Source organism: Aethalodelphis obliquidens, unplaced genomic scaffold (genome assembly GCF_003676395.1).
Source record: "Aethalodelphis obliquidens isolate GAN/ISIS:26980383/991018 unplaced genomic scaffold, ASM367639v1 scaffold1, whole genome shotgun sequence".
NCBI classification, from domain to species: Eukaryota; Metazoa; Chordata; class Mammalia; order Artiodactyla; family Delphinidae; genus Aethalodelphis; species Aethalodelphis obliquidens.
This window is the reverse complement of record NW_020837945.1, coordinates 16810342-16882430: the sequence shown is the minus strand read 5'-3', so window position 1 is coordinate 16882430 and position 72089 is coordinate 16810342. Positions and strand designations below refer to the sequence as shown.

The 72089-nt window shown below is 34.9% G+C and overlaps 1 long non-coding RNA gene across 1 annotated transcript; it reads right to left on the bottom strand.

The window, feature by feature from the left end:
* Positions 1 to 16919: 16919 nt before the first annotated feature.
* LOC113614837 (uncharacterized) lies at positions 16920 to 45746 on the bottom strand. The gene is made up of 3 exons (XR_003430870.1): positions 45734 to 45746; positions 43338 to 43348; positions 16920 to 17132 (listed from the first exon to the last, which is right to left on the bottom strand). It is a non-coding gene; the product is annotated as an uncharacterized LOC113614837 (long non-coding RNA).
* Between the last annotated feature and the right edge of the window lie 26343 nt (positions 45747 to 72089).

Sequence of the window (72089 nt, the reverse complement as noted above, 5' to 3'; positions counted from 1 at the left end):
AGAGTCACTATACAACAATTTAGGAGAAAAAAATGTAAATTTAAATTGTGTTTGTCTCATAATAATCTAAAAGTTGTCATTTAACTCCTTCTAACATAACATGGCATTTCATAGAATATTATACTTCAATAGCACTTCATCAAAATTTCATTTTCAGTAAATTCAGTCTTCTCGTTTTTATAAAAGTTATCCACAGTGCTGAGAAATTTTTTAAAAAACTGACTTCTAGATGATGCTTGGTCTTGTTACCATTTTTTAAAAGCCTGATCTTTCTTTAAAGAATAAGTTTCACTGTCATATTATGACAACATATGGAGTATCTTCTATTTGAATTTACTTGCATCTTTTTCTATTAGAAGGCAATGAATCTCACAATATTGCTAAATTTTAAAGCTTAGTTTAAATTTGAGAGCCTTAATATGGATTTGTACAATTTTATGTTTCAATTTTATATGCCCTGTTATTATTTGGGAGTGGGGAGAGTTAACTCACATGAGATATTAGCATACTCTAGAATGTCATCAAAGTCAAAGAAAGTTGGTACATGTGCATATTTCTCCTTTATTTTAGACTGTATGCTTATATATTTTTAAGTCAAGGGCTAGGTGGTCCCTTGATGCAGATTTACTTCTTCCTATTTAGTGATTTGATGCATTAAGAACAGAAAAATAGATAAAATTAATGACTAATGATAGATATCAAGATAGATTAAAGAGACATATAGTTGATAAGTAGGGCAAACTTCCAAATCTACACTCTTTTGGCTGTTTTCTCACCTAAAAATTGTTTACTATAGTTTGATTGATTGATTATACTTTTCCTTTCAGTTATGTTCCTATTTAGCAATTGCATAAAACTGAGGTGCAACTGCATGACAATTGAAATTATTTCTAAAGCTATTCACCTATTCATTCTAGGGCAAGCCTATTACACTAGGTCTATCCTATATAGGAGGAAGGCACTTACTCTAAGGTGAATTCAGATAAGTAATAAATGCATGGGTTCAAGGAAGGCAGTAGGGAGTGATGCTTCTCTAATTTTGTTTTCTGGTAGATGTTAAAATAAAGCATTCTTATTACTGTATATGCACAAGGTATAAGTGATTTGGCATGTGTTCAATACAAGCATTGGCAAAAGTCCTTCTATTTAAATCAAATAACAACAGTTTAATTATTAATTGAAAATAATGTGTTTCCCAGCAAAGACTATTAGTGAGAAGTTCCAGCTTCTTAGACAGTTAAGAGGACAGCCAAAATATTAGGATGCTCTAGGTTTCCATCTCAGCCATAGAAATATTGAGAGATTTTTTGAGCTAGAAGTATTCCTACACAGTAAGCAATCTTTAGGAAGCTTATGGAGGACCTCAATCTTGTTCTCAGTGCTCTAAAGCAACCCTCTGACCACTCACTTTCGCCACGAATTTACAGAATGCAGTTTTCCTAAACAGTAATATCATCAACAACAAAACTTCTGAGGTAAAAGAGAATGTGAATTTTGGCAAGGAGTGTCATCACCTGAACAAATCTTCACATTTCCTAGTCTCTAGTTTACATACATTCATGTGACAATTTTGAATATCTACACTCGAGATTTTGGCACAAGATAAGTGTCAGGAAATTTTGTGTGGAGGAATAATTTGACATGTAAGTTTTTAAAAATTTTTATTGGAATATAGTTGATTTATAATGTTGTGTTAGTTTCAGGTGTACAGCAAAGTGAATCAGTTATACATATGCATGTATCCACTCTTTTTTAGATTCTTTTCCCATAGAGATCATTACAGAGTATTGAGTAGAGTTCCCTGTGCTATACAGTAGGTCCTTATTAGTTATCTATTCTATATATAGTAATGTGTATATGTCAAACATTTTTAAAAACATTTTTTAGATCCTGTTTCTAAAAGTTAAACACTGAGGAAGAATGAGATTTTTCTTTTATTATTAAACAATTGTTACAATTAACCAAGGGGATTTTAGAGTCTTAGCTATAATGATTAAAAAATGCTTGAATGCTGATTACTTACTGATTACCCAGCAACTCAATTATGCTATCCTATTGAACTTTGTCATGACAGAAACTTTCCCAAAATTGCATAAGGACAAAATTGTGAGAGGGAATTTACACAGGTCAATTGATAAAGCCACTGCATAGTTTCCTAGCTGTAAATGAGGATAGAGAATAAGATTGAATTAAACTCTGACGGATAATAACAGAAAGTAAATGACATGTCTAAGTGTACTTTGGGATTTTATGTATTTAAAATTATCTAGTTGGGTATTATATTTCTAAACTAGCTGCCCTTTACTATCCTTAAACAAAATTATCCTTGTTGCCATGACATATGATGGATCTTACCTAGATGAGAGAGTGCTCAAAGTGCTCCTGGGTTTGCCCTCATGAGTTTGACAGAGGTTCATAGAAACCAGTGTTCTCCTAGCAATGTGACCGGCAGGTATGTACTCTTGTTTCTATTTCAACTTCTGGGAGTTACTTACCTTTTTGAGACTTTTCTCAGAGAACTTTGAAAGAAATTGAGTGACTCTCAAATTGTCTGAAATCAGATAACCTCAAATTTGGTGAGGATCCAAAGATAATATGTATGTATGGAAGTTAAGATTTCCCATTCGGAAGTCAAACTGTTAGAGTTCAAACTTTGGTCCCGTCATCTTCCAATGGTAAACTCTTGTGGTTACTTAAATTCCCCTTGTCTTTCTTTCCTCATCTGTAAGATAAAATAAGAATGATAGTAATAGTACCTACATAATTTGGCAGTTGGAGGCTAATTCAACTAATAGACTTAATTGACTTACAGCAGAACTTGGCAAAAAGCCACTGCACAACTGACATTAATATTATGATATTTTATTTTTCATGATGTGACAACAAATAGTTACTGCTTAATCTTAAATAAGGAACATTAATAATAACAGAAATTAAGAAAATATATTTATTAAAGAAGCCCACTGGGAATATGAAGCCTCAATCTCATCATGTTTGTAACTAAATTTGAGGCACCTGAAAGTATACATATCTTAAAATACATTATTATACAGTCAAGGAGGGAATCCTAGCTATTCCAACAATACCTAGTACATTTGTAGAAACAAGTGATTGGATACATTCTAAAAATGAACACAGATTTTGAAATCTAGCTGCTGTTATTGAACTTTTCATTATTGCTCAATTATAAAAAAAAGACAAAGAAAACAACTCAAATATATATATTCCTGACTATATATATATATATATATATATATATATATATATATATATATATATATATAAATCAGGAAAACACCAAGGTCGCTCACCTTCTTCTTTAACCATTCTTCAAACTTACAGTTTTTTATGTGATTCAATGAGAGAAATTGTGTTGAAATTCATGGAACAGTGTCTGGCATCTGGTAGATACTCTAGAATGATCACCTCTATTCCAAAGATGTAGCATAAGACATGTAACATTTTGGAACCACTAAGCTAATGGACTTGTCCCAGTTCTAGAGAGTAAAGAAACCCCTTTCAGTGATAGTTTTATTTTCCCACTTATTTTTACACATCAAAGTTAATTCCCATCTGCTATGTGGATTCCCATTGATTATGTGGTAATGGTACCACATAATGGTACCACATAATGGTAATGGTAAAACATAATGGTTAAGAGTGAGCATTCAGGAACCAAACCATCTGAATCCACCAGTATGAATATTTACTGGTTCTGAGGGTAGACTAGTGAGGGTCAGAAGAGTTATGACATAAAGTAACAAATATAGTTCCTGGATCCAATAATCATTAGCGGTTGTCATTACTTTATCATCATCATCATCATCATCATCATCATTAACTATTTAAAGCATTCTTTCTGGACAAAGCAAAGTGGAAGGACTGAAGGACTAATATTCTACTTTTCAAGAAAAGAAAATTGTTATTGCCAAGGAGCATTAATTCTGACACTTGAGTATTCAAAAATAACCTTTGTTTTATCATGTTTTGCCCATATTTTCTTTATTATTTAGTCCTTTTTTTTTCCTTTACTCAGGGATTTTGGTGCTGGATGGTGGCTCTGCTAGGCTGGTCAAGGTTCATACCACAGGCAGTGGATTTTAGCCAGATGTCTCCTTTTTAAACTAAATCAAATTCATGGCTGTGGTTGATATGAAGGTTTCTGTCCATTGGCAAATGGCATTGTATCCACAGGCCTCTTATTAGACCTTGGGAAAAGAAGTAGTGATTACTAGTGTTTGTGGCCAAATTTTGTTCATGCCTGCCAATTGGATTTGTTTGGGTACCAGGAAATTATGGAATGTATGATTTGAATTAGGATATTAAACCTTAGGAGCCAGTCTTTAGCAAAGATTGTGCTGTAAAATAATATTGGAAAGTACCCCTTTGACCAAGTCAGTGAAATTAGCTTAGTCATGAGAATTCCAAGTGTGTTTTCTGACCTTGAGATGTAGACACAGTGCCAAAAATTATCATCAGGGAACTGAGGATGGATGCTGATCTTTATTTTAATGAGAGGGTTTTAGTGTAACCTAGTCATCTAACTCAAGCCCATCATTTTCAAACTTTAAACATTCTGGTTGCTGGTCTCAGAAAATGGAAGATGTTCCCTCAATATTATTATCAGAAACATGTTGTTTCATGTCCGTTCTCCCAGTTCACATTCTTAATTCCTTTTCCTTTTTTCTTCTGATTTTTAAAACATGTTCTTTGTTTGGTTATGGCTGGTAATGGCTCTTAATTGTGCTGGATGCCCAGAGTTCCATTTCTGCATAATTTCCATGGCAACCTGCATATGCTATACAGTCCAACAATCTGCAACTCCATTCCTGGTGCCATGGCTCTTCTTGTATTAATCCAAACTGTTGACTTTTGTTGTTGTTCTTTTATTATCATCTAGCAATGTAACTACTATCACCTTGGAAATTAATTGCAAGGTCAAAGTGCTTTAATACATAAGAGACACAGAATATCCTCTCATGTAGTTTCATGCATGAGGAAAAGGATAAGCCCAACAGTTAACCCAAGCATTAATGTTATGTCTGTAGCAATGGGTGGGGTATCAAGACAGCTGTGTGCTCTGGCATGGAGGCAGGAGAGCAGATGTTAAGGAAGGGCCCAATAGTCCTTTTTTTAAGCTATGTGACCTTTGCTTGCATCCTAGAACAGCTATCAACCTCTTTCTTAGGTAAAGAGTAATGTTTTATTCAGCCATTAATAGAGTTTCTGCTATGAAACTAAATACCTATCAGCTATTAGCTTCTCTTATTAGGAGTATAGTACAAAAATCTCTAACTGATTTTTTTTAGGCAGTGGGTATATTTATTTATTTACTTCTGGTGTCATTAATCCTGTGTTCTGTTATTTTAGCAAGATCTCCATGAACATCTTCCTTTCTATTTAGGTCTTGTTGCTGTAAACTTTCTTTTTCAGTCTCACATACCAACTGCAGTCACGTGTAGTAACTTGACTATCCAAGAGGATGGCTTACTCCTGCACAGCTTTGTGCTTGGATTCAGATGCCCAGTGCAGCATTCCCAACCTGGAACAGGATAGCTTGAGTAACATCCTCATTATCTATCTTTCATATGAAGAATTTTGGATATTCAAAGCCATGACCTCCTAGATAGTGAGTAAACCATGCAAGCGTGCTACTTGCCAGCAGACACAGAAGCTTCTTCCAGGTCAATCCCAGCTTGATGTAGGCCCCAAGAAGATCTCATGACATACCCTCTGGCAGAGATGCTGTAAAGAGTTGTATTAGCATCCCTTGCAAAGTATCATCCTCTGACCTACTTGCTGTGACTTGGATGGTTCCCCTCGTGTTTGGACAAGAGTATGAGTGAGTGGAAGCCCACAGAACAGTTAACTCTGTGTCCCTTATTCATCATGAAGGTACAAATAAAGCATGAAACTATGTTGGACACTATCTCTATGTTCATTGGTTTGTTTTAATAAGACCACATATCTAGTATATTAGTTTCCTAGAGCTGCCTTAATAAATTACTATAAACTGGGAGGCTTAAAGCAACAGATATTTATTCTCTCACAGTGACACAGATCAGAAATCTGAAATCAAGGTATCAGAAGGTCATGTTAAAAGTCTTAATTCCAGATTAAAAAAAAAACAAACAGATTTTTTAAAAGCTATTTTTTGAGAATAAATGGCCAACTAAAGGCACGAAAGGTCAGCATATATTCTCCCATCCTAATTTCCCTCTCTTGATACAAGGCAGGGCACTCCTAAGCCAGGCATCTACACACAGAATGGATATTGTTGGGAGTAAGTTGGGAGTGAGCCCCCTCCAATCAGGGATTGGGTGCTGCAGAATCCCGACTTCAACTGCTTCTTCATGAAAATGCAAGGTGCAAATCAAATCTCCATACCTAATCTGAGGAAGCAGGACTTGCTCTACAGCAACTTTCCTCCACATCTGGGACTCAGACTTCTAAGAGACTCTTGGTCCCGAATTGCCCACCTCCTCTGGTTGGTGTGCCCTATGTTTTCACTTTGCCTTTGGTAACTCCACTCCTTGCCTGGGGAAGTTAACCTTGTGGGCAACTTCTTGTTTCCAGATGGCTTCAGGCTGCCCATGGGAAACACTAGCAGGAAGGTGAAGAGTGAGAAGAGAGAAAGGGAGTAGTTATTCCTTGAATTCTCTTCATGTTAGATAGCAGTAGGTTGACTGTGTCACGTTACTAAAAACAACGGCTCATGTTATCCAGCCCAGTTGGTATAGTTTCTTTCTCACATGGTTCTGGTAACTGTTCCTTCCTCTAACTTTGTCAGGCCAAGGAGTAGTAAGGATCCCCTTGCCTTCCTTGCCCAAGGTTACTGGTCATCCCACTTTGGCTTCATTAAACTCTGCCACAACTTTGTAATTAGTGCCTTTATTAAATATTTATCAGTTACCCAATGTATGTGTCCCTATTTTTTCCTGCCTGCACTCAGATTGATAAAAATTGCTAGACCAGAAGAAAGGGCTTTCATTTTGTTGATTTGTTCCTGCTTCAGTAGGAGCTTATTGTGCTGAGTCAACTACATCTACCACCTTCTCTCATTTTGACCACCTTCACCCCTTACCTCTGGAAACCACCAATCTATTCTCTGTATCTATGAGTTCATTTTATTTGGTTTTGTTTTTGTTCTTTAGATTCCACTTATAAGAGAGATTATATGGTATTTTTCTTTCTCTGTCTGACTTATTTAATTTAGCATTATGTGCTCAAAATTTGGCAAGATTGTTGTCACAAGTGGCAAGATTTCTGTGGCTGAATAATATTCTCATATATATATATATATATATATATATATATATATATATATATATATACATCTTTTCCATTCACCCATTGATGAACACTTAGATTGCTTCCATATCTTGGATATTATAAATAATGCTGCAATGAGTATGGGGGTGCATATATCCTTTTGAGTTAGTGTTGTTATTTTCTTTGGATAAATACCCAGGAGTGGAATTGCTAGATCATATGGTAGATCTGTTATTTTTTTTGCGGTACACGGGCCTCTCACTGTTGCGGCCTCTCCCGTTGCGGAGCACAGGCTCGGGACGCGCAGGCTCAGTGGCCATGGCTCATGGGCCTAGCCGCTCTGCGGCATGTGGGATCTTCCTGGACTGGGGCACGAACCCGCGTCCCCTGCATCGGCAGGCGGACTCCCAACCACTGTGCCACCAGGGAAGCCCAGGTACATCTGTTTTTAACTTTTTGAGGAAACTCCATACTACTTTCCATAGTGGCTGCACCAATTTACATTTCTACCAACAGTGCATAAGTATTTCCTTTCCTCCACAGTCTTGGATATACTTCTTTCTTATCTTTTTGATAATAGCCATCTAACAAGTGTGAGGTGATATCTCATTGTGGTTTTGATTTTTCTGATGATTAATGATGTTGAGCATTTTCATGTACCTGTTGACCATTTGCATAACTTCTTTGGAAAACTGTCTGTTCAGATCCCCTGTCCTTTTTTTTTTTTTTTTTTGGTGGTACGTGGGCCTCTCACAGTTGTGGCCTCTCCCATTGCGGAGCACAGGCTCCAGACGCGCAGGCTCAGCGGCCATAGCTCACGGGCCCAGCCGCTCCGCGGCACGTGGGATCTTCCCGGACCGGGGCACGAACCCGTGTCCCCTGCATCGGCAGGCGTACTCTCAACCACTGCGCCACCAGGGAAGCTCCCCCGTCCATTTTTTAATCAGATTGTTTGGTTTTTATGCTATTGAGTTGCATGAGTTTTTTTATATATTTTGAATATTAACTTCTTATCACATAAATGATTTGTAGATATTTTCTTCCATTTGTCTAATGAGAAATCAATGAAAATTCTTATCCACTCTCGTACATCATGAGTCATTTCTCTTGTGTTGCTTTCAAGAGTATCTCTTTGTCTTTGACTTCAGACAGTATGTGATTTATCTAACTGTGGATCTCTGAGTTTTTCTGACTTGGAATTCATTGAGCTTCTTGGATGTATAGGTAATGTTTTTCATCAAATTATGTGTTTTCAACCATTATTTCTTCAAATATACTTTATACCCTTCTCTTTCTCTCTCTCTCTCCCCTCTCTTTTTGGCACTCCTGTTTTGCATATCCTCATATTCTTGATGATATCCCACAAGTCTCTGAGACTTTGTTTTTCTTCATTCTTTTTTTCTTTCTATTCCTTAGACTGGATAATCTCATTGACCTATCTTCAAGTTGGCTGATTCATTATTTTCTGCCTGTCCAAATTCACTGTTAAGCTCCTCTAGGAAAATTTTTATTAATTTATTATATTTTTTAATTCCATCATTTTATTTGTTTCTTTTTAATAATTTCTATGTATATTGAGAGTCTCCATATAGTGAGATATTATTCTCATATTTTCTTTTAGTTCTTTTGGACATGGTTATTTCAGTTCTTTAAACATTTTTAGGATGGCTAATTTGAAATCTTTGTCTAATAAGCAAAATCTAAGTTATCTCATGGACAGTTTTACTTATTGCTTTATTTCCCTTACTTATGGGCCATACTTTCTTTCTTTGTATGTCTTATACATGTTTGTTGCATTTAAACAATAAAATGTTAAAGCGTTTTAAATAATAAAATTTCACAATTCTGAAAATTAAGTTCTTCCCTCTCCCTAGGGTCTATTGGTTTTGCAGTTTGTTGTTGTTGTTTAGTATCTTTTGTGAACCAATTCTGCCATTAATTTATTCTTTGTCATGTTTGGACACTGATGTCTCTGTTCAGTGAGCTTAGTGGTTAGTGAATGATTGGACAGAGATTTCATTAAGTGCTTGGATCCAATCATTCTGCCAGTTTTTGCTGAGAGGCTTTGTGTGCATTTTGGTCACACATCTATTACCCAGACTGGCAGTTGGAAACTGCTTAGCCTTCACTTCCAGCTTTCCCAGAGCCTCCAGGTCAGCCAGAGGTGAGAGCTTAGCCTTCTCATATCTTTCTTGAACATAGGCACTGTGCTTGGAATGTACACCACCATACACCTGTGTGTGAACTTTTATTTATTTTATTTTATTTTATTCCCAGTAACTTGTCAGAACTTTTCAAAACCCCAGTGGACATCTCATTCAACAGCTTTTTTTTTTTTTTTTTTTTCTATTGGAGTATAGCTGCTTTAAAATATTGTGTTAGTTTATACTGTACAACAAAGTGAATCAGCTATACGTTTACATATATTCCCTCTTTTTTGGATTTCTTTCTTTTTTAGGTCACTACAGAGCACTAAGTATAGTTCCCTGTGCTATACAGTAGGTTCTCATTAGTTATCTATTTTGTACATAGTATCAGTATTATATATATGTCAATCCCAACAGCTTTTTCTTTTAAACTTCATGGTTTGCCTGTTTTTGTTGTTGCTGGTATCTACCACCTCAGGCTACTATGAAATTTAAAAATTACCTCTAAATATTTTCAACAAGTGTCCTGGGGTAAAGGCTTTTTGCACTGGGCAAGGCCCAAGTTAAGTCACAGAAAGACAGAAGTAAGTGGGGTCTTCCAGTGTTACCCACCAGGTCAAATAATGATAATTCTCTGGGAATGAGACTTGTGGCTACCAGACCAATAGTGTTCAGTGATTGAAGGCTATTTGTTTTTAGAGCTATCATGGTACTATGGACAGGAGAATGAGAGTAAAGCAAGTTAAAACATTTAAAAACTCACCACTTTTACCAAAATAAAGCCTTTTAAAATTTCCTTTCAAATTTTTTTTAATAAACCCTATCTAGACTCCTAAAAGAATTTGATTAATTTCTACCATTCCATAAAATTTGGTTCAGATTATTTTTGCCAGTTTTTCATTGCTTTTATGGAGGAAATCATTTTCAGATGCCCTTACTTTACTATTTTCACTGATATCACTTCTCTTTCACATTATGGTAGAATTTATTATGAAATGAAAATATTTCATTAGCACTTGCAAATAGGTACTAATTATAAGATAAAAATAAGATTTCACATATATATGTATGTATATATACATGATTTAAGTCTAATTTATAATCAAGACAGTCTTAAACTTGGCATCTTAGGAAATACACTTCAATATTTACAATAAGAAGGAAGCAATCTGTGCAGATGAGTATCTGTTTCATTATGTTTCCCTAAGCAGCATCAAATTTTCTACCTCACCATATTTAAACTAGGGTCAACTTGGGGAATTGTTATCTTCTAAGAAATATATGGCAATTTCTCCCTTTCTCCTTGATCAAACAATATGATAGAATTTTGAAACTTTATCATAGGAATTAGTGAATGACTCATTATGCTATGACTATCCCAAAATAGAAATTCTCTGCCACTGTACCCACAATATATGGCATCCTTGATATCACAAGCATTATCATGATGACTACTAATAATCAGAGGGAAAATATTGATTCCATTTATGTCAGTAATAGCTGCATAAATAGACATCATTTGTTTAATAAACATTAAACTGTAGGCCCCATGTAGGCAATAGTTGTATCTGTTTTATTCAGCATCAGATGCCCACACCTGAGCACACTTCCTCATGCATGACGGCTGCTAAATGACATATGGTGAATGACTCTCATGCTCTAATTCTATTCATTAATTCAAACATAATTTGCCTCTTGTGCATAGGACTACACTCTCCTGCTTCCGTATTTTTACCCATAATAATACTGTACATAACAGTAAAATTTTGCAATTTACAAAACTATTTAAAACACCAAAGTTTCTCACCTGAGACCCTGAAGGGAGCCAGGCTTTATGTTCAGTTTCATTGATAATCACTTTTAGATTAATCATAGCATGCTGTAATGATGAGCGCATACATCTACAGCTCAGTGACCATTTTCTTTACCCATAGGCTAGGCTTGGCTTATTTATTGGATGACCTTAGGAAAGTTGTTTCATTTCACTTGGCCTTAGTTTCTATACCTTTTGAACATATAACAAGTGTCTCTTCACAAAATTATGTCAGTTTTGAATGAGATAACCAACATGAATGAACTTCACAAAGTCTAAAGTATGATCTCATTTTTTAGTAATATAGGTATGGGATATAGCTTCTTCTCTTTGAAAACCAACCATTTCTTCACTGATACCTTCTCCATCTTCAGAAATTATAAATTTTAGGTTAAATTGCACCATGTGAACTTATCCTCCACATTCATCATTATTATATTCAATGATTATGGGTACTCAAGAGAAAATTTCCATATCCAATTCACTTTTCAAAGCAGCCACCTCTGACTAACTACCCACCACTTCTCTACACTGAATATGTCTCAAATCTGGTAAAAATAAGGTCCTAAAACCTTGCCTGGACACATTGTTTCACAAACTCACAAGCATTACCTAAAATCATCTCCTTAATAATTACTCCTTAAGCTTCTTTTGGGGTCAGTAATTTTAAAGTAGGTTGAATCTCAGTAACCTGAGCAGGAGGTGTTACCTATTAAGCAGCTAGCACAATCACAGGAGTTGGTTTTCACCCAATTGTTTAATTATCGTTACTGTTTACTCTCAATTAGCGAAAAATGAGGATCTGAAGGAATAGAAAATAGGACGGTAGCAGGTACATTTATTTAGAGGGAGAAAAGCAGAAAAAAAAAAAAGAAGCAATGAAATGCATGTTTGGAGAGTTATATTTTGAAGACAGTATTTAAATAGAATCAAACTCAGTATAAAAGGTACTTTTACGTTCTGAACCAATCATTAAGGCTAAATTTAAGCATCAATTTTCTTTCACTTATTGAATTAAAAGAGATATTTGAATCATAGTACGTCTGTAAAACAAATGCTGATGGGGGTGATTCAGAAGAGGGAGAAGCCAGAAATCATCGGTAAGAAGCCAGAAAGTATAATTTTCAGGAAAAGTTCTCTAGTAAGAGGATGGGATGTGGTTTGGTCTTTGGTAGGAACATGAACAGACCAACCACTCTCAAAGAAAGGAAAGCAAAATATGTGATTTCAAATGCAATATGCTGACTGACATATCTGGTGTGGAAGCATCAGGAAAATTTCTCTTTTGATTGCTTTAATTTTCTCAGTGAAATGAAAAATCAGGCAATTACCTGAGAAAGGAAGGGGAAGTATTGGAGGTTTAAAGAGAGAAGGAAAAGTATAAAATTCTGAAGGGTGTAGATGCCAAATAAGACCAAAACAGTCTTGTAAGGGATTAGGAGAAGGTTTTGCTTTTCCCAGCTCAGGATTTACATGCTACACTGGCCTGAAGCTGCTAATAGCCATCTTTCCAAACTTGCAGAAAAGTGTGACAGAAAACAAACCAGGACTGAAAAAAGCAGCCCAGATACGAAATGAGAAATGTAAAATTCTCATATTACTTTTCAAGGATATGGAATCAGCCAGGCTTGAACACAGAACTCCCCTGAACTTTTCTGTTACATGGGTGAACACATTCTTTTTTTGACTATTTGTTTGAGGTTTTTTGTTTTTGTTTTGTTTTTTGTCACTTGCAATCAAAAGAGTACTTAATACATCAGATCACTAAGCAGTAATTTATGAGGTTTTAAAGGATTAATTCTTAAAATGACCAGAAAAGTATATTAGAACGATATGCTAGCAACTTGGTTATTAGGATGGGTTTTGGGGTCAGAAAACTGAATTTGAATTCTGGCTGTTCTACTTAATGAGGTGGGTAATATTTGGATTTACTTAGTCACTCTGTTTTTGCATTTTCATCTGTAAACTGGATATAATGATCATAAGAGCTACCATGTATTAAGTCCCATGCATTATACCAATATTTTATATACATTATCTTAATCACATCTTCCATTCACCACTGAAACAGATATTGTCTCAGTTTTACACATGAGGAGAGTGAGATTTAGTGAGGTTAATAATCAGCCTAACATTCCACAACTAGTCAGATGGTATTGAACTCATCGTTATTTTATATCAAACTTAGAGTGACTGTTAAGTCTCAGTTCACTTGGACGATTTTAGTCTATGCCTGTTGTACCTGCATTCCATCTGATTAGCACACTCTTTCACTTGCAAAAAGTCTTAGATTGGGCAGCAAATTGTATGATCACTGTTGCAGTGACCAAGTTGACTTGAAGATTAGCTTGCTGGAAGTTTATTGGGATATGCTCTCTGGATCTCTACTAAAGGTGTGAGGAAAGGAAGCAAGATTGGGCAGAGGGAGGAACAAAAGATTCAGCCAACCCCACAAGGAGCTCTGAAGTTGGAATGGCCCTTTGGAGTTGTTACACTTGGTGCAAAGAGGAGGTCTGGGCCATTATGCTACTGCATCAACCCACTCATTGCACTGGGTCTGGCCCCAAGGTGGGAAGTTGTCTTGGACAAGATAGTGTTCTTTACTAGAGGACAATTTCTTGAGAAAGCTGACAGCTGAGAGATTTTCTGCTGGGCAGCATTCCCAGTAGTTGGAGAAATAAGTCCTTCACACATCTACTACGGCTGTAAACATCCGTTATGAATGAAGCACTGCCTCCAGACAAGAGTTTCTTTATACCGTTGCTCTGAGGATTAATGAAAGTATACCTACATATCTTTAAAAGTATGTGGCATATATTAATATATGCCTGCATATATCTATATGCATATATTCAATAAATGGCAGCATTTTTATTATTTTATATATCATATAGTACATATTAAAATATAGTATATGTGGTATATAATATAGTATAAAGTTATCACTTCATAACAGAGAATCTGAAATAACAGAAAAATAAGATTTACAAAAATTTTAGAAATTTGTTTAGCTTGAGGGATTGCCAAGAGTAGCCCAGCACAGTGTTCTGTCTATAAATTTTCACAAAAAGCTGAAATCTGATGAGGGCCACATGAGCAGAAAGAATCCAGGTATGGGTAAGTTAAGGGAACGCCATATAGTAAAGGAGTGTGGGTGAGTGGTAGGGATGTATGGCTATTAAATGTGCTATTGAAATCCACTGGTTCTCATACTCAAAATCTTTTGACACCCTCAATCTCTTTAAAGACAAAAGGAGGAAAATGTTTTTCCCTAACAAATTGTGGTCTTGTTTAAGAACAAAGTCTAAAATTGAGGTAAACAGGAAGAAGATCTGTCTGGGAACCCCATCCAACAACTTTACACTGACCATGTCTGCATTCTTACTGCTATATTGTTAATCTACTCCCAAAATTGTATGGGGATTACCAGGGTCTTAAACTAAGTATATTAGCAGTAAAATTTAGGGTTCCTATTAAGTTAATCTCACATGATTTCAAAAAAGCCATCCTATCCCTCCAGGTTTGGGGACCTTTAGAACATGCACACCTGTAACCAAGCAGGACCCTATGGGGCCTTCCAGGGATAGGCTCTTCTCCCATATCCTCTCAGTTAGTTCCTCTCTGAAGTACCTATATAACAGTATTTGATGCACATTTCCTGAGTTGTTTTACAGATGTGAAAGCCCCCCACCAAATGGAAGATGTTATGACCATGAACACACAGCCCCAGGCCTCCTGGAGCCTAAGGACTGAGAATGTTAACCCCTATGACACCACCCTGTTACTTCACCATCAGCCAGTCAGAGAATTGTTCATGAGCTGATCACATACCCTGCAACCCCCATCCCTCACCTGGCTTTTAAAAATGCTTTGCTGAAACCCTTCAGGGAGCTCGAGGTTTCTTAGATCATAGCCACCCATCTCCTCGCATGGCCCTGCAGTGAACCTTTGTCTGCTCCAAACTCTGATGTTTCAGTTTGTTTGGTCTCATTGCGTGTTGGGCACATGAACTTGCACTAACACACTCGGAGCTAGATATTTGGAATTTCCATGCAAAAATATTTAATACTTTCTCTAGTCAGCTATATTAGGTACAAAATGTCTGCATGGATTAGCATCCTAGGCGATGCATCAACTCTTAGTTGACTCTCCCTTGTTCTAGGTGTGGCTGCCACTGCCATTGTATCTTGCACTTTTCTATGTGGACCAAGACCATCAAATGAGTTTTTAGAACATAGGTAACTCTTACAAGTTTGAAAGATTTAATTGAAGTTAGTTCATATACTATATGGGGAAGTTTGAGAGAAATTTAATATTCAATTAGCAAGTAATTTCAATACTATTTCATTTTTTATTACTTTAACTTGCATTAATTTTGTCTCAATTTTAATCCCTGATTCTCCAAATTTTTCAGTGGTTTCTTTGGATAATAGGTATATTTTGGAATGTACACATGAGTTTTCAAAAGGAAAATAAAATGAAATATGATATTCTTCTTTGAAGTACATGTAAGTCAAATAAAATCAATATGAATTTCCATGTTAGTCCAGATTAATTGGAAAAAGACAAGATATTTTCAAACTTACTTTAAACATAGAGTAGATTTTCCTCTCAGGATAGCTTTTCATGATTTTTGTCCCCGGGAGAGAATGTGCCATGCTATGATTAAACCTCGTGAACCCTTGACCCTGGTACATATAAAGACAGCAAGAAGCAGGTCCCGGTTATTAAAGAAATCTTGACATAGACACATTCTTTCTTTTATAGTAAGAAACAAAAAAGGTTTTCTTTACTCTGAGGAGAGACTATTAAAGCTGAATATTACAATGTTCTCTAAGGGGGAGAAAAGTTCATTTTCACACTCCAAGGGACGTGCATGTTTCACTCTATAATTTTTTCACATAAATTACACTACATTGAGACTATTATTTGTGATGTTATAAAGAACAATAAAAAGTAAAAGCAGAATAAAACTATTAAGGATACGGACTGTTAAGTATTCTTATAAAAGGAAGAATCAGAAAAATTCCTGTTAGACTAGCTTCCAAATCTTACTGTTTAAATTATTATATGTAGGTGCCATGTAAAGTTATAAAGGGTAAAAATCAGGAAATTTTTCTGTTACAAATTATTCAAGCATTTATCATGTGTGGAAATAATTTAATTCACTGCAAATGACATGGACTAAAATGCAGACTACATTTACTATCAATCTTTATTTGAGGAAGATGAATTTTGTGATGCTATAAAATCATTATTTTATATATGATTTTGTGTAAATATATGTCATTTAAGAATTAAATATATGTCATTTAAGAATGTTTCTTCCTTATTTCCTGTTGTAGTTTTATTTCCAAAGATATGGAAAACCCATACAAATAAGAAATGTTGTATTGATTTTTCTGTAACACAACTGTATAGTGACATGTTTGATTTGTTATTTATAGTGATTTATAATGATATTAGTCTTTTTCATGACTTGTGATGATATCACAAAATATTTGTTTGCTTGCCTATATTTTGCTTTTCAGACAGCCTTGGAAAGAAGGAAAGGAAGAAAAAAGAAGTGGAAGGAAGGAAAGAAGGAAGGAAAGACGAAGGAAGGAAGGAAGGAAGGAAGAAAAACATTAACATTTTGAACAGGTTCAGCTATTACTGAAACTGATAATTTCTAATCTTAAATTGGGGCAAATGGCTAGATTGCAGAGTGATGCCATCATTGGGCATTATGAATGCAAGACTGAACAATTAACAGCCACCCCTCAGACAGAGGACCAGGTGCTGGGTCGACTCTTTCTGGATGTTGTAATCAGAAAGAGTGCGGCCATCTTCCATCTGTTTGCCTGCAAAGAGGAGCCTCTGCTGGTCAGGGGGATGCCTTCTTTATCCTGGATCTTGGACTGCACATTCTCAGGCTCCCTGGGCTCCACCTCCAAGGTGATGGTCTTGCAGGTCAGGGTCTTCACGAAGATCTGCATACCATCCGTCAGACACAGGGAAAGAAAGAAAGGGAAAAAGAAAGAAAAAAAGAAAGAGAAAGAAGGAAAAAAGGAAAGAGGAAAGAAGGAAGAAAAGAAGAGAGAGATGGAGTAAATTATTAGACAGTAAAAATACTGACATTTATGTGATTTTGCCAGTTATAGGTGGCAATTATAAAAATACCAATTTCTCTCAAAATCAGTCCAAAACTACTGAGTAGCATCAAACAAGAATCAGACAAAGGGGCAAACAGCTCTTGAGAGATCCTGCTTTCTTGTACATATACACAATATTTAAAAATAAACAGGTCAGGGCTTCCCTGGTGGCACAGTGGTTGAGAGTCCGCCTGCCGATGCAGGGGCCACGGGTTCGTGCCCTGGTCCGGGAGGATCCCACATGCCGCGGAGCGGCTGGGCCCGTGAGCCATGGCCGCTGAGCCTGCGCGTCCGGAGCCTGTGCTCTGCAACGGGAGAGGACACGACAGTGAGAGGCCCGCATACCAAAAAAATAAATAAATAAATAAAATAAATAAATAAACAGGTTAACAAAAATCTACAAGGGAAATTGTATTCTTTTCCGAAGCACACTTTATCCTAGCATACTAGCTATCCTTGACTTCATGTTTCAGAAGTGCTAGTGCCCTGTTATTCAAGGGAATGAATTTGCAGATGACAAAGTAAGAACTGAATGAATACGTTGGCATCCCAAAGTAGTTAGGACAATTTTCAACTATTTAACATAATTTGCTTTTTTGAAATTCATGTTCCTTCTTAACACCCAAAAGCAAAAAGACCTTTGGATTCTGCATTTGATTTAATTAGTCTCAAGCTGCTGTAAAGGTCATATTTTAGTCTCTCAGTCACATTAAAATGGAAGTAAGTAAAATCATAGGACCCACAAGCAGACAAGAATCTAATGTACTGATATAAAATGATCTTTGTTATTACAAATAAAAAAAAAAGTAGTTACTCATCTTCTTAGAGAGTCACAAGAATGACCCTTTATATTAAATCATTACACAAAATATCAGTCAACAATATTTTTTGTTATTTTATGCAAGTTTGATCTAGCTCTATTTTGCTGAATTTGCATTATATTTCTTCTTTCACTTCCCTCACTAAATGAAAAGAAAATAAATCATTTCACTATTGAAGCATACACAGAGAAAAATAAACTCGCCTCTTTACTAACCTAGCCATTGCAAAGTCACCAGTTGCTGGATATTTGATTTCTATAACATATCTAAAGTGTTTTTTTTTTTTTTTTTCTTTTTTTCCAACAAAGAAAACCTTTTGGAACTGAGATGTGGTACACTGGAACTAATCTGGGATTACATTTGCTGTTTCTGTAAAAGTATTTTATATTTGACATTCCAATAAACATTTTTGTTTCTGCTTCAAGGTGACTTAATCATTTGAGGCCTTTAGCCTTCATAAGAAATGAAGGCATGCCAGCATTTCTGTAATTTTCCGGAGTCCATTTTTGTCACATGCCTGTATTTATTCTTATTATACTCACTAGCTCAGATGATTACCTGGGAGATGAGGTGAATACCTGGGAGAAAGAGAAAATTAATTCAAAACATAATAAAAGTAAAGGAACTAATGAAAACACAAAACTATGTACCATACTAGGAATCCTGTTCCATTATAAAGTTTACTTGTTCCTTTTGGTATGTATGAGTGTTAACATTTTCCAGCAACTGGATGAGAGTGTCTCTTTTATTAGTACTTCTATCCTTTGCATTAGGAAAAAAATATTTTCTCCAAGAAATATTTGGTTCTAGAAATCTGTTTTGATATGTATTATAATACATAACACAAAAATAAAATAATTTACATTCTTATTAAAAGTTTCAGCCTCATTTCTTCACATATAGACACAAATATTAAAATGATAGGGTTATATTTCAAGTTCTTTTTAGTCTCAGAGAAGGTTAAATAAATTATATAAAATATTGTGAAAGAATCATTGCTCATTATAAAAACTATATAAAAATGTGTTATCAAGCCACAACAGCAGTTCTTTCTCTATTCCTTTTTTCATTTGAAACCTATATGTACAAACTATTACAATACCCCTTGTGGAGTCCAATTAAAGTTCTGCTCCATTACAGACCAGAATCCTTTCACTATTAAGAGATCAAAAGCATTTGTCTCCTTGTGGCAAATGTAAATTTGATTACCTAATGCTAAAGAAGATTTGCTGGCAAAGGAAATGGATATGTTGGCAAAAACCATAAGAAGACTCTTCTCTTGACAGTGTGATTTGCAAAGCTACTTTTCCATTACCTTTTTCTTTATAATGTTACCAGTAACTTTTCAGTGCAAATGCTTGAATTGAGAAGTTAGCATGAGACCCATCACAGATCATAGGTGTATTTTGCTAAAGGAAAGATTTAGAATGACATCTTTTTTTTCTATTGACACTCTTTCCAACAGCTTACATAGTGACTGAAAAGGTTTTTACATCATACCTTTGTTAACATTAGATATCTAAGTAGTTTTGTTTAAAAAGCATAGAAAACCAATATTAAGGTTAGTAATTAACATAAATTGTTTGTTTAAACATATTCAGAAAAGTTTATATGCATACTAAAGTACCAAGGTATGATTCTGATGTTCTAAAGTACAGTATTTTGTGCACATATGGAAGTGGGATCAAGGAAGAGATTAGGCAATGTCTAGAAAATTGCCAGTGGGTTAAACACATTGAAATAATTTACCATAAAAAAAACTATTTATTAATTTCAGTTTAACTATTATAAGAAAGTCATTTTAAAGATACAAATCTCAATTATGAACAGACAAGAGATAATAGCTTATTTTAGAGTGTGTAATAGAGAAATACACAACTGTTTTATATATGGCTTGTACCATAATGCCTTCTGGCCTTGCCACTCATAAGAGTTATTACCCAAACCAGGAATATCATTCTTAACCCTTCACATCTCCTCAGTTTTCCACATAGAAGCAAACACTTCCACATTTTCTGATTTTTTTTGTATTCATTTGATATTTATCTCCATATTCCTAACTGTATAAGAAAGAATTAACTCAATAGATGTGGGTGTTCAAATCATTCACACTCTCCCAAAATGCCAGTTTTCAGGACTGACCTTTGGCCAGCTCTTGAAAATTAAGCACTGGGCACTGGAAGTAAGGAAAATAGGGACACTTCTACTTTTACCATTTGGTTCCTAGAATCTCATGGTCTATCTTATTAGTTAATGACCATTGAGTCAAGAAGGTACATTCTGTATCACAAAGGACATCATTCATATAATGAATATTACCTTCAAGACTCTGCTTAGCTTCACTTTTAAAAATTATTACAACACTTTCCCAGGTCACCTCTTTTTGGATGATGTGGTATTAGTATGCAATGGCTTGTGTCCATTGCTATACCTCTTTCACCATAAAATAGGCTCCTTACCTGAGGTTACATAATACAGAATTGTGTATCAGAGTATCTGTGAATCCTCAGGTAGTAAGTAGTGCTATCCTATGCACTGGGAGCAAGAAAAACAAACTTTCACCTGAGTCCAATGGCTGACCTTTTAGGAAAGGATCCAGAATAATCAATTTGCAACCAAGGAGTTGGTTGGTGTCTTCAAGGGAGTGTCATATCGAGGCAGCAGCATTGGTTTCTGATGACAGCATAATGGATATTTTGCATCAGCAATAGCTATATCAGCCTCTGTGAGAAGGAGTCCATGCTGTTGAGGTTGTCAGCAGCCACCATGGCTACCTCTAAAATAAGCCAATTGTGCATGTGCAGGGTTGGCCTGAAAAAGATGCTGGCTGACCCTTGCTGAGCCAATCATCCTATTCTCCCAGTTGTTTAAGGTCTACTCTCAGTGGGTGTCTCAGATAACAATTCACACACTTTCTACCCAACCCCATGTGTTCATCTACATGATTTTTCTTTTCTAAAATCAAGGAAATCAATTTAATGAAGACCAGTGTCTATTCCACTCTTGAATCTCACTCAAGTACTGTGACTCTGTCATTGCTCTTTTAGTTCAAAGTACTGGGATTCCTCCCTTGATCTTCCCTTTCTGCTCTTGTTAGATCCTGCATATCACTTTTTGCCTGTTCCTTTCATCTTTCCCACAACTATGTTAGTAGATTATTGACTATATGCTCCTCATTTGAACATCTGAGGTGAAATCTGATTCCAGACATACCCCTAACAAATATAGGCATATTTGAACAAATATTTAAGGGAAGTTATCTAGGAGAAGATTATTTTGGACAAAGGCAACAGCAAGATCAAATACTCTGAGATTATAGCTTTCCTGGATATTTAAGCAACAAGAAGGCTAGCATGGCCAATTAGAGCAACCAAGAAGTTGAGCAGTAAGAGGTAAAGCCAGAGAATAAATGGGGTCTGATAACTCACTACTCCTGGCACTCCATTCCTCTGGTTCCAAAATCCAGCACAGAATTCTGCTGACCACATTAGTCTAACTAGCTCAGACAAAAGTTGTCATAGAACAGGTAATGTTTTTGTTCTAGCATCTAAATCAGGGGTCTGAAAATGATGGCCCACTAGCAAAGTCTGGCCCAGCCTCCTGTTTTTGTAAATAAATTGCTACTGGAATACAGCCAAGAATGTTCATTTACCAAGTACCTGTTGTGATAAAAGCAGCATGGCTCACAAATTCTAAAATATTTATTATCTGGGCCTCTACAGAAATAGTTTCCTGACACCTTGTCTCGGTGATAGAAAATATGCCATCCTCTTTAATCAGCAAAGACGTAAAAGACAGTGTATGATTTTGTAAATTTTCCCCTGACCTCAATCTTATGGCTTAGGTCTGAGTTTCTGTTTTAGTAGAGGACTGAACACCTCAGTCCCTACTTTCTCTTCTCAAATGTTAATTGTCATTTGTGAAAGGACACACTTTCTGTCTGTGGCCTTGAATTCTTGGCTAATACCCTCTCCTTTCTAGAGGACTATACTCTCTGACTGTCTTAGAATTTTCTGAGTGCTTATCTGGAATTCAAACTTCTGTTAAACTTTGGCACCTTATGCTTTTATTTTCAAAAGGGCAGTGTCTGCCCTTTCAGTTCTACAGGGTGTAGGGTGATTTGATCTCTGTGTCTTTCCCACTCTGCCTTGTTTTGCTGCAGGTAATTAGACAAGGTCCTAAGCAGACACTGAGTCTGCTTTGTTTAAAGATATTATTCCATTCCTATAAAAAAAAAAAAAAACCCAATAGAGTGTAACTTGGTTTTGGTACATTCTTGCCAAGTTAATCCAATTGAGAAATCTACATGAAAATGTGCTTTCTGATTACTGTCTTGGCTACTCATGCAGGATTTTTTTTGAACAATTTTCCATTTTTACTGGCTTACCCAGAAGTACGATCAATGGAAACCACAGCTTCTTTGTTAGTTGTAAAGGCTTTGGAAATCTTAGTGAGAGTTATAATTGATGCACTCATAAACAACAAACTAAGAAAAAGTTAGTTGAGTAGTCATTCTAGAGCTGTAAAAGGACCTTAGTCTCTGTTGTTGTTTTTTAATCTGTGACCTGTCTAACAATTCTATCAAGACCATTATCAGTCATCATCATCCTCAACAAAACCAGAAGTTTATTCAGTTTCAGGAAATGGAAGCTGATAGAAATTGAATCCTTTGAACCCCTGATTTGAGATTATATTGATCTGACTCTAAAGTCTATCTCATAATATCATCAATTTTTATATAGATATTAATATTAGTGTGAAACAGGTCTCACAATTAAAGGAACTAGAGCCTAGAACTGTATTTGTAAGAAACCAAGACAATCTCACTTGATAACTTTACCTTATACAGTAATATTGGCTTCCAGTTGCCATAAGTGCTGCCACTGCCTGGTTTTGTTTCTTCAAGATAAAACAAAACATTTGCTTAACAAACAGAGTTCTCAGATTACAAGAGAACTCCTCAAATCAAACATATACATTGCAACTGTACTGCAAGATTTGTATGTGCAGGCATTTTCACTGAAATCACCAAATAAAATATATATTATCACATAAACTGTTCTTTATTAAATTGTTTACTTACAAACAAGCGTCAAGATGTCTCCATAATCTGACATTTAGCTAAGGGAGACAAATACTATTCAGAAATTTCTTTTTCTAGTTGCCTAAGTAATTTGGCTGTGATGAACATGAAGAAATCTAAGTTGCTAATTCAAACTTAAAAATAATTCTCTAAACACCAAACCTTTTTGTGTGGGCTGCAAATATGTTAATAAGTTGGCAAAATGATTAATGTTTTGTCTTTAACTGAAACATTTCAATTACAACAAAATATAAAATCTAGGGAAGTCTTTTTTCAATGCTAATATTTTTTGTTTTTAAAAATCCTTATACATATTTTGCTATTTGTTGAGGGAGAGGTTTAAGTGATTAGGGAATGATTAACCATGGCAAATGAAAAGTAGTTGTATAAATAGTGTATGCTTGCTTTGTGATGTTTCTAAGGGTTTGTAAAGAAAAGTATAAATTCAATGTCAATATTTTCCCATTTACAGATATGTGCTTAATTATGTGATGTTACATTAAATTAGCTAATATTATATAGAATTAATTATATTCCAGGTATATAACACACATCTTTTTTTCACTTGATTGATGTTTTATTCTTAAAAAATAAAGACAGTTGTCCCTATTTTACCAATGAGTATATTAAGGTTGAGGAATATAAGGGAGATGCCAAAAGTCAAAAAGCACTAGAATCAGACATAAATTAGTCAGACTACAAAGGCTAGGCCAATTTTCCTAGACTAGGATAGGTATTAAGTATTTTTATCTGAATTGCTTAAATATGGGCATCAAAATCCCAAGTGTATAATAATTTTAGTTTCTGTTTCTACATGTATGAAACTCATTGAGTGAATTTTCACAACTGAGAACAAAATGGTAAAAGAGAAAATTGTTTCTTTTCGGTTTCCTGTATAAATTCTGACCTGAATTTATTTTACAAACAGTTTGAATTTACCAGCATGTTGTAGCTCAGTAATTATGTTTTGGTACAGTGACTTTTACCTGCAATCTGCATTTTATAAAAGACATTTCCATTAAAGGAAACAAGTTTTAATGAGTAAGCCACACAGAAATTTTCATCTCACACTTAACAATGAATACTACTGTTCTTATAATTTGCACTTCTCAGTCATAAGACATCCCTTTGTGGTTGTCATAATTGGTCTAATGAATTTCTAAAAATAAATGAAAGTCTAATTTGATCCAGCACCCATGAACAATCCACTTATTCATACAATTCACTGACCTGCTCTGAAGACAAACCATGCCAAAATGAAGTCATGCTTTTCTACTAAGTGTGTTGCCTCAGTGAGAGCTTTTGAATGGCCTGTTCTTAGGTTTATAGTGGGGATTTCCAGTGACAAAGAAACACAATTTGATCTCATAACCCTAGACAACACAGACTTATTTTAAATGACAGAAACTTAAGATTGGAAGAAAATCTGAGTCATTCTACCATCAGAGTTTTCCACCCAGTGGAAAACTTACTGATCCTCTTGGATTTGGTCAGTTTAGGGACATGACAGGATACTCTACAGGTGGCAAAGTTAAGCATTCAAAGCATTTCTCTAGCTAGGCACAAATCAATACCTCTGAATGTCTAGCATACCTTATCACATAATTATCCATCCAAAGGTTCCCAAGCAAATGTTCCTTTTTTTTATTTTTTTTTACATTGATACTCATTAAAGACCTTTGAAAGAAGGACACTTTTTATTGTGTTAAGACACTAATCTCTGGTTAAGATTGTGTGTGAGAGAGAGAGAGAAAGAGAAAGAGTCAGAGCGAGAGTGAGAGAAATAGAGAGATAAATGTGTGTGTGTGTTGGGGGGCATTTGTGATACATAATCAAATGATAAGTTTACAAGAGAGATTTATCACAGATCATCTGTATTTTTCATAATTCCTTGAATGGTGGCTAAAGGTAAAGAATGTCCTTGTTCTGTATTTCATCTTTGGCCACCAATATAATAGCATCAGTTTTCACATTGCTTTTGAACACTAATCATACTACAGTAAAAGATGAAAATTCATTGAATGTTTTCTCTAAGAATAAAATTCTCTTACACTAGCAAGAATTTTGTCAATAATTTTCACTAGTGTCTGTCACCAGCCAGAATTTTGTCAATGATTTTCCAAAATCAGATTCCACAATTTGACCTTCTATATGACACTCACCCACCAAAACCTTCAAGAAGGGATAATGTTAAGATTGAGACATAGGGCATAATGAAAAATTTTAAAAACTGAATGATTTCTTCTTGACAGTTGTAGAAATTGGAGAAAGCCCACATTTTTCTCTTTATCAATTAAAATATGCTTTTAATGACAGTAAGGATTATGAGAATATTATGGACAATTGTGTGTCAAAAAATTTGATAACCTAGATGAAACGGATAAATTCCTAACAGTACATAAATTAACGAATATGACTCAATAAGAAATAGAAAATCTCATAGTCCTATAATAATCACATAGCCTGAACCAATAATCAAAAGTTCCCCAACAAAGAAAAGCCCAGGATCAGATGGTCTCACTGGAGAACTCTATTAAACTTTTAAAAAAGAATTAACAGAAATCCTTTTCAAATTATTCCAAAAATAGAAGAGGGGGATACGCTTCTTAAATGATTATAGAAGGCCAGCATTATCCTGATAATAAATCTAGACAGAGACTTATAAAAGAAAAAAGGAAATTACAAACCAATATCCATTATGAATATACATACAAAAAGGAAATTAATAAATGATCCCATTTACAGCATCATCTAAAAGAACAAAACATCTCAGAATAAATTTAAACAAAGAGGTAAACAATTATACACTAAAAACTACAAAACGCTGTGAAAGAAGTTAAAGGAAACTTAAATAAATGGAAAGATTGGAAGACTTAATATTGTTATGATTCCAATACTACCCATAGTGAATAAAACTGAGAGTCCAGAAATAACAATGGAATAAAGTTAATAGTACAGAAATAAACCCATATATTTCTGGACAATTGATTTTCCACAGGGTTCCAAGTATATTCAATGGAGAAAGAATAGTCTCTTCAACAAATCGTGCTGGGACAACCGGATTTCCACAGGCAAAAGAACAAAGTTGGGCCCTTGTTTCACACTGTATAAAAAATTAATTCAAAATTGATTAATGACTTAAATATAAGATAAAAACCATAACACTCTTAGAAGAAAACATAAAGGTAAGTTTTCCCAGTCTTGTATTTGGCATTGGATTGTTTGGTATGGTGCCAAAAGTAGCAGCAACAAAAGATATGACACACAAATTGGACGTCATCAAAATTAAGAATTTTGTACATCAAAGGACATTATCAAGAAAGTGAAAAAATAACTTACAGAATAAGGGAAGTATATGCAAATCATATATCTAATAGGGCTTTACTATTCAGATTATATAAAGAATACCTACAATGCAACAATAAAAAAAGAAAAGAACTAAAAATTTGGTGAAGGACTTGAATAAACATTTCTCCAAAGAAGATATACAATGGACAATAACCACATGACAAGATGTTTAACACTGTTAGTCATTAGGGAAATGCAAATCAAAGTCACAGTGAGATACCCCTTCATATCTACCAGGATGACTATAATTAGAAAAAAAAGGGAAAATAAAAAGTGTTGATGAGGGTGTGGAGAAATTTTAACCCTCTGATACTGATTATGGGAATGTAAAGTGGCGCAGCCTATGTAGAAGATAGTTTAGCAGCTTCTAAAGAATTAAACATAGAATGATCATATAACCCAGCAGTTCCTCTCCTAAGTATATACCCCAAATAGTTGAAAGCAAAGTTTCAAACTGATACCTGTATACCAATGTTGATTATCCACAATAGCTAAAAGGTAGAAACAAACCAAATGTCCACCAACAGATAAATGAATAAACAAAATGTGGTATATACATACATTATTCAGCCACAGAAAGGGTTGAAGTTCTGACACATACTACGACATTGATGAACCTTGAAAACATTATGCTAAGTGAAATGAGTCAGACACAAATGGGCAAATATTGTATAATTCCACTTATATGAAGTATGTAGGATAGGCAAATTCACAGAGATAGAAAATAAATTAGAAATTGCCAGAGGCTAGAGAAAGAAGAGAATGAAGATGATTGCTTAATGGGTTTCTGAGTTGAGAGTTTCTGTTTTGGTGATGAAGATTTTTAGAAATAGCGATGATGGTTGCACAACATTAAAAATGTAATCAAAACCACTAAATTGGACATAAAAATGGTTAAAATGACAAACTTTATTTTATGTATGTTCTACCACAGTAAACAAAGGTAAAAAGATAGAAAAGTAAAGCAGAACAGGTGAGGTTCTGGTCTTAATAAGTCAATATGCTATTCTAACTAATGTTGATTTTATCTTGTTTACTTTATTCTGGTTAATTTAAATTTGAAAACAGCAAAATCAGATTTACATTTTATAAAAATATTCTGGAAACAGAAAATCAGAGATTAGAAGAATAAATTAAAAATATTATTCAACTATATCTGTCTAAAAGAGACATGTTATATATTCAAAGACACAAGTACGTTGAAATTAAAAGGATGTAAGGTTATGCAAACAGTAACCAAAAGAGAGCTGGAGTGGCTATACTAATATAGACAAAATAGACTTTAAGATGAAAATTGTTACTAGAGGCAGACATTTTAGAGTGATAAGAGATTATATAACATATAATTATATAATTATATAATTATAAAACATATAATTATAGATGTATATGCACCTTACAATAGAGATTTAAAATATATGAAAAAAAATGGAAAGAATTGAAAAGGAAAATAGACAATTCAACAATAATTGGAGATTTCAATACCCCCTTTTTCAATCATGGTTAGAACAACTAGGCAAAAATTAACAAGATTCAACACTAAAAACCAGCTAGAACTATAAGACGTAAGAATAACCATATCCCAAAGCAGCAGAATACACATTCTTCTCATGTGCACCTGGGACATTCTCTCTCCTAAATTATAAAGTAGGTCATAAAATAAGACTCAATAAATAGAAAGGATTGAAGTCATGTTTTTCGACCAAGTGGAATGAAATTACGAACCAATTACAGAAGGAAATTTGGAAAATTCCTGCTATAGTCTGAGTGTTTGTGTCCCTGCAAATTTTGTATGTTCAAATTCTAAGCCCCAAAGGTGATGGTAGGTGGGGCCTTTGGGAGGTGCTTAAATTATAAGAGGAAACCTTCATGAATGAGGTTAGTTCCCTATAAAAGAAGATACAGAGAGATCCCTAGCCCTTCCACCATGTGAGAATACAATAAGAAATTGGAACAGAGGCCTTACTTGGCTATTCTGGCACACTGATCTCAGACTTCCAGCCTCCAAAACTGTGGGAAATAAATTTCTTTTGTTTATAAGTTACCCAGTCTGTGGTATTTTGTTATAGCAGTCCAAATTGAACTAAGACATTCCAAATATGTGGAAATTAAAAACATACTCCTAAATAATCAAAGGGTCAAAGCAGAAATTAAAGAAAAATTAGAAAATACTGTGAGATGAATGAAAATGGAATTAAAACATCCTAAAACTTAAGGGATATACCTAAAACAGTGTGTAGAGAAACATTTATAGTGGTAAATGCCTATACTAAGAAAGAAAAATAACTCAAATCAATAATGTAACAATTCTTGTTAAGAAGCTAATAAAAGAAGAAACCCTAACCAAAATGAACAGAAGGAAGCAAATAATGAAGATTAGAATGGAAATAAATAAAATAGAGAATGAAAAAAAAAAAAAGCCCCAATGAAATAAAAGATAGTTCTCTGAAAATATTAACAGAAGTGACAAAGCTTTAGCTAGACTGAGCAGGAAATGAAAGGAGACTCAAATTACTTAAATCAAGAATGAAAAGGGGAAATATCACTACTGAATTTACAGGCACTACACAGGTTTATCAGGGAATACTATGAGCAACTGTATGCCAGCAGATTACATGACCTCGATGAAATGGACTCCTAGAAAGACACAAACTAATGAACTGACTCAAGAAGGAATAGAGAATATAAATAAACTAATAACAAATAAAGAAAATGAATTAGTAATCAAGTCACTGCTGCAAAGAAAAACCCCAGCCCAAATGGCTTCATTAGTGAGTTCTATCAAATGTTTAGAAAGAAGTAGTATTAATCCTTCACAAATGATGGCAAAAATTAAAAATAAAAGTAGAGCAAACACTTCCCAACTGATTCTATGGGGCCACTGATACCCTAATTCCAATACCAGACAAAGATATCATAAAGAAAGAAACTACACACTAAAATACCTTAAGACTACAGACACAAAAATTCTCAAACAAACAAACAAACTAGCAAGCTAAATGGAGCGATATACAAAAAAGGATTGATTATCCATTATGACCAAGTAGGATTTATCCCAGGAATACAAACATGGTTTAACATTTAAAAAGTCAACATAATATAATATATCAAGAGAATAAAGGGCAAGAAACACATAAGCATCTCAATAGACACCGGGAAAGCATTTGACAGAATCCAACAGTCAAAAAACTAAAAACAATGTAAATACTCCACAAAATATAACTAGAAGAGACTTGCTAAATCTGATAAAGGACATCTACTAAAACCCAAAGCCAACATAATACTTAATGGTGAAAGACTGAACGCTTTACCTTTAAGTTCAGGACAAATCAAGGACATCCATTTTCACCACTTCTATGCAACACTGTAGTACAGGTTCTAGCCAAGTCAATTTGGCAAGAAAAATAAATAAATAAATTTTTTTATTGAAAGGAAGAAATAAAACTCTATTAGTGTATGACATGATATTAGACAGAAAATCTTAATGAAGACACACAAAAATGTCTCTTAGAACTAAAATATAAATTCAGTATGATTTCAAGACACAAGATGAATATGCCAAAATAATGTATTTCTGTACTCTTTCAATGAAAAATCCAAAAACGAAATAATGGAAACAATTTCATTTACAACATTAAAAAGAAAAAAGGAATTTAGGAATGAATTTAACAAAAGAAGAAGACTTGTGCATTGAAAAGTAAAAAATATTGTTGAAAGTAGTTAAAGATGACCTAAATAAAAGATGACATCCCATGTTCATGTATCAGAAGATTAATATTGTTAAAATGGCAAAACTCCCAAATTAATCTGTGAATGCAATGCATTCTCTGTCAAAATCCAAGCTTCTTTTTTCAGAAATTAACAATGTTATACTAAGATTAATAAGGAATGCAAGAGACCCACAATAGTCAAAATAATCTTGAAAAAGAACAAAGTTGGAAGCCCCTCAATTCCTGGTTTCAAAACTTACTACAGAGCTATATTAATCAAGAAATTGTAGAATTATCATAATGATAGACATATAGTTAACTGAAATATAATTGAGAATCCAGAAATAAACTCATTTATTTACATTCAACCATATTTTTTTTGGTAAGGTTATCAAAGAAAGGAAAAGAGGGACTTCCCTGGTGGTACAGTGGTTAAGAATCTGCCTGCCAATGCAGGGTTTGAGCCCTGGTGCAGGAAGATCCCACATGCTGTGGAGCAACTAAGCCTGTGCACCACACTACTGAGCCTGTGCTCTAGAGCCTGCGAGACACAACTACTGAGCCCACGCACCGCAACTACTGAAACCCGCGAGCCTAGAACCTGTGCTCCGCAGCAAGAGAAGCCACCGCAATGAGAAACCTTCACACTGCAACAAAGAGTAACCTCCTCTAGCCACAACTAGAGAAAGCCTGCGTGCAGCAACAAAGACCCAGAACAGCCAAAAAATTAAAAAAAAAAAAAAAAAAGAAAAGAAAGGAAAAGAAATCTTTTCAATAAATGGTGCTTGGAGAAGTGAATATCCACATTCACAATAATGAAGTTGGACAGCTACTTTACACCATAAGGTGTAGTTAGGTATAATGATACAATAGAAGTTACATTTTTACAAATTTATGCACAATTTTGATAGCAAATACAATAAATATATTGGCAGCAAGATTTTTAAAAATTATTCTAATTAAGAAAATGTAATAGTTCACTTAAAAGAATTTACAAGACCATAAAAGGATACAAAGTAAAAATCAAAACACCTTTTTACTTCTCTCCCACAGCCTGCCCAGGAGTCAACCACTAAAACCAGCTTCGTGTGTGTAGGTTTGCATATGTGTGCATTTATGGATCCTTCCAAAGAAATTCTGTAAATGTAAAAGAAATTTTGGGGGCTTCCCTGGTGGCGCAGTGGTAGAGAGTCCGCCTGCCGATGCAGGGGACACGGGTTCGTGCCCCGGTCTGGGAGTATCCCACATGCCACGGAGCAGCTAGGCCCGTGAGCCATGGTCGCTGAGCTTGCGTGTCCGGAGCCTGTGCTCCATACGGAAGAGGCCTCAACAGTGAGAGGCCCGTGTACTGCAAAAAAGAAAAAAAGAATTGTTATATTCAAATGTCTGCACTTAGCATGTAGTATTCTGGAACTTGCTTTCTACTCTCCACCGCCCATCAAATGAACACTGCACATTAACAAACCTTACATACTTATGAAATGTTATAATTTTATGCTATTTAATTATTTTATATCATATATAAATTATGATTCTCCTTGAATGTTTGCGACAAAATTATTCTAACAAGACTTCCTTTGATGTGTGTTTATGTTTCCAAATAAAGTAGTAATACTTTTAAATTTAAAAATGCATTATCATTAATGGTAATAGAAAAATTGTGGTAATAATGTCTTAATAGCCTTTTCTAAATCTACTTCTCTTTCAAGATAACATCCTGCTACCTGCTGCATTGAAAATGTCATTGGCATAACTTGAAATTCTGTATTTTGTGGTTCCTTTATTTTGAGATTTTTAAAAAATAATTTGATCATTGTCTCTTGAACAAATAAATTAGATTTTCCAAATCCTATAATTTCCACCTTACTTACTTTCACTGAAATGCTTAAACACTCTTAGTCTCTGGGAATTTTCATTTGCTAAATTATTTATTATTTTTTTGTTCTCCTGCTTTCTTTCCTTCTTCATTTTGCAATCTCCAAACTCTCTTAAACTCTTTTATTCCCTATAATTATTCCTTCCTTTCTCATTAAGACTTCTTGTTTTTTAATTTGGGTCAAAATTATGCCTAAAATGGATTTCATTAAATATCAAAAGCCTCAAAGAGTAAAACAAATAAAAAGAAGCAAACTGTTCACCATTTATAGTTCTGATGGAAGGGAAAACGTCAAAGGAAATGGAAAACATGAAACCAGCACACTTGCAGGCTGAAATTCGTGTAATGACTATGTCAGGTCTCTCGTTTCATTTACATGTGGAAATTATGTTTTAGTTCCACACAATACTGAGTAGAATCTGCAAACAAAGTACAGAGATGCCCAGTAACAAATATATGATTGTTATGTTTAATTTGCTTGTATATATTCTCTAGTGTTCTTTGTCCTCCAATAATCTTAAATTCAGGTCAAGATTTTGTAAGAACAGTTATGGGTTTTACAATGTACTAGCTGAGTTATTCCTAATGTCCTAACAGTGACTTAAATGAAACGTATTTGGATAACCAACATAAAGTATTTACAATGTGTGAAAAGACTAGTTACCTAGGTTAACTTGGCTTTATTAAAATGATGGCATTTAAGTCAATGTACACAATGCATTAAAGTTGCTGAATATATATATTCATGACATTGGATGATTTTTTTGGAAAGAAATCTGAACATTTATTAAGCTTTTACTGTATGGTTAAAAATTATACCCTCTTCGATCACTGCACACTCTTTTTCCTGTTATTAAATAAGAAAGAAACTTACAGTGGAGACTTGCCTTTTAAATGATTGTTTTTTGTTTTTGTTTTTTTTTCCTTCGGTACGCAGGCCTCTCACTGTTGTGGCCTCTCCCGTTGCGGAGCACAAGCTCCGGACGCGCAGGCTCAGCGGCCATGGCTCACGGGCCCAGCTGTTCTGCGGCATGTGGGATCCTCTCGGACTGGGGCACGAACCCATGTCCGCTGCATCGGCAGGCGGACTCTCAACCACTGCGCCACCAGGGAAGCCCCTAAATGATTGCTTTTAAGAATAGTTGAATTACTTCTTGGCCTTTTGGCTAAGATCATGTGTGAAAAATAGTTGTGTTTTGTTTTTACACTTAACTGCTAGTTTTAAAGTTATTCATTCCTTGAATTAAAAAGAACAAAAAACTGAATGAAATTATAAAATTTTCAGCCAATATTTTCAAACTTTTGGTAGTATGAATTACAAAACGTATATCACAAATGTGCCTATTATGATTGATCACTGGATGTTACACAGCATCTTTCTATAGGTAATAAGGAGTTTATTGACACAAAGGGAAAGGTTTTTAAAGAGATATTTTAAAGTAAAATCAAGTAACAAAACATGAAACTGGCAAAGAAAATAGATTTATTAGGACCAAAAAGTCCTTAAAGCCTGTCAGAGATATTAAGTTGCCTTTAAACCTGTTTAAAGAGCCCACTGTGATTCTTCAGCTACCCACTTCCAAATCAATCAGGGGAGAAGAACTCACCAATACCATTTGAATAAATACTGCTCTGCCTTGACCACCACATAGACACATTTTATGTATAAATATTGGCGTTACTTTAAATTGCAAATAATTGGAAAATAATTAAATAGCCAATGATTTAAAAGTAACATTTGAATTAAGATCTATTCAAATATTGCAATATTTTCTAGCTATTGAATATGTGTTGAAAAATATTTAATCTCCCTGAAAGTATTTTAAATGGTGTTATATCAATAAGTAAAGGAAACACACAAAATATAAATTCTGAATGAGTCTAGAAAGCCAATAAAAATGAAAATATTTGCATTGGTTAACTCTCCTCAAAAGTATTGGTGATTTTATTTTTTACTTTTTTAAAATAAAAGCAGCCTGTATTAATGTTTATTGTTTTCCTATAAAATTTAATGTATTAATAAAAATGTCTCATTCATTGATAAAACACACTAGCTAGATATATTGATGAGCCTAAAGAAAACAAGTACTTCTTTGCAGAGTTTTTTCCTAGGGAAAATATCTCTAAATAGGGAACATTGAGCAATAGATATGTAAAATCTAAGGCTTGATCTGGACTTGAACGTTTTGTCATGTACTTCACCATTTCCCCAGTCATTCACCTAATATTGTTATAAAGGAGATAGAATGATCAAAAGAGAAGAATGATCATACCTTCCTTTCCTCCTTAGCACCCAACATTGATTTTTAGAAATAAAATAGATATTTCTCCCTTCACCCCTATTTATTTATGCATTCAATTATTTATAGTTATATAATATGGACTCATAGATATTGATTTTAAACACTGGGTGATTTTCAGTATTAGTTTGTTGCTCAAATTGTTTCAGTTTGGGCCACTGGGAGTTCTTTCAGTAGGCTCCATCTTACCTGCATGTCTCTGACCTATCTTCATCCTTGTCTTGATGTTTTCACTTGTTTGTTTCGTTTTCTAGCACTATCCTTATTTCAGGTACCACAAGATGTTCCCAGCTTATTATCTATATCTGCTACTTCACTTCTAGAGTCAGTCATTTCTCCAGAGTCCTAGTTCCTTTTATTGGAGAATGCAGTTAGGAACCGTGTTCTAGGTGCTAAGTTTACACATTGCTATTGGAGTGTTGATGTTTCTAGACCATCTCAGCTGACAGAGCAAGAAGATATAAGTGTGTTTACTAGTCCATGTATATGTGCATGTCTGTATTTTTATATGTATCCATCAGCATCTATATTAAGCAAAACACGAGTTCATACTGATGTATCCAATTGTAATCAATTACCACATGGAGCATATCACCTTAGTTATCTGTAACCTCCCACTCCAAAACTAAAAAATCTGCCTCCCTCTCTCTGCCAACCATTTACATACTTGTTCAATTCCATTATATTTCTATAATGGTATGAGAATTTTTAACACATACCCATGTGAAAATAACTTCTTCAACTAGAGTATAGTGTTTATGTACCGTTTTGTTTTAGTATTAAAGACTCCATTCCACTTATTTCCAAAGTTATTTAGATCACCACTTCCTCCCACCAACCCCTTTCAGAGATTGTTTTGTACTTCTGTAATGCAGTTAGAATGTTTTTTATTTTTTGGTTACAGACTGCATTTGCTGTATTTCTTCTTGTGATCTCCTTACCTCCTATATAATCTTTCTAATTGTGTACATTAAGATTTATTTTTTGTTCTGTAAAGTTCTATGGGCCTTGAAAAACTCATAGTGCATGTGTCCAACATTTCAATATCATACAGAATTACTTCATCACCCTAAAGAGTCCCCTGTGCTTCATCTACTTAAAACCACCTTCCCTCTCACCCACCCCTACTGAACCCCTGGCAAACACTAGACTTGTTTACTATCTCTAAAGTGTTTATCTTTTCTAGAATGATATATAAGTATAACCATACAGTATGTAACATTTTCAGACTGGATTATTTCACTAAGTAATACACATTTAAAATTCATCCACATCTTTGCATGGCTTGATAGCTCATTCCTTTTTATCACTGAATAGTGTTTCTTCGTATGATGTGCTACAGTTTGTTTATACTAGTTTGCTTGTTAAAGTACATCTTGATTGCTACAATTTTTGATGGTAATGAATAAAGCCGCCATAAACATATCTTTGTTAAGAAGCAGCCAAACTGTCTTCCAAAGTGCCACTTACATTTCCATCAGAAAGGAATGAGAATTTTAGTTTCTCAGCATCCCTTAGACCCAGGGTTTTTTCTTTCTTTCTTTCTTTTTTTTTTTTTTGGAAGGTCGGGGTACCCAAGGGCCTCTGCAACCAAATATCGTCACATTGGGGATTAATTTCCAATATATGAATTTTGTGGGAACAAAAATATTCAGACTGTAACAGTATATTTAGACCATTTACATTTAAAGTAACTATTGATATATTTGGATTAATATCCACCATGTGTAACGGGTTTTATTTCCTGTATTTGCCATATATTTCATTTCTGCTCTTTTTCTGCCTTTTCTGTTTATAATAATGTTATAAACATCTTAGGTTGGCATGAGCCATGGTGTCAACATGCTTAGCCCCCTCTGTAACTGCTTCCCTTTAGTTCAGTGGACAGAGTTCCCAAGGCAAAAAATACCTTGTGACTTGGCTTGGGGCTGGGTTCCCCACTCTTGTTCTTCCCCCATCGTGAGAGCCAGGCCAAGCCTGTAGGGGTCCCAGGTCCTGCAGGATGGGATCTGTAGTCAAAGGATAGGTGAGGAGCTCTGGGCGTGTCCTGCCCCTACTTCCTCCATCTCATCTCTTACTCAACTTGCCTCTGTAGTTCCAGAAAACTCTTAGCATCTGGCAAAGGGATACCCAGTTCTTTCCCTATTGGCTTTGCTGTTCCCGTGCCTCCTTTTTGTGCTTTTCTGTCACCAGTTTAGCCACTGTTTAAGTTGTATATATTGTTTTGAGGCGCCTAAGATTCTTATCTTAATTCTGTTTTTTCTGTTCACGATTAAGCATTATATATTATTCCATTTTATCACCTCACTTAGCATTTATATTCTTTTAAAATTTATTTTAATGGTTGCTATAAGATTTATGCTATACATTTTAAACTAATTTAAGTCTACCTTCAAACGGCACTACATATACCACTTCACTTGTGATGTCAGGGGGTTATGGGAGTATTCTTAATCTCTCCATCCTACCAGTGTCACATTACTACATTCATTTCACTTACCATAAAGCTACAAATACCAAAGCTATTATTATTATTGCTTCAAACAATTATCCTTCATATAAGTTAAGAATAAGAAACATAAATGTTTTAAATTTACCCTCATTTATTCCTTCTCTAACACCTTTCCTTTTCGTTACATAAATCTGTTTTCTGATGCACCTCATTTTCCTTCCGCCTGAAAAATGTCTTTTAATATATATTTGTGGGTCAGATCTGCTGATGACGGATTCCCTGCATTTTTGTTTCTCTGATAAAGTCTTGATTTCTCCTTTACTATTTTTGATGGATAATTTCACTGAATATAGAATTCTAAGATGGTGCTTTTTTTTCCTGTCAATACTCTAAATGTTTCTCTTCTTTCTGCATCCTTCCATATTTTCTGATAATGTGTGCACTGTAATCTTATCCTTCTTTCTTGCTAAATAAGATTATTATTGTCTCCTCTGCCTTCTTTGAGGATTTTCTCTCATATTTTGGTTTTCTGCAGTTTGAATATGTTGTGCCTAGGGTTTTGTGAGGGATTTGTTTTGTTCAGAGTTTATCATTCTTAGTATTCTAAGTTAATTTGATATCCTGTTGGTGTCTGGCATTAATTTTGGAAAGTCTTCAGTCACTATTACTTCAAATATTTCTTCAGCTCTGTCTTCTCTTTCTTCTCCTTTTGGTATTCCAATTATGCATTTGTTATATTTTTTGGTATTGTTCTACAGGTCTTTCATGTTCTGCTCTGGGTTTTTGTTATTCTTTTCTCTCTTTTTAAAATAATTCTGTTTTCTCTTTGTTTTTCAATTTGGGAAGTTCCTATTGACCTATCTCTTCCCCCCCTCTGGATAAAGCTCTAGCTTATTTCTGGAGTATACTTTTTTCTTGAAAACGCTCTAGATCTATGTCGCAGTAATTACTCTTCCCTTATCTTTGCCAGAACCATGGGACTCTTCCCAGCTCTTCATAGTGAGAATTTAATAGAGCCCTTGGAGGTAAAGCCATGAAAGCAGGGAGAGGCTCCTCTAAGAGTGAAGTCCACTGAGAGTTTCTCACTATCATCAGTAGCACACTCAGTGTCCATCATTTTGTCAAAATTACTATTTAAATGTTCCCACCTGTTCATAGGTCTATCAACTTATTTTCCAGATAACCATATATTGGCTGTGTCTCTCTGGATTTTAGGGTGGTGGTTTGCCCTGCAAACTCAGTTCTCTGATGGGTCTAACATAAATTGTTAAATTTTAGTTTTCCAGCTCTTTTCTTCTTGTGGAGATGGAAATTATGTCTTTTAATCTTTACATATCAGAGCTGAAAACAGAGTCTTCTGCAAATTTAGTTTTGATAATCTATTAATCTTACTATATTCACCATGTCCATTTTGAAAATTCTATTTAACTTCTCAAGTTGCTAATCAGCTAAAGAAATATTAACCATGAAATGGATATGAAATTAATTACCCTCCAATGTCCCTGAGATGCCCATCTGCTTAATATTTTTCCCTTTAACTCAGAATAATGAGGAAGAGAAATCAATTTCTATTTCTGTAGGAGTTGTCATTAGTTGTCTTGAGTTGGACAATTGCTATGTATTGACTCACCAACTTCCAGCTTCACTTCAATATTAAACACCAGTATGATATATGTCTTCTCTATACCCAACCTTAAATATCAGTACTTTCATTTTTTCCAGTATATTTCTGAATGAAAAGATTCACTTCAACTTTTATTCCTTAGTTGGTAACACTGACCCATAACAGATAAGTTATCTCCTAGCACATTTCTTGATCACAATTTCAAATCTAACAGGGCAGAACTCTTTATTATTCCTCTCTAAGCTCTCTTTTTTCCTTCTTCTAAGCATTTTAGCAAGATCACATTTCCATGTGATTGCAACAGCCCCTTATATATATGCATTCCCAACAAAATCTGTGTATCAGGAACTTGTGTTATCTTCTTTATTAGACCCTCAACTATGTCATTTGATGTTGATTGCACTTGGTTCACTCACTTTAATATTACTGTTATTTGGTAGTTTGTATGCCATTGGAATGCAGCCTAAAGAGAGGATACTTTTCTCTTCTTGCAAATGTACTGCATTAAAAACTATAAACCAGATTCACAGCTTGCTATTTTATTTTTGGAGTGAGGCCGAAATAACAGCACCTTTTTTTCCTGCTTAAAATTAGAACCATTGGAGAAATTAGACTCATGTGAAAAGATGCTCAACATCACTAATCATCAGGGAAATGCAAATCGAAACCACAATGAGATACTAACTCACACCTGTCAGAATGGCTATCATCAAAAAGACAACAAATAACAAGCATGATTTACATTCTTAACATGCTGTAGGTATAAACAATATTATTCATAGAATGGAAGCACTGATTCAAAACCAAACCTACATAACACAAAGAGTAAGCTTCTCTGGAGCCCACCTCCTAAGTATTCTGGGAATCCTCTATGTGCTATTTAACATGTACTCATAAACAAGTTTATTGTGACTGAAGGTTTCTGCTTTGCTTCCGGTCATCGCAGGTTTTTTTTAAACCCAGAATCTATTGTTTCTCTGCTGGCCTGTATTGTTGTTCCATATGACATTAGTGTCTAGTTGAGGATTGGTTGATGCTCCATTTCCTTCCAGATATTACAGATTTTACTAAAGACTACCACTGGGTATCACCATCAATATGTGTCAATGTCTCACAGCAGCAGCGTGAGTCAGGATAGAGTCAGGCCAGGCTATGCTATGCTGCAACAACAAACATCTTCAAAATTCCAGTGGCTTAATACAATGGGATCTCTTTCTCACACCACAGTCTGGTACAGGACTTAGGATTCTAGTTCCCCTCCAACTCGTGATGCTGCCTGCCTTCAAAATATGACCTCAGTGGTATCCATGATAGGAGAAGAGAGCATGGGTGGTCATTCCTTGGGTTTAATGACAAAACCTGAACTTACATAAGTCCGGTGGTGTGCTGCAGACAGTTCACCATGGTTTGAAAGATTAAATTTGTGCATTTCTTCCCAACTCCAAGTTTATTGATGCCACATTTTTAGCCCACTATCAGCCATGGTGTATTTATACCAGGAAAATCAGCAAATACTATAAACAAGGTGGGTTTTTTTCTTTCTATTTTTCCTTTTTTCTTTTTCCAGGAAGCTGGTTTACCAGCATGACACTGCAAAACATCATTTCCACTCTCCTCCTATTGGCCAGAACACAATCACTTGGCCTCACTTTAATTGCAAAGAGATTGAGAAATGTAATGATTTTATGTGTCCAGGATGAAGAAATAACATTGGTGAATACCTGGCCAATTTTGCCCTAGTACCTAAACTGTTAGATCATTGGTGTTGAAATGAGGGAGGAATGCATTACTATTGGTATGTTTCACTTCCTTAAGATGTATTGTTGCCCACGAATTCTACTCATGCCACAATGTCTTACGGAGTTTTATTTAATAAAACAACTCTTTAATTTTCTTCCTATACCCCCAATTCATTAAGAGTTCAATGAAAAAAACATAAACTATTTTCAGTATTTTAAGCAGGAAAAAAAATCCAATAAGAGTAATTAGGCACTTACAAATTAATTGAAAGGGCTACAAAAGCAGAATTCAAGGGATTGTCGATGGAAGATAGATCCATGGTCGTGTGACCATAGCTGATCCAGAGGGAAAGAAGCTATAGTGGCTATCACTGCCATTATAACCTTTACCAAACATTGTAATGTAGCGCCAACCACAGAAACTTTGCATATGTCTCTAAACACCAGCCATAGTGGGAAATAGCTTCTACTTGACTTCAGTGTTAAAATATAAGTGGATATATTAGCAGACCTAATTTGCATCAAACAATGTAGCTATCAGAGGATATGGGCAATGTAGTTTTAAGTTTTCTACCTTCTTAGATACACTAAAAAATGTAAAAGAAAGTGAGAATGGAGGTAAGTACCATTACACCTTATTCCACATAAGTCTTCTCTCATTCAGTTTTAGGCATCAGTCAGTAACGATATTTTCCCTTCCTTCAAGCATATCAACATAAGAAATAGATTCTTAAGGGTCACCTACTTAGTTCAGCTATTTTAGTAGGCTTTAGGCTCACCTGAATGACTGCAGTATTAATTGCATTATTTATTCATCAATGATAAATTCTATTTTTTTCTGTTTGTTTTGTTTTTCTTCCAGTTTTATTGAGATATAATTGACATATAGCACTGCATAAGTTTAAAGTTTACAGCATAATGACTTGACTTACATGCATCGTGAAATGATTTTCACAGTAAGCTTAGTGAACATCCATTATCTCATATATAGATACAAAATTAAAGAAATAGAAAACTTTTTGTGTGTGATGAGAACTCTTCTCTTAGGATTTATTCTCTTAACAACTTTCATATATAACACGGAGCAGTGTTAATTATATTTATCTTGTTGTAAATAACATTCCCTAGTACTTATTCGTCTTATAACTGGAAGTTTGTACCTTTCAACAGCTTTCATGGAATTCTCCCTTCCCCCAACTCCCTCTTCTGGTAAACACAAATCTGATCTCTTTTTCTATGAGTTTGTTTGTTTTTGAAGTGTAATTGACCTACAACACTATGTTAGCTCCTGTTACACAACGTAGTGTTTTGCTATTTCTATATATTTCAAACTGATTACTATGATAAGTCTAGTTACAATACGTCACCATACAAATATATTATGTAGTTATGGACTATATTCCCCACACTCTATATTTCACACCTGTGACTTATTTATTTTGCAACTGTAAGTTTGTACCTCTTAATCTCCTTCATCTTTTTCTTTTCTCCCCCCCATTCTCTTTGACAACCACCTATTTGTTCTCTGAATCTATAACTCTGTTTCTGTTTTGTTAGTTTGCTCATTTAGATTCCACATATAAGTGAAATCAAAAGGTATTTATCTTTCTCCATCTGACTTATTTCATTTATCATAATACTGTCTAGGTCAATCCATGTTGTCACAAATGGCAAGATTTAATTATTTTTATGGCTGAGTAATATTCTACTTTACATATATTTGCATATATTATAAATATGTGTGTATATACATATATATTTTTATATATTCTTTATCCACTCATCTATCGATAAGTACTAAGGTTGTTTCCATATCTTGGCTATTGTAAATAACACTGCAATGAACACTGGAGTACATAGGTCTTTTCAAATTAGTGCTTCCCCCCCCACCTTCAGGAGTGGAATTGCTGGATCATATGCTGGATCAATTTTTTGAGCAATATTCATACTGTTTCCTATAGTGGCTGCACCAATTTACATTCCCATGAACTGTGTACAAGAGTTCCCTTTCTCCACAACCTTGCCAACATTTGTCATTTGTTGTCTTTTTGATGATAGTTATTCTGACAGGTGTGAGGTGTTATCTCATTGCAGTTTTGATTTGTGTTTCTCTTATGATTAGTGATGCTGAAAATCTTTCATTTGCCTGGTGGCCATCTGTATATCTTCTTTGGAAAATGTCTATTCATATCCTCTGACCATTTTTTAATCAGGTTGTTCACTTTTTGATGTTGAGTTGTATGAGTTTTGGGTATATTTTTGATATTAACCCCTTAACAGATATATCATTTGCAAATATATTTTCTCATTCAGTAGGTGGTCTTTTTTGTTTCATTGATAGTTTTCTTTGCTGTGCAAAAGCTTTTTAGTTTTATGTAATCTCATTTATTTATTTTTGCATTTGCTTCCCTTGCCTGAGGAAACACACCCAAAATATTACTAATCAAAGTAATCGATGTCAGAGAGCATACTACCTATGTTTTCTTCCAGAAGTTTCATGGTTTCAGGTCTTATATTTAAGTCTTTAATCCATTTTGAATTTTTTTGCATGGTATTTCAATTTTATACACATTTGTAATTTATAAATGCATTTATATTTATAGTGTACCTTGCTCCAATATATAATTGTCAGTGGCATTCCAAAATACATGTAATGAAAATGAAATTAAAAAAAAAAAGATGCTTAGGAAAATATAGATAGAAAAGGACATGGCATCAAGGAGGAAAGTTTGTTTTTAGATATATGACTCATAGATTCTTAAATTGTTGTTAATGTTGAGCTGCAAACTTCACTCTGAGTTTCATGGTAACCAACACAAAAATGTAAAAATGGAAAAATTATCATCTGTACAAGGTACATTAACCATGAAGATTCATCCAGATCTACTACATGATTTTCAGAGCCCAGTGCAAAATAAAAATGCAGATGCAAAAGTTATGTAGTATTTCAAGACAGAAACAGAAAAACATTAAAACCAAGAGCAGATCTTCTAAGCATGGGACACAGTACTAGTATACAGATCACATGTCTGTGAATCCAAGCTAGCTCTGGGCTCATCTTTTCCTCCACAGAAACAAAGCTTTTCCTAATACTTACAGCTAAGAAAAAACCTCTCACAGCAGTTTCCATCCATAGACATTAACTAATATAGTGACTAATAATAGTAAAAATAGCTAATTTTTCTCAATGATTTACCATATGCCAGAAACAGACAGTTCTAGAGAGCATTCCCCTTTCCTCAGTGAAGATCAAAGTAAGCCCAGGCCAATACATTAGAGCAGAGAGCACAGATATCAGTTAGAGAACAAAATTATATGGTACATGTAGCCCTCTGACTGTCTAGTTTCAAAAGCAGGAATCAAAACCTCAGCTACAAGAATGGGAATACAGCCATTGGAATGGGAATACAGATTTCAGATGAACATTGCCTTAGATACAATTTCTATGGGTCAGAAACTACAGCCCATGGACCAAAATCTGGCACTTTGCTTGTGTTCATATGGCCTGTAAGCTATGAATAGTCTTTATATTTTTAAGTGATCACATTTTAAGTGGTATTGTAAATATTTATATAACATCCTCCATTTGCCTCTTGGCTTGCAAAGCCTAAATATATACACTATCTCACACTATATGGAAAAGTTTGCTAACCTCCTCATTTGTTCTATTGAATTATAATTAATCATGTTTTCATGTTTTTACTCTATGTGTATATTGCCATTTTTGCATTTATTCATTTTATGGTATTAACGTTTAATACTTTCTACAAGTCCAGTCTATGCAAACTTTTATTATTATTACTACTATTATTATCTGAACTGTCAAAATATGCTGTGTGTCTAGATCATTGACAGATATTTTTATTCTATTTTGTCTTATTAGTTTTTAAGTCTATATATTAAATATCCTTCTGTCTTTCCAGCACCTAAGACTGTATCTTTCAGATGTAGGCAAAGCTCTGGAATTCAAATGAGGAGATGGTGGTTCACGTACTGACTCCAAACTTAACACATCAGGTCTTTGGGTAAATCATTTACAGTCACTTGATTCTCCACTTTCTTATCAGTAAATATGGAATTGTAGTATAATAGAAAGAAACCCTGAGCTTTGACTTATGAGCTGTGTATCTTAAGAGTTGCTTTGTCTCTCTGGGTCTCATAATACTTTCCTTCAGGTTTATCATGGAAGCCTGTTACATGCTATTACACTCTGTCAAGGCAAGAAAATAGAGCTTATTTAATAAGCTCTCAATTGCTACTATTAAGATCAAAAACAGTAAGAGATGTGAAAGAAGTTTTTAACTTTAAAATAGAAACCATACATATTTCTAATATTAAATAATGCCTCAAAGACCTTCAAAGATGGTAGATGACATCTCTCCAAAAACACAGTCTTCCATTTATTTACTGCTTATAGGAGTCACAGAACCACTATAGTTTGCATGCTTTTGCTAAGAATCAAAGTGTTAGGTTTTGTTCTGTTTTGTTTTTCCTATTGACATTCTACTGTATAAAATCATACACAGCTGAAAAGAGTGTACAGGAATCAGATGCAAACTTTATTGGTAGCCTCGAAAGTTTACATCACAGACTCATTACTTGCCTTTAGGCTTAATAAACTGAAATAATAAAAATTCAACCTATCTGGGTGGTATGCTGGCTGAACTTCATTTGCCAATATTATATTTAGTGAACAAGCAGTTAAACTTAGTTGCAGAAATGTACTCTTAGTTTCAAAAGGATACTGAGAACTTTTTTTTTACTCACTAGTTTCATTTGTGCTGAGGGCAACTTTTTCTCCTGGATACACATCACATGCTTGGGACAATTACCAGGATAAAAATAAGAAAATAAAAAATGTACATATTTTTCTACAGCTGCTCTTTTCAAATGCAGTGATTAGATATGACTGTTAACATAGTTCATAAGATGTGTGCACTTCAAAATTCTGTGCATTGGTGAAAAATTATATACATGACTCATTTAAAGGTGCTAATAATTTTTTTACATTAATTTCATTTATGAAATACATTGTACTTCACTGTGAATAATAATTATAACAATTATAAAAACATAATTAAGGAGAATATACTCATCAACACTAATCATTTATTTACAAATATTAATTAAATAATCAAACCAAGAATTCACTTGACAAAGATTATTCAGCACTTGTTAGGTGGTGAACAGAAAGTTCTGCCTGGGAAGTACAGCAAAGAACACCACAAAATCCAACACTTCCTGGAGCTTACACTTCATGTTAAGTGTGGTATGAAAGTGAGAAATTCGTGGGAGGCAACCTGGCCCTGCACACTTGTTTTGAAGTCGAAAGCCCCAAGCCCTACAGAGGTGAAAGGATTGGATCAATTCAAGAGCCATTTAGGAGCCACGTCAGGACTAGTACCCAGGTCTACCTGATCTCCAGTGTGTGCTGATCTAGTAAGCCAAGTACATGTAAACTGGAGCACATCATTATATCTGCTTTAACTAGATTTTGCATTTTCATGTAGCTGTTTTACAAGCAAAATGCTTTTGGACATATGCTTCAGTGTAATACCTTGCAGTGCTTTAGTTAATGAAGATCCTCTAAAAACGTAAGCCAGGTAATATCACTCTAGTGAAAACCTTCAATGACTCACTTTTTCTCAAGGCAAAAGCTAAAATCCTTTAAATGCCCTATAGAGCCCTGCGTAATCTGCCCTTCTCCCTCCCTTTTATTTCTCTACCATCATCTCTTACTACTCTTCCCTTTCTTATTCTAATCCAGCCACCCTGTCCCTGATTCTCTCAAACATACCAGTCATACACCCACCTCAGGCCCTTTGCACTGATGGCTCCCTCACATGGAGAATTCTTCTCCAAGTTTCTGTTCAGGACCTGCTTCTGCACAGCCTTCAGGAATTTTCTCAGATGTCAGCTCAGTGAGGCCAACCCTGAGGACCTATCTAAAACTCCAACCCATCTCCTCCCCCTCACAATTCCTTATCCTGCTTCCCCTGCAATCCTTTTCCTTTTTTCACACTAACCATAACCACCTAAGCTATTGTTTAATTTACTTATTATTTTATGATCTCTATTTTCTATTGTCTTTTTTCCCCAGTTGGAATAAAAGCTCCTCAAAGACAATGCTTTGTCTGTTCTGTCAGTGGTGTATCCCAAGCACCCAGAAAAATATTCTGGTATGTAGTAGACCCTCAATTAATATGTGTGGGAGAAATGAGTGTTGATTTTATGTTTATTATGCAATGGAGACTATGTGCTGTCTAAGAGGTATGGCATATGCGAGCTCTCACCCAGCTCGCATCTAGGAGACTGTCTTATGAAACTTGTCACATAACACACATATATGCACATGTGTGCATACACACATCCAACACTGAAGGCATTCATGGATATATATATTAAAAATTCTAAAGGCTTTATGGAAAGATGGAAGAGAAAATTACTTGTTACACTAAAGCACTTCCTATAAATTCCCTTAAACTTGTTTGTCTTTCTCAAGTGTTCTTTTCTCATGACAGCTGCCACATTTATGCTTTCTCCCAGGTCTTTTCAACCATCTTCTCAGTCAACCTCTTTTCAATATTCTGTGATTAAGTCCCACCAAACCTTTTCCCAATTATATATCTACCTTTCATCAAATTCAGCAAAACAAAACGTCTTGCTAGAAATCCTCCCTCCTCAGCAGTGTTTATTGGGGTTTGCAGTGGAGAAAGTTTATTATCTTTTTGTTTTATATGAATACATCTTCTTCTCCACAGTCTTCAATAATTAAAGGGTATTGCTTAGGATTCTTGGAAGCAAAGAGAGGACAAATTATCCTATGAAATAAGCAGTTTCCAGTCCATAAAAGGAACCTGACCAATATTTTTATCTTTCCACCAAAAGACAAGAGAGTTATAGTAGGACAATACAAGAAAAGCAAGTCAAACTGAGTATATGATAGAAATAGATTATATCCAGAGCCTGAAGAAAAAAATAATAAAGGGAGATTTAAACCAAAAACAAAATAAAAGAGACCAAGAAGTAAAAATTCAGAAACTTTCAGATGAAATGAATTAGAAATAAAATTCATAGAGATGGTATTAGCCAATGGGAAAGAAATAGTTAATTGAGTGTAAAAATAAAAATTCATTAAGCACTAGTCCATAGAAGTAAAGTTAAAGAGGCAAATTTAACGGTCTCTCTGTTCGTTGTGGAAAACGATTCAAAACATTAGGTTTTATCCTAACAGTGTTTGGTGGCTGTATCTGTCAGGCATTCAAACCTTCATATTCTCTATGCTTTCTTTCAGTGTGAGTTCAGGTGTGGAGGTCATCAGGATACCTCATGCCCACAGCTAGCTTTGTTGATTTCCTGCATTCTTAGGGACTTGACTATAGAACAACATGGAGCCAAGAGAGAATAACCCTGAGATTACATTTAAAGGATTATCAGCCTTCAAGGAGGCCATCCCTCATGTATTCCAAAGTTCAGTGCAACAAAATTTGACTGTTGAAAAGATTTGCACCATGCATACATGTGTAAATGCAGTCTTTATTGGTTAATAGCAAGTATCTACCATATTACTCCCCAGATATATAACGTAGGTTCTTTATATTACTCAGATTAATGGTATTAAAACTGTGGATGGGGCTTCCCTGGTGGCGCAGTGGTTGAGAGTCCGCCTGCCTATGCAGGGAACACGGGTTTGTGCCCCGGTCCGGGAAGATCCCACATGCCGCGGAGCGGCTGGGCCCGTGAGCCATGGCCGCTGAGCCTGCGCGTCTGGAGCCTGTGCTCTGCAACGCGAGAGGCCACAACAGTGAGAGGCCTGCAAACCGAAAAAAAAAAATTTTTAAATAAAATAAAACTATGGATGATGAAGAAACTAAATGAGGTTTCCAAGCTGCCATTTCTCTTTCACATTCTTTTGTCCTTCTCATACATGAGGTTCGTAATGAGATTTCATTGAAACAAAAAGACTTTCCTTATTTTCATCATTTCTATTATGCTGTGTTAGCATCGCCAAAGAAATAATTTAAATGAATACGAAATAGATGACCATCCATGATAATTTCTCTACAATTATTTCTTTGCTTTCAGTTAAGAGAAGGCATTCTTTGTTTTCTTTAAGAACTATGATTGGTGAGCCATATGCTCTTATTTTTTTTTTCTCTCCTTTTTTCTCTCTTTCCTTCTTCCTTTTGTCATCAAATATTTGGAAATGGTATAAATAAATATTAATTATTTTCTAGTGCTAAGAACTGTAAAATATGCCATTGTTTTCATGAAATTTGTATTCCAATACAGATGACAACTCTTTTACTATTAATTTCATAAAATCATGTTTCCCTATAAGTAGAAATATAATTTCTTCTGGAAAGAAACAGTGTCCTAAGAAAGGAAATAACTAAGAAAGGAGAAGAGAAACTCTGTTCTTGAACCTGCTGTATAGCACAGGGAGCTCAGCTTGGTGCTCTGTGATTACCTAGACGTGTGAGATGGGGGGGGTGGGAGGGAGGTCCAGGAGGGAGGGGATATATGTATACATATAGCTGATTCACTTCCTTGTACAGCAGAAACTAACACAACATTGTAAAGCAACTAAACCCCAATTAAAAAAAAAAAAAAAAAAGGGAAACACACACACAGAAAAGAAATTGATGATTGATAGGGGAAGTATAAAATACTTGAAATTTATTAAGACAAAAAATTGGGATTTGCCAAAGAAGAAAGATGCAGTGGTACTTCTGAGGTTAAATGTTTCTGTCAATAGCATAATGTAATTTTGCTCTCTCTAATTACCTACTACCCACTGCATTTGTATGGGTTTTTGCACCATCACAGATTGTTGCCCAGGAATGTAAGAATTCCTCTCCCTCACCCCCAACCCCCTCCACCATCCTTTACCCAATTCTTGCTAATAAATCTAGAAGTCTAGTGAGTTTAGAGCAGAAAAAAATGAGAAGTAGGCTTTGGTGATATGGGAATGGAAAAGAAGGCAGGTGAGACAATGCAGGAACTTGTTTGCCATGTAAAGAACTTTGGTTTTCATTCTAAGAGCATTCAACAGCCATTCTACAAATATTTATTGCCTGTCTATGATAGGCCATCATTTGGATATTTGCAAATATGTGTTAGCAGAGAAAATAAGTAAGTAAATGATGTTATATGTTTGCAGGTGAAAAATAATATGCAAATGTAGATGAGGATAAAGGGTCAGGAGTAAGTGGGGTGGGGGCAACAGTGAGCAATGACATACTCTACTTTGCCTTGTAAGGATGCATTTCTCAGGGGAAGATGAAAAATGAGCTGAATGTTGGCTTTTGCAATAGTCCAGGACAGAGGCAATGGCTTGGCATGTTAGTGATGATGGAGATAATGAGAAGTGAATAGATTTAAGAGACATACAGCAGGTAAAGTTGGTAGGACTCCATGATGCGTTTGATATGAAGGATGATGTAATAAAGAAATATCAAGAGTGTTTCCTTCGGTGCAGAATTGATCAGTAGCAGTTCTATTTTTGAGATAGAGAACTCTGGGAAAGGCTGGATTGGTTCTTTTTTCCAGCTGGTAGTAATCAGGAAAACCTTGAATCAATTCTTTAGTAATTCACCATGACTTATGACAGGGCATGACCTGAATTATTGTATATATATTCTTTTTCTTTCATCTTTCTATGCATTCATTGGCTGTTTGTAAGTAACTTCATATTTTAAAAGTGGTTTTGATTAAGCTAGAGTTAGTAATAAATTAACATGATAGAAGAAAAAAGTTGGAAAACTGTTGTTACCTAACTTCAAGACTTACTATAAAACTATAGTAATCAAGACAGTGTGGTATTGGCAAAAGAATAGACAAGGAGATCAGTGAAACTGAAGAGCCCAGAAATAGACCCCCATAAATATAGTCAACTGATCTTTGACAAAAGAGCAAAGGCAACATAATGGAGAAAAGTTAGTCTCTTCAGCAAATGGTGCTGGAACAAGTGGGCATCCACGTGCAAAAAAAAAAAAAAAGAATCTAGACATAGATATCACACCCTTAGGAAAAATTAACTTAAAATGGATCAGAGACCTAAATGTAAAGCACAAAACTATAAAATTCTCATAGACAATAACATAGGAGAAAACCTAGGTGACCTTGGGTATAGTGATACTTTTCTAAATACAACTTCAAAGTTTAAAACTGGACCAATGACCTTAACAGACACCTCACCAAAAAAGCCAGATGAGAGCTAAGCATATGAAAAGATGCCCCACATCATTTTATCAAGGAAATGCAAATAAAAACAGTAATGAAATTCCATTAAACTCTTATTAGAATGACTAGTATCTGGAACACTGACAACATTAAATGCTGGAGAAAATGTGGAGCAACAGGAACTCTCCTACACTCTTAGTGAGAATGCAAATTGTCACAGCCACTTTGGAAGACAGATTGATGGCTTTTTACAAAACTAAACATACCCTTACCATGCAATCTAGCAATCATGCTTCTTGATATTTTCCCAGAGGATTTGAAAACTTATGTCCACACAAAAATTTGCACAAGATGTCTATAGCAGCTTTATTCATAACTGTCAAACTTTGGAAGCAACCAAGATGTCATTTGGTAGGTGAATAGATAGATAAAATGTGGTACATCTCAATAATGGAATTATTGGAATAATTAATGGAATTATTGGAATAATTAGTGGAATAATGGAATTATTCGGCACTAAAAATAAGTAAGCTATCAAGCTGTGAAAAGACATAGAGGAACCTTAAGTTCATAATTACTAAGTGAGAGAAGCCAAACTAAAAAACCACATACTGTATGATTTCAACTATATGACATTCTGGAAAAGACCAAACTATGGAGAAAATAAAAAGCTTGGTGATTCCTGGGGGAGTGAGGGGTAGGGGATGAATAGGCAGAGCACAGAGGACTTTTAGGGCAGTGAAAATACTCTATATGATATTATGATATTATAATGATGTGTCATTATACATTTGTAAAAACCCATAGAATGTACGACACCAAGAGTAAAACTTAAGGTATAAACATTGGACTTTGGGTGATTAAGATGTGTCAGTGTAAATCTATCCTTGGTAAAAAATGTATCATTCTAGCAAATAATGTTAATAGTGGGGGTGGCTATACATTGTGGGGGCAGGGAGTATATGGGAAATCTCTATACTACCTCTTCAGTTTTGTTGTAAACCTAAAACTGCTCTAAAAAAATAAAGTCTTAAGAAAGTTAATGGGATACACATCTGTTCACTAAACTCTAATAGAGTAACACAAACTCCTATTTGTATTATGGATGCTCACAGTTGTAGTGAGTGTATTCGCTTTCTGTCCAGCATAGATTTTTATTGTAGTGTACCTGTCTGACAATTAGCTTTTTTGACTTTAATATAAGTGCTTGACATTAAACTTTTGACTGTTGATCCATTCACGTCAAATATATTCACCTGGAATAAACACATTGCCAACTACACAACTAGATAAAGAGCCAGGCCATCCCACCTATGAAGTTCCTTTTTTATTTTATTCTACTTTTTGAGAGCCTTTGTTGACTTAGATAACTGACCATTTGACTGACTTCTTGCTTTTCCCTTCCTGCACTTTAATAACTGCTCTTATGTTTTAAATTCACCAATAAAAAGTGAACTCACAAAACCATAGGTACCCCAACCTTGACCCCAATAAAAACAGAATCATGGATCTGCTCTCTCTCCCTCTTTCTCTATCTGCAACCTCTCTGTTTTAGCCCTAGGTATGACTTGCACCCTCTAGGACTTGTAAGTAACAAACTTGTCTTTTCAAAGTTCCCTGATGGTTGTTGAGAGGTGCATCTTGCAATCATGACAAGAACCACAAGGGCCAGTCCAGCCACAGCATTGGCTCCAGGGAAGGAAATCTCTGTGAGGCTTCCTACACACTAGTATTGGCCCAGGTGAGTTCCCACAGGCATTTCCAGCCAATGACATCACTATCAATAGGCTGACATAGACACAAAACAGTTATTTATCTAATAAACTTTACTGAGCACCTGAAATATGTATGTCACCCTGTTACCAAGTCCAAGCTCTCTCTGCTTGCCACATAACAGGCCAATAAATCGGGAGAAGAGGTGTTGAGGCAAGGAATAGTGACTTTATTCAGAAATCCAGGCATACGAGAAGATGGTGGACTAATGTCCTAGAGTACCATCTTAGTGGGGTCTGGATGCCAGTTTCTTTTATAGAACAGACAGGGGGAGGCAGTGAGGAAGTAAAGTAAAAAGACCATTAGTCTTACAAAATATCTCCTGGCTTGGCCAGCATTCAGGAGGGGATGTATTAATTTCTTCTTTTCTGCAGCCATTCATAGGCAGGCATGGTCAGAATGTCTCCCTGTGAGCTGAACAAAGGCACTTTAGTTTAACATTCAATCAGAGGGGTAGGGTTCCCCAAGGCAGTCCATTACACATGCTTACAGCTATAGACCACATCCTTTTAGTGATTATAGTAACAAACAGCAACAGAGAGCAAAGCTTAAAGTAAAAGAAAAAGATGCAACATGGAGTCAGATTTTGTTCTTCCCAATTACAATTCTACTCCCTTTTGATGGATACAGTAAGAAAAATCAAACTTATTTTTATGCCTCTGTATTTACTTATCCTTGAATTCTGGGAGTTGCCAAAAGGGTCACAGAATGGTTTTCACGTGTATCTTTTGATGCAGCTTTTCACAGCTACCTGTTGGTCTTAGTTTCTGCTTGTACAGGCCTCCTGGAAATTGTCCATGATCACTAGGGCTCTCACAATGAAGCTCTCAGAGTCTCACTCATAACTTTTCCATTATATAAAAGAAGAATTTTGCACTGGACCTGGCAAGACATATTTTATTCAGACTACTGCAGTAGAGGAGAGAGACTTCTGTATAAATGGAGCTTGAAAAAAAAAGGCAGGAGGCTTTTTAAACACTGGGATGTGCTAAAAATAAAGCACTGAAGGATGCTGGGAAGGCAAGATTGGACAATGTGATTAGGCCGCCTGTGTTTGTTAATTGACATTTATGCAAAGAGGAGAAACAGACTTATCTTCATGACAGAAGGTAGTTTTGCAAAGTACATCAAAGTTAGACTTCTGCACTCCCACAGGATCTAAGAAATTAGGAGGCTATCTCTCTAGATGTTTGGATTTCAAAGACAGGGCTCCCAGATCTTTGAGGAAACAGTGCTGAGTAGTAGGAGATTTACATCTCAAAGGGGAAGAGAAAGAATTTACAATCATAATTTTCAAAAGTAAATGTTCTAAGAAAAGGGAAGTTAGCATTGTATAGTTAAGTTTTGGCTGGAACAAATAGTAAATGTTTTTGGCAGTGCTGAACTTTCTCAAGCAGTCCATTTTAAGAGAACTGGGGTCATCCTAGGGAAATGGTCTTGGACCAAAGAAGCCAGGCTGACATTCCCTCTCAGTGTAGGGGGTTGAAAAGAAGCATTTGCACCAGGAGTTTTGCAGTGCTCACCTGCAATATTATGTTTTATACGAAATATATATTTGGTCATTTAGATTCCTGAGTGAAAAGAACAATGGGAACATCTTTTATTATATAATACTTGGTCTCTTTCCCTCAGTTCCTGAAATCACTTCAAAGCCATAAAGGTGAAATGGGTGTCTTGTTACTCACAACAAACACTTTTCCACCACAGCTGAGTTTATATTAATGAGGTGACTTTTGGAAAGCACCTAAGGCTGGGGACAGCCAACCATGAATAGAGGGTGGAACTTTTTTGTCTCTTCCCCTGATTTCTGGGGAGGAAAGAAAAGCTAGATGTTAAATTGAACACCAATGACCACTGATTTAATCAACCATGACTATGTAATGAAGCCTTCATAAAAACACAAAAGGAGAGGGTTCAGAGAGAATTTGGGAAACCAGAACAATTCAATGTGCCACGATGCTGGGCCCAAACTTCATGAGGACAGAAGTTCCTTTGCTGGAGACCTCACTCTCTGTGTCTCTTCATCTAGCTGTTGATTTATATCTTTTACTATCCTTGGTAATAAACTGGTAATCTAGTGAGTAAATGGATTTCCTGAATTCTGTGAGCCACTCTAGCAAACTAACTGAACCCAAGGAGCTGTTTATGGAAACCTTTGATTTATAGCCAGTTGATAATAAGCACAATATTGTGTATAAATAAGAAGCACTGGTATTGTGATGGTGTCTGAAGTGGAGGGCATTCTTGTGGGACTGAGTCTTTAACTTGTGAAATCTGATGCTCTCTCCAGGTATATAGTATCAGAACTGAGTTGAACACATACGGCTGGCACCTGGAGAATTGTCATATTGTGGAGAACCTTCTCTCCCACACCATACACACACACACAAACACACACTGGAATTTGGTGATTAGAATCGTTTTATCATCCAATTCCTGTCACTTAAAATTGTACCCATCCATCATGTTGATGACTCTCTCATTCAGCCCAACACTTGGCACTGTGAGGAATCTTCAATCTCAGATATTATTTGAGCAATTCTCCATCTACTCATAAAGCCTGTAATACCTGATGTATCTTTCTGCTATAGGTTGTCTTTCAAATACATCATTTGGGTTTCCAGAGACATATCAATATGTAGTTGAGAATGAACTCAAGTACAGACTCTTACTGTATGTAGCTTCAAACCACTATTTTCTTCCTACATAAGACTTTTTCATACATCTATTTTCCAGAATTTTTCTCATTTTTTCTTAAGGAACTCCTCATTCTTTCCCCCCTCCATGCTGTCTTCCATTGGATCCACTCCCTTATTTCCATCTGAGAGACAGTGTATGTCAGAAGGGTAGGATTCATGCTTCTCATGGGCTAAATGTCTCCATTAAAAAAAAAAAAATCAACGAATGAATCCATTGATATCTTAGGAAGGAGATATTATATGATTATACTCTTCATATAATGGTTTATCAGAACAACATCTTCAACTCAACCAGCATTCCCACCAGTATTTATTTCCATGTTTGTAGAATTTGTATTCTAGCACAAAATAGACATATTTTACAAATTATGATGATTTTTGTGAGTGAACTTTTTCGTGTTTCTATTTTATTTTTTAACTGAAAGAGCCGTGTGTGGATGGGCCTAAAGTATTATGATAAGTGAAATGTCAGAAAGAGAAAGAAAATACTTTATGTTATCACTTATATTGGAATCTAAAGAATAAAACAAACAGAAACAGATTTATGGATATAGAGAACAAAGTAGTGGTTACCAGTGAGGAGAGGGAAGAGAGAAGGGGCAAGATAGGAGTGTGAGATTGAAGCACAAACCACTAAGTATGAAATAAATAAGCAACAAGGATATATCACATAGCACAGGGAAATATAGCCATTATTTTGTAATAACCTTAAATGGAGTATAATCTATAAAAATATTGAATCACTATGTTGTACCACTGAAACTAATTTAATAGTGTAAATCAACTATACTTCAATTAAAAATTTAATTTAATAAGTTAAAACATAAAAGAGCCATAAAACATTGTAAAATTGTCAGACATAAGTGATAGTGGGATCTGCTGCTGAGAGAGATCTTGTTGACTCTTCAGGGGTCTATCTCTTTGATCTTAATACTGAATCATTTCACATATGAAATAGGACCCTTTGTTAACTATTTTATCACATGACACATGATGCTAGGACTAACACCAGTTAAATTTTGCATGTTTACACATTTGAATTTTAACACTATCTCTTATTTAGGTGAACCTAGTTTTAATAGTTGATATTTAACACTCTGTATTCAGGACTTTTTATTAGCAATGAAAATATGCATTGTTGACTGGACCCATATTCTCCAAAAAGAAATTTATCCTTTTATTGATTATTTAAGCTAAGCGTAATATATATAAACACACTTCTGTAGTGTGTTTCTGGTATTAAATTCCATACCTTCCTCATATATGAAACATTACTTCCTATCATCTGGTGCTGAAAAAAAATCTTATTCTGGTCTTACTGTATGAAAATGATTTAGTGTGCATTGTTTAGAAGAACAAACTATTCAGTTTAGCTTTCTTATTCCTATGACTTAAATATGCATTTGATGTTTTTCCACGTGTTCTTACAATAAACACTTTAAATGATGTCATTTACTTATAAATCCAACATGAGAAACCTAAAAGTTGACTCTCAGCGTTTTCATTGCTCTCTTCATTTCATGGTTGATTCTGACCTACATAAATTCCCTGAAATGAGCAGGTTCCTTCCAAATAGTTTAGCATTCCAAGCACTTCATACAGGCTGCACAATCCTTATTCTTTGCTCATTTCCACTGCCAATGTGTGTTGTTATAAAAATGAACCACATTTTTTTTCCAGTAATAATATATTTGCTCTAAAGGTTATATTGTAAATTTCACCAGGTCCCACAAAGAAAGTGATATATTTTTATCATCACTATTGCTATTACTCTAAAGAGATGCATGTAAAAAATTGTGTACAGGGGAAGGTTTTTTAAAGCTTGGAACAATGTTTCAGTTTCATTCATCTACTTAGTGTGTATACCAGGGTCAATCATAATGAAAAAAAAATCTTCCCAAAACACAACCACAGCTTCGTTATTTTTGTCCTCTCTGTAATAGAGGTTCCAAGTTGACACAGATGGTAATAATAAGGAGGTTAGGCCTGAACACTGCCAACTGCGTCATCCTGAACCTTTTCAATACACCTCATCTGAAACGATAAGTATAATTCCTGTCTTATGTTGTACTCTGCTTCACTTCCATACATCTTTTAAAAGTATTAAGGAAACCACTCAGAGAGCATTATTGGAAAATAAGAGAGGGCAAATATTCTGGTCAACCAAATAATGCTTTTTAATACTTCCCAGCAATTACCTAAAATCCCAGCAGAATTCAAAGACTTTAAGAGGTAAAGGGGAAAAGGGTTTGATGGCAGTGGGGGAAGGGCAAGTATTAAAAGGTTCCATTCAGTGTTATCTCCTGCCAGTTTACCTGAATTATTTCAGCATATATAAGTTCACTATAGCATTCATGAAAGGCCCCAATATTAGAGGAGAAACATCCTTGTAAAACTCTGTGTAGATTAAGTAACCAGATATTAGATACCAGAGAATGACTAATTGGCCAAGCAAAATTTTATCCTACTTTATCTTACCTATAACATGATAAAAAATAATAAGTAGTAGTAGCACTTTAAAATGAAATCAATAAATAAATTTTCCAATCTGTGAAATAAAGTACTTGCACAGTTTTGTGAAATACTATATTTATGTGCATAAAATATTTTTTGCTATTTACTGTAAAAATGCTCATTTTTGTGTCCTAGAACTGAGTTATGTTTACACAACTCCAACGTTAAAGAAAAAATCTACAGCCTGTCACAATAAATGTATGCAAGCAATTTCTGTAATTCAATTTTTAACTAAAAATATCATAAAAATACAAAACAAAATGTCATTAATTACTTATTCTATCAGTCCTGCAGTAAACAGAATCTAGCTCAGATAGTTCAAAAAGCTTAGAGTAGGGGCAGAATAGGGGCATGGACAATGGATGTTGAGGCATCCAGAGATTAGCAACAGTGAGATGCCATTATCACCCCTAAATCTGAAGGTCAAAGGAAGGTCAAACTCAAGCTGAGGAGAATGGGAGGCTTAATGTAGGGATTTCCTGATTGGAGCTGCAGTCATGGAGGGTACTAAACACAAAGAGAAAATGCTGCCAAACATGGTAGGGAGTGGGGAACAAATACCCCAACCTTCCCTCTTGCTCTGTGATTCCCCTATCAGCGACTTCCATTGGCTGAACCCAGCAATCTGATGCCAGACAGTAAAATAACCAGGTAACAGTCGAAGGAATCAGCTTCCCAGTGCAGAAAAAGAGCATATAAAGACAGAAGGCAGATTGGGGTCAGATGGCAAAATAAGAAAACCCAATACAATCTATATTGATTTTAAAGATTTCAAAAAATGCATAATCACAAAAAAGGTACATCACTGCAAATCTTTTCACACTGAAATAAACAATTTTAACTATGATTGAACTTCATTTCAGACATTTTTCTATGCACATATACAGATATATAGCATAATGGAAAACAAATTTGTTTAAGAAAACAGGAAATTACCATTAAAACATTATAGTAAAATTATTAAATTAAATTAAATTTTAATTTTTAAGAATAAAGACATTGAAAATGAAACATAAATATATTATTGGAGTTCATATAAATGTTTCTTTACCACAGTGCTATTATATATTTTAAAAAACTGGAATTTAAGAAAATATTTTATTCATAAGTTTAAGAGTTATGAATCAATAGCTTTAACCAGAGAGTTCCATTCTAAGAAATCTATTAACTCCCTGTTATAAATGAGGAAAATTTAAACATGTCACATATTTCAAACTCTCATCTGCCTATATCCCAACATTTGTGAGATACATTATTATATTTACACTACTCATGTTTAATTTTTATACTATTATGTTTTTCAAGGATGTTTAGTCCTTTTTTAAGGGGAATAGATTTTCATCAGTGGCAATTTTTAAGGCTTTCTATACTTAAATTGTTTTTTTATTAACTAATAATTTTTATTGAAGTATAGTTGATTTACAATATCATGTTAGTTTCAGGTGTACAGCACAGTGTTTCAGTTATATATATATATATATAGCTATTCCTTTTCAGATTATTTTCCTTTATAGGTCATTAAAAAATATTGAGTATAGTTCCCTGCGTTATAGAGTAGGTTTTGTTGTTTATTTTACATACAGTAGTGTTTATATGTTAATTCCATGCCAGTCATACACTGCATTAAATCTTTGGGTTTTTCATTTTTTCAAACGTTTCCATGCTCTATTTACACTTGAAAGATATTTTAGCTGGTTATAAAATTATTGGGTTACAATCCTTTTCCTTTCCTTGTAGACATTGCATCATTGTCTTTCGGTACAAAATATTGCTGCAGAAAATCTATGTGACTTATCTGATTTTTCTTCCTTGTTTGTATTTTCTTTTTCTGCTCTAGAGGACTGATGAATGATTTCTTTACCTTGAAGATGGATAGCCTGAGTTAGTTATATCTTAATGTTTAGTAACTTGAATTAAAATTTCCTGGTACACTATATGCAGATTAATTTTTCTTAGTCATTTTATTTTTTCATATAAAGTTAAGAGGTATTCCAAAGAAATAATGCTTCAAAAATCAATTAAATATGACTTCCTCTTGCAAGAACACCAGAATCATAACTAGCTGCTGGAAAATCATCAACAGGAAGACACTGGAACTCACCAGAAAAGAAAACCCACATCTAAAGACAAAGGAGAAGCCACAATGAGATGGTAGGAGGGGCACAATCACAGTAAAATCAAATCCCATAACTGGTGGGTGGGTGACTCACAGACTGGGGAACACTTATACCACAGAAGTCCACCCACTGGAGTGAAGGTTCTGAACTCAACGCCAGGCTTCCCAACCTGGGGGTCTGGCAATGGGAGGAGGAATTCCAAGAGAATCAGACTTTGAAGCCCAATGCGAATTGATTGCAGAACTTTGACAGGACTGGGAGACACAGAGACTCCACTCTTGGAGGGCACACACAAAGTAGTGTGTGCATAGTGACCCAGGGTATGGAGCAGTGACTCCAGGGGAGACTGAACCAGACCTACCTGCTAGTGTTGGAGGTTCTCCTGCAGAGGTGGGTTGTGACACTGTTTCACCTTGGGGACAAGGACACTGGCAGCAGGAGTTCTGGGAAATACTCCTTGCCATGAGCTCTCCCAGAGTGTGTCATTAGCCCCACCAAAGGCCCCAGGAATGCTCCAGTGTTGGGTTGCCTCAGGCAAAACAACTAACATGGAGGGAACCTAGCCCAACCCATCAACAGTCAAGTGGATTAAAGTTTTACAGAGCTTTGCCCACCAGAACAACAGGCAGCTCTACCAACCATCAGTCCCTGCCATCAAGCCTCTTAGATAGCCTCATCCACCAGAGGACAGACAGCAAAAGCAAGAAGAACTACAATCCTGCAGCCTGCGGAGCAAAAACCACACTCACAAAAAGATAGACAAGATGAAAAGGCAGAGGGCTATGTACCAGATAAAGGAACAAGATAAAACCCCAGAAAAACAACTAAATGAAGTGGAGATAGGCAACCTTCCAGAAAAAGAATTCAGAATAATGATAGTGAAGATGATCCAGGACCTCGGAAAAAGAATGGAGGCAAAGATCAAGAAGATGCAAGAAATGTTTAACAAAGACCTAGAAGAATTAAAGAACAAACAAACAGAGATAAACAATACAATAACTGAAATGAAAACTACACTAGAAGGAATCAATAGCAGAATAACTGAGGCAGAAGAGCTGATAAGTGACCTGGAAGACAGAATGGTGGAATTCACTGCTGCAGACCAGATTAAAGAAAAAAGAATGAAAAGAAATGAAGATAGCCTAAGAGACCTCTGGGACAACATTAAAAGCAACGACATTCACATTATAGGGGACACAGAAGAAGAAGAGAGAAAGGACCAGAGAAAATATTTGAAGAGATTATAGTCAAAAATTCCCTAACATGGGAAATGAAATAGCCACCCAAGTCCAGGAAGTGCAGAGAATCCCATACAGATAAACTCAAGGAGAAACACACCAAGACACATAGTAATCAAATTGGCAAAAATTAAAGACAAAGAAAAATTATTGAAAGCAGAAAGGGAAAAATGACAAATAACATACATGGGAACTCCCATAAGGTTAACAGCTGATTTCTTAGCAGAAACTCTACAAGCCAGAAGGGAGTGGCATGATATACTTAAAATGATGAAAGGGAAGAACCTACAACCAAGATTACTCTGCCTAGCAAGGATCTCATCCAGATTCGATGGAGAAATCAAAAGCTTTACAGACAAGCAAAAGCTAAGAGAATTCAGCACCACCAAACCAGCTCTACACAAATGCTAAAGGAACTTCTCTAAGTGGGAAACACAAGAGAAGAAAAGGACCTACAAAAACAAATGCAAAACAATTAAGAAAATGGTCATAGGAACATACATATCAATAATTACCTTAAACATGAATGGATTAATGCTCCAACCAAAAGACACAGGCTTGCTGAATGGATACAAACAAAAGACCCATATATATGCTGTCCACAAGAGACCCACGTCAGACCTAGGGACACATACAGACTGAAAGTAGGGGATGGAAAAAGATGTTCCATGCAAATGGAAATCAAAAGAAAGCTTGGAGTAGTTATACTCATATCAGATAAAATAGATTTTAAAATGAACAATGTTACAGGAGAAAAGGAAGGACACTACATAATGATCAAGGGATCAATCCAAGAAGAAGATATAACAATTACAAATATGTATGCACCCAACAGAGGAGCACCACAATACATAAGGCAACTGCTAACAGCTATAAAAGAGGAAATCGACAGTAACACAATAATAGTGGGGGACTTTAACACCTCACTTACACCAATGGACAGATCATCCAAAATGAAAATAAGGAAACAGAAGCTTTAAATGACACAATAGACCAGATAGATTTAATTGATATTTATAGAACATTCCAGCCAAAAACAGCAGAATACACTTTCTTCTCAAGTGCACATGGAACATTCTCCAGGATTGATCACATCTTGGGTCACAAATCAAGGCTCAGCAAATTTAAGAAAATTGAAATCATATCAAGCGTCTCTTCTGACCACAACGCTATGAGATTAGAAATGAATTACAGGGGAAAAAACATAAAAAAACACAAACACATGGAGGCTAAACAATACATTACTAAATAACCAAGAGGTCACTGGAGAAATCAAAGAGGAATTAAAAAAATACCTAGAGACAAATGACAATGAAAACATGATGATCCAAAACTTATGGGATGCAGCAAAAGCAGTTCTAAGAGGGAAGTTTATAGCTATACAAGCCTACCTCAAAAAACAAGAAAAATCTCAAGTAAACAATTTAACCTTACACTTAAAGGAAATAGAGAAAGAAGAACAAACAAAACCCAAAGTTAGCAGAAGGAAAGAAATCATAATGATCAGAGCAGAAATAAATGAGACAGAAACAAGAAAACAACGGCAAAGAACAATAAAACTAAAAGCTGGTTCTTTGAGAAGATAAATACAATTGATAAACCATTAGCCAGACTCATCAAAAAAAAAAAAAAAAAAACAAAGAGGGAGAGGACTCAAATCAGTAAAATTAGAAATGAAAAAGGAGAAGTTACAACAGACACCGCAGAAATACAAAGTATCCTAAGAAACTACTACAAGCAAGTCTATGTCAATAAAATGGACAACCTGGAAGAAATGGAAAAATTCTTAGAAAGGTAAAACCTTCCAAGACTGAACCAGGAATAAACAGAAAATATGAACAGACCAATCACAAGTAATGAAATTGAAACTGTGATTAAAAATCTTCCAACAAACTATAGTCCAGGACCAGATGACTTCACACGTGAATTCTATCAAACATTTAGAGAAGTGCTAATGCCCATCGTTCTCAAACTCTTCCAAAAAATTGCAGAGGAAGGGACACTCCCAAACTCATTCTATGAGGCCACCGTCACCCTGATACAAAAACCAGACAAAGATAATACCAAAAAAATAAGGAAATTACAGTCCAATATCACGATGAATATAGATGCAAAAATCCTAAACAAAATATTAGCAAACAGAATCCAACAACATATTAGAAGGATTATACACCACAATCAAGTGGGGTTTACCCCTTGGACGCAAGGATTCTTCAATATACGCAAATCAATCAATGTGATACACCATATTAACAAATTGAAGAATAAAAACCATATGAACATCTCAATAGATGCAGAAAAAGCTTTTGACAAAATTCAACACTAATTTATGATAAAAAAAACTCTCCAGAAAGTGGGCATAGAGGGAACCTACCTCAACATAAAAAGGCCATATACGACAAACCTACAGCAAATGTCATTCTCAATGGTGAAAAACTGAAAACATTTCTTCTAAGATCAGGAACGAGACAAGGATGTCCACTCTCACCTCTATTATTCAACATAGTTTTGGAAGTCCTAGCCATGGCAATCAGAGAAGAAAAAGAAATAAAAGGAATACAAATTGGAAAAGAAGAAGTAAAACTGTCACTGTTTGCAGATGACATGATACTATACATAGAGAATCCTAAAAATGCCACCAGAAAACTACTAGAGCTAATCAATGAATGTGGTAAAGTAGCAGGATACAAAATTAATGCACAGAAATCTCTGGCATTCCTATACACTAATGATGAAAAATCTGAAAGAGAAATTAATGAAACACTCCCTTTTACCATTGCAACAAAAAGAATAAAATACCTAGGAATAAACCCATGGAGGGAGACAAAAGACTTGTATGCAGAAAAATATAACACAGTGATGAAAGAAATTAAAGATGAAACCAACAGATGGAGAGATATACTATGTTCTTGGATTGGAAGGATCAATATTGTGAAAATGACTATACTACCCATAGCAATCTACAGATTCAATGCAATCCCTATTAAATTACCAATGACATTTTTCATGGAACTAGAACAAATCGTCTTAAAATTTGTATGGAGAAACAAAAGACTCCGAAGAGCCAAAGCAGTCTTGAGGGAAAAAAAACGGACCTGGTGAAATCAGACTCCCTGACTTTAGACTGTACTACAAAACTGCAGTAATCAAGACAATATGATACTGGCAGAAAAACAGAAACTTAGATCAATGGCACAAGATAAAAAGCCCAGACATAAACCCATGCACCTATGGTCAACTAATCTATGACAAAGGAGGCAAAGATATACAATGGAGAAAAGACAGTCTCTTCAATAATTGGTGCTGGGAAAACTGGACAGCTACATGTAAAATCATGAAATTAGAATACTCCCTAACACCATACACAAAAATAAACTCAAAATGGATTCGAGACATAAATGTAAGGCTGGACACTATAAAACTCTTAGAGAAAAACATAGGAAGAACACTCTTTGACATAAATCACAGCAAGATCTTTTTTGATCCACCTCCTAGAGTAATGGAAATAAAAATGAAAATAAACAAATGGGACCTAATGAAACTTCAAAGCTTTTGCACAGCAAAGGAAACCATAAACAAGACCAAAAGACAACCCTCAGAAAGTGGGAATATATTTGCAAATCAATCAACGGACAAAGGATTAATCTCCAAAATATATAAACAGCTCATGCAGCTCAATATTAAAGAAACAAACAACCCAGTCCAAAAATGGGCAGAAGACCTAAATAGACATTTCTCCAAAGAAAACATACAGATGGCCAAGAAGCACATGAAAAGCTGCTCAACATCACTAATTATTAGAGAAATGCAAATCAAAACTGCAGTGAGGTATCACCTCACATCAGTTAGAATGGGCATCATCAGAAAATCTACAAACAACAAATATTGGAGAGGGCGCGGAGAAAAGGGAACCCTCTTGCACTGTTGGTGGGAATGTAAATTGATACAGCCACTATGGAGAACAGTTTGGAGGTTCCTTAAAAAACTAAATATAGAATTACCATATGATCCAGCAATCCCACTACTGGGCATATACCCAGATAAAACCATAATTCAAAAAGACACATGCACTCCAATGTTCATTGCAGCACTATTTACAATAGCCAGGTCATGGAAGCAACCTAAATGCGCACTGACAGACAAATGGATAAAGAAGATGTGGTACATATATACAATGGAATATTACTCAGCCATATAAAGGAACGAAATTGAGTCATTTGTTGAGACGTGGATGAATCTAGAGACTGTCATACAGTGTGAAGTAAGTCAGAAAGAGAAAAACAAATATCATATATTAACGCACATATATAGAACCTAGAAAAGTGGTATAGATGAGCTGGTTTGCATGGCAGAAGTTGAGACACAGATGTAGAGAACAAACGTATGGACACCAAGTGGGGGAAACTGTGGTGGGTGGGTATGGTGGTGTGCTGAATTGGGTGATTGGGATTGACACATATACACTGATGTGTATAAAATTGATGACTAATAAGAACCTGCAGTATAAGCAAACAAAGAAAGAAACAACTAATACTAAACTTTCTTTGGGTTATTTTTATGGGAATATGTTAATATAAATGTTTCAGACATTACATGAAATTTCTAAAAATCTTATATGTTCTGGTACAAGGTTATAAGTCATAATTCTAGTTATTACTTTAAAACGTATATCTCAGTAATAACTAAATTTCCTTGTCAATTGCATTATTTTGAACTTTCATCAAATCTTTAACCATGGTATTTTTACATCTTTTGTCATTTACAGACAGCTCTGTGTGTACTCTGATGCTTTTGCAAAAATGTTCCTATAGAAGGGTTTCATCTTCAAGGAATTCATAGAAAAGACTCTGACAAGTACAGGTTTCTGTTAACTGACTACACTGCTGAACTGAATGAATAAGCATTTTCAGAACTCTAATGGAAAACTGAACTCATAAAAGTACTAACAAAAGATCAAGATGAGAAAAAAAATTAATTACATGGGACTGAGTGAACTGATGAAGATGATTATAATTTTTGTGACTGTCTGTTTGAATATATATATAAAAAAGAAATCCCACAAGGACTCAGAGGCAAAACATACAAATCAATTTTCACTGCAAAGTAAAGGAGCTGTTACTGTGGAGGATTGTTGGACTGAATGTCAAATTTATGACATAGTATGAGTGTGTTTTGTGCTTGGTAATTGCAATCATTGTTACTTTTGTTGTGGTCATCCATTTACAATGCTTGGTGTCAGTCTATTTATCTCTTGTAAAAATAAAAAAAAACAGTGTGTGTGTGAAAAAAAAAAAAAGAAGTTACCTAGAATTGGCCTAAATAAATAAATAAACTGAAGATATAAAAAAAAAATTAATTAAATGCTTCAAGGAAACACATGAACCTGTAAGTGCAAGAAAGTTAAAAGGCTGAAATCACACAAAGGGCTTACAAAAAAACAAACAAAAGCAATGTTACAACCAAATAAAAACACTTTTGAGTTATATTCGAGGCCCAAAGATGGTGAGTTACTGTCTTTACTTGAGCTGGGTAATGAAATATTACCTAATAACAAAAGAAAAGCAGATGTGGCTTCAGAAGCAGAAGTCTTTCAGCAAAAGCAGATTCAAAATGAGTATAAGCCATACAGTAATAAGATTAAACTTGTTTTCCTTTTAGAAGGTCTTTAGCTCTGGAAAAATATGGAATAAAACTTGTTCAGTAACTTTGGTAAATTACAATGTCTCATATTTTAAGTTTCAGAGTGCAGAGTTCAGACTGAATTATATAGTGCAATTGGGTAAATCAGTACCCAGTTTAATGATGATATCTAAAAATTAATTATTTATAAATCTATTGGAATCTGGAAGGGGATTTTTTTGTTTGTTTTTGCAGGAAATGGAAGCTAGCCTGTAACTTCCTGATGGAAGTTACCATGTCTCTGTTGTTCAGGCATATCTCATGTGATTGATGCTGTGCTCAACTCATAATCATTGTATGAAGAATATTTAATCAATATGTGAGTAATAGTGCTCAAAGTGTATAGAAGGATATTCCAAAGGATTCAGCCTTATATTGCTCAGGATTTCATTTGACTGACTTGGCTGAAGACCTCATGCACATGTGTATCAAGTGTACGGAGGACTCCAAATCATAAAGGAATGCATATCAATTGGATGATCAACTTGGAATGCACCAATGTCTTAGTAGACATAAAACAATACATTGCTTAGTGGACTAAAACAATACAGTGAACTTGACAAGAGGAAATTATATAGAGCTTCTGGATCTTCAAAACCAATTTCAAAGGTACTAGAGAAGAATAATATAAATGAGTAGTGGGATAGAGGAAAGAGTCTCAGAAGTTATACTTGACAGCAATTTCAATATAATATGAACAATGTGGTCCGACTTCCGGAAAAAAATGAATAGAATCTCACTGAAATTGATGGTCCACTCATCTCTTCTCCTATAATGTTAGAAATATTAGTTTTACATGCAGCACCTCAAAGGAGGTATAAGCCTCTTGAATAATGTTCAGAAGAAAGAGATCAGGGTGTTGGGTAAAGCCAAATATCTCCAAACATGTGAAAAGGTGTCATGTAAAAAGATATTACATGTGTCCTGTATAGCCTCTGGGATGCTGTTGATCTAAGACAAATGGAGTGAAATCATTAATAGACTTTCAAAAATCGGAGGGACCTGGAGATGAGAAACATGATATGAACTTCCTTGGCTGGTGATAAATTTCTCACCACTGGGAGTGTTCAAAAGAGGCAGAATAACTCTTCAAAGAGGATTGAATAAAGTTACCCCTAAATTGGATAAATAATAAATTATTTTAAAGTCCTTTCTAACCACTAAGTTTATGTGACTCTATTAATATTTCTTTTTACTTCTATTTTCTTTTTTGTCTTTTTTTTAAGGAATTTGGAAAAGTAACTTAACTGGGACAAATCCTGTTTCCACCACTTACTAGCTGTGTGACATTGATTAGGCAAATTGTTTAAGTTGTTGGTGCTATAGTTTCTTCATCTCTAAAATGGGAATAAATAGGTTAGTGAGAAAATCATATGAATTAATATATGGAAGGTACAGTGAATGGCAAAGGATAAACATGCACATCCTGCAAAAATAAGTATTCAAATTTTGAGGAAAATGTTGAAAAATTCAACTCTTTGACACTACTATTCAAACTATGTCCCCACAGTAGGGAGAAAAATTTGGTCTTATTTATTTATTTATTTGAAGTATAGTTGATTTACAATGTTATGTTAGTTTCTAGTGTACAGAAATGTGATTCAGTTATACATATACATTTTTTTTCAGATTCTTTTGCATTACAAGATATTGAATATAGTTCCCTGTGCTATGCAGTAGGTCCTTGTTGTTTATCTATTTTATGTGTAGTAGTTTGTATCTGCTAATCACAAACTTCTAATTTATCCCTCTCCTCTCCCTTTTGCTTTGGTTTGTTTAAGTTTGTTTTCTATGTCTGTGAATCAGTTTCTGTTTTGTAAAAAGGTTCATTTGTATCATTTTTTAGATTCCACATGTAAGTGATATCATATGATATTTGTCTTTGTCTGTCTGGCTTACTTCACTTAGTACGATAATCTTTAGGTCTATCTATGTTGCTTCAAATGGCATTATATAATTCTTTTTTATGTCTGAGTAAGATTCCATTATATATATATATATATATATATATATATATATATATCACCTCTTCTTTATCCATTCAACTGTCTGTGGATACTTAGTTTGCTTCCTTGTCTTGGCTATTGCAAATAGTGCCACTATGAACATTGGTGTGCATGTATCTTTTCAAATTAGAGTTTTCTCTGGTTATATGCCCAGGAGTGGGATTCCTGGATCATATGGTAACTTTATTTTTAGTTTTTTAAGGAACCTCCATAGTGGATGCACCAGTTTACATTCCCACCAACAGTGTAGGAGGGTTCCCTTTTCTTATATGCTGAGAACTATAAAACACTGATAAAGGAAGTTTAAGATGATTCAAATAAATGGAAAGATATCTCATGCACTTGGATTGGAAGAATTAATACTGTTAAAACAGCCATACAACCAAAAGCAGTCTATAGATTTAATGTGATCCCCATCAAATTACCCATGACATTTTCCACAGAACTAGAACAAATAATACTAAAATATATATGGAATCATAAAAGTCCCAAAATTGCCAAGGCAATCCTGAGGAAAAATAACAAAGCTGGAGGCATAACCCTCCCAGACTTTAGATGATACTACAAAGCTACAACAATCAAAACAATGTGGTATTGACACAAAAGCAGATATATAGATCAATGGCACAGAATACAGAGCCTAGAAATAAGCCCACACATCTACAGTCAATTAATCTTCAACAAAGGAAGCAAGTATATACAATGGAGAAAAGACAGTCTCTTCAGCAAGTTGTGTTGGGAAAGCTGGACAGCCACATGTAAATCAATGAAGTTAGAATACCCCCTCACACCATACACAAAAATAAATTCAAAATGGCTTAAATACTTAAATGTAAGTGATGACACCATAAAACTCCTAGACGAGAACATAGGTAAAATATTATCTGACCTAAATCGTAGCAAAGTTTTCTTACGTCAGTCTCCAAAGGCAATAGAAATAAAAGCAAAACTAAACAAATGGGACCTAATCAAACTTACAAGCTTTTGCACAACAAAGGAAACCATAAACAAAATAAAAGGACAACCTACAGACTGAGAGAAAATATTTGCAAATGATGTGACCAACAACTCATATAACTCAATAACAGAAAATGACCCAATCAAAATATGGGCAGAATACCTAAATAGACATTTCTCCAAAGAAGACATACAGATGGCCAATAGGCACATGAAAAGATGCTTAACATCGTTAATGATTAGAGAAACGCAAATCAAAACTACAGTGAGGTGTCACCTCACACTGGTAAGAATGGCCATGATTAAAAAGTCTACAAATGATAAATGCTGGAGATGGTCTTATTTATTTTCAGTATTCAGGAAGCAAACACATAACCTGAAGAACTTTTATAGGAAATATATAAGCTTGAAATACTCAAAAGTTTAATTGCCAATGTTGCCACATTGCTAAAATGCTTACTTTAGTTGTACTAATTATATGACGTCTTCCTTCATAATATTGCATTACATAATTATTTTACTTTGGATTCTCCATAGTACGGGTGGAAAAGAGAATTCCTAATAATGACAAATTTATAAATGTGGAAATTTGAATATTCATTTGAAGGGCTTTTAAAAAAAATTAAATGTGTTTAGCCTCTATTTTTAATCTGTAAGCATTCAGTTACAGGCTACTTACTAGGATAAGAAAGATATCAAGTTGCTAGGTGTCCAGGTGGTCAATTAGGACAATATGTCAAGCTGAAAATAACACTTAAGCCTTATTTATTTAACTGCAATAGGTCAGGTAAGAGAAAAGAAAACGTAAAGTGCCAGCTCCTTAATATTCCATGTTTCCCCACAGAAGAGCACCAGAAGAGTCAGACTGCAGGCAACGTAAGTACAGGGAATCCTCTCACTGCTGAAGAGCCCTGAAAGAAGTCTCTGCCATTTTATAGACACCAGGGAACCAAGGGTAGCAAGAAGGGAAGGGCTAGGGAGTAGAAAAGCACTGAGTCAGAGTGGGGAAAAATGGCCTAATCAAAGTCTTCTAATAAGGAGACCTCCAAGGGGAGGCACATATGCTAGAATCCAGATAGGTTTATAAGCATGGCTGGCCTGGGGGTGAGGAATGCTGAGTGCTTGACCACAATTCCCTCCAGAGATTATAATGCACTAGCTATGCACTGAGTCTGGTGTGAGGAGGGCAGCTTTCACCTGCCATGCCTCTGCAATTGCCTACGGTTAGATCAGAAAGATCACACATAGAAGCTTGCCTGGAGAAAAATCCTTAGAAGATTTTGATATTTTCATAAGTGAGAATAATAAACAGATGTGCACTACCTCTGTAGAAATGGAAAGTGCAGTGTGACTACACTTTCTGTAAATTCTAGAGGATTAAACATGATGCTAGTTTAAGACACTCTAGGTCTAAAATAAAGACTTATTTTAGTCTTGAATAGAAAGGAGAATAGGGTATAATATAAACCCCTTTCATCTGTATTTTTTTTTCTAAAAGATAATCTTATTTAGGTCAACTTTAGTAGCTAAGTGGAAATTTTTAGACTTTGGTTTACAAAACTTTTAAATATTATTTTGCATGAAAATTCAATGTTTAACTGCAAAGGAGTTAAATTTTAAAGGTCAAAAGTCCTGAACTCAACAGCAAATGAAATCTGGTTGAAGAGAATGCTTTATCCATCAAAGGAGATGGCTCAGGAACATTGTGTCCCATTGATGAGAGTTGACAAAGTAAGTGGTAAGCCTCTGGATGTATTGTGGTCCTTTAGCTAGTATCCTTGAAGTCTGAGGCCCTCTAGATCCTTCTAGATTTCTCTTTTGAATTTTGCACTTCTGACCGTCTTTCATCCTTTGAAATTCCTGTCTCCCTGCCTTTTAGCATTTATGTCAAAGATCTCTCTCTTTCATTTTTTAGTTAACTTTTAGTTTTCTCAAAATAAGTACATAATTTCAAGTCAAATAGAACCACAGTTTTGTTTTTCTAAAACAAAAACACAAACAAAAGAAACAGCAGTATTTCAGGTCAACCTCATCTTCTTTTTCCACATTTAACCACGTTAACTAATTATTTTAATGTTTAACTCTACAACACAAAATAGCATAAACTTTGCATTATCTGTTTAATTCCACTTTGGGGAGTGAAGTTTTCTCTCTTTCTCAGCTCTCTACTAAGCACTCATATTGGAATTTCCCATAACTATTATTTCAGTAGTCAATGTAATATAAGTTCCATCAGGGCAGGATTTTTTTTTCTATTTTGTTCACTGGTGTATCTAGAGCATCCACAACAGTAACTGGTGCAGAGAAGATAATTAATAAATATTATTTGAATTGCTGAGTGAATCCTGTAGATTTTATAGCTTTACCCCTCTCTTGTATTGGGTCATCATTTTCATTGAGGCCTGTCTTCCCCTTTCTTGTTTTATTCCTTTGTTTGGCAGAGCATAACCCCATGGAGCTTTGCAAGAGAGGGCAGGAAAAAATTTTGTCTTAGTTTTAGAAATTATATATATGGAATTGCTTTTATCCTAAATTTAAATTTGAAAAATTCTTTAGCAAGGTAGAGAATTCTAGATTAAAAATAATTTTCCGCCAGAATTTT